Source organism: Notothenia rossii, assembly GCF_949606895.1.
Source record: "Notothenia rossii genome assembly, chromosome: 1".
Classification (NCBI taxonomy): domain Eukaryota; kingdom Metazoa; phylum Chordata; class Actinopteri; order Perciformes; family Nototheniidae; genus Notothenia; species Notothenia rossii.
The window spans coordinates 30207060-30279148 of record NC_136912.1 but is presented as its reverse complement, the minus strand read 5'-3'; the positions used below and the strand labels follow the sequence as shown (position 1 = coordinate 30279148).

At 41.2% G+C, this 72089-nt stretch overlaps 3 protein-coding genes across 3 annotated transcripts; 2 read left to right on the top strand and 1 right to left on the bottom strand.

Annotated features, from left to right (window-relative positions):
- Nucleotides 1-23503: 23503 nt before the first annotated feature.
- LOC307016808 (keratin, type I cytoskeletal 19-like) lies at nucleotides 23504-26877 on the bottom strand. The gene is made up of 8 exons (XM_079646138.1): nucleotides 26149-26877; nucleotides 25703-25785; nucleotides 25455-25611; nucleotides 25174-25335; nucleotides 24878-25003; nucleotides 24006-24226; nucleotides 23872-23885; nucleotides 23504-23778 (listed from the first exon to the last, which is right to left on the bottom strand). Exons 1-8 carry the CDS (start codon nucleotides 26860-26862, stop codon nucleotides 23729-23731), a joined length of 1527 nt encoding a protein of 508 aa, XP_079502264.1. The 5' UTR covers nucleotides 26863-26877; the 3' UTR covers nucleotides 23504-23728.
- LOC307016828 (keratin, type I cytoskeletal 50 kDa-like) lies at nucleotides 26649-47792 on the top strand. The gene is made up of 9 exons (XM_079646151.1): nucleotides 26649-26784; nucleotides 43796-44266; nucleotides 44908-44990; nucleotides 45089-45245; nucleotides 46190-46351; nucleotides 46482-46607; nucleotides 47156-47376; nucleotides 47515-47525; nucleotides 47648-47792. The coding sequence occupies exons 2-9, from the start codon at nucleotides 43922-43924 to the stop codon at nucleotides 47743-47745; spliced, it is 1203 nt and encodes a 400-aa protein (XP_079502277.1). The 5' UTR covers nucleotides 26649-26784; nucleotides 43796-43921; the 3' UTR covers nucleotides 47746-47792.
- A 13616-nt stretch (nucleotides 47793-61408) lies between these two features.
- LOC307018938 (keratin, type I cytoskeletal 50 kDa-like) lies at nucleotides 61409-65561 on the top strand (the record flags this gene model as incomplete). Its single annotated transcript, XM_079649456.1, has 8 exons — nucleotides 61409-62029; nucleotides 62671-62753; nucleotides 62852-63008; nucleotides 64005-64166; nucleotides 64297-64422; nucleotides 64971-65191; nucleotides 65330-65340; nucleotides 65464-65561. Exons 1-8 carry the CDS (start codon nucleotides 61685-61687, stop codon nucleotides 65559-65561), a joined length of 1203 nt encoding a protein of 400 aa, XP_079505582.1. The 5' UTR covers nucleotides 61409-61684.
- Nucleotides 65562-72089: the final 6528 nt, after the last annotated feature.

Below are 72089 nucleotides of genomic sequence, written 5' to 3'. Positions count from 1 at the left end.
TTTTTGAAACAATATTAACAATATTATGTTACTGTTCCAAACCCAGGTTATTTGTGTTGTTTTGCTTTACTTTAGTCGATATGACTATTTTTCGACTGTTGCCGGGCAGAATAGAGGTGAAAAAAAATGAACAGGTTCGGGCTAAATAAATAAATACTCTGCAGATACTTGTTTTTCTCGGTCTATTCAGAGTCACCGTGTAGATCCTTGTAGGTTTTTCTGTGTCTTTTTTTTTTGTAGTAACCAAGTCAGCAGCTGCATTTAGCAATTATCATTCAACCAACACAGCGCTTGCGACACTGGATTTGGTCATGGGCTGTCTTGTAACAATGTGCTTACATTTCTTTCCCAAGATCATGTCTCACTGAAGGTTACAGTGAAAAACACCATTTGTCAGAAGTGGGATTCGAACCCACGCCTCCAGAGGAGACTGCGACCTGAGCGCAGCGCCTTGGACCGCTCGGCCATCCTGACTGAGAAAGACAATTCTACAGTACATTTTGCCTGAAAAATAAAACTCAGAAATGCTCCTTAATGAACTGACCCATTAATGAGCAGCCCCTCGCACTTCCCGGGTTGTTTTACCTCCTTCCACAGGTAAAACAAACTGGAATCTCCCCCTACTTTGATTTCAAAAGAAGGAATATTCAAGTGGGTGCTGTGGCTTAGTTGGTTAAAGTGCCTGTCTAGTAAACAGTAGATCCTGGGTTCAAATCACAGCAGTACCTTATTGTAGCACAGATATGCCCTCTCGTTGGCCTACTTGAATAAGTCATACAGGTTCCAGATACCCAAAGGAGTTCATTGAAACCCAAAAGTTGTCAAGCCTGGGTATTGCAACAATGTTCGCAAAAACTTCTTGCGAAACACAATATAGTGTCCACTTTGGCACGAAAGAGTTAAGCAATTGAACCTTTTCCATAATGGATGCTTAGTCTTGTGAACGTGTTTCCTTCTGAATAATGATGGAAAGGACAAGGACCCTACTGACCCAAAGCTTTTACAATTAGCAGAGGATGGTTTCGATCCATCGGCCTCTGGGTTATGGGCCCAGCACGCTTCCGCTGCGCCACTCTGCTCACCTCTTTGAATCCAACGCTGTCAAAAATGTGGATGACGGATTGTTTGAATCTTTGGAACCTGGGAGAACCGACATTTCAGCAGCTTACATGTTGTATTTTGGAACCAGGATAGATAACAGGTGTGTTTTAACCATGTGCTGTACGTGTCATTAACTGAAAAAAAACAGTCATCATTGAAAAAGATGACTTTTTTTGAAACAATATTAACAATATTATGTTACTGTTCCAAACCCAGGTTATTTGTGTTGTTTTGCTTTACTTTAGTCGATATGACTATTTTTCGACTGTTGCCGGGCAGAATAGAGGTGAAAAAAAATGAACAGGTTCGGGCTAAATAAATAAATACTCTGCAGATACTTGTTTTTCTCGGTCTATTCAGAGTCACCGTGTAGATCCTTGTAGGTTTTTCTGTGTCTTTTTTTTTTGTAGTAACCAAGTCAGCAGCTGCATTTAGCAATTATCATTCAACCAACACAGCGCTTGCGACACTGGATTTGGTCATGGGCTGTCTTGTAACAATGTGCTTACATTTCTTTCCCAAGATCATGTCTCACTGAAGGTTACAGTGAAAAACACCATTTGTCAGAAGTGGGATTCGAACCCACGCCTCCAGAGGAGACTGCGACCTGAGCGCAGCGCCTTGGACCGCTCGGCCATCCTGACTGAGAAAGACAATTCTACAGTACATTTTGCCTGAAAAATAAAACTCAGAAATGCTCCTTAATGAACTGACCCATTAATGAGCAGCCCCTCGCACTTCCCGGGTTGTTTTACCTCCTTCCACAGGTAAAACAAACTGGAATCTCCCCCTACTTTGATTTCAAAAGAAGGAATATTCAAGTGGGTGCTGTGGCTTAGTTGGTTAAAGTGCCTGTCTAGTAAACAGTAGATCCTGGGTTCAAATCACAGCAGTACCTTATTGTAGCACAGATATGCCCTCTCGTTGGCCTACTTGAATAAGTCATACAGGTTCCAGATACCCAAAGGAGTTCATTGAAACCCAAAAGTTGTCAAGCCTGGGTATTGCAACAATGTTCGCAAAAACTTCTTGCGAAACACAATATAGTGTCCACTTTGGCACGAAAGAGTTAAGCAATTGAACCTTTTCCATAATGGATGCTTAGTCTTGTGAACGTGTTTCCTTCTGAATAATGATGGAAAGGACAAGGACCCTACTGACCCAAAGCTTTTACAATTAGCAGAGGATGGTTTCGATCCATCGGCCTCTGGGTTATGGGCCCAGCACGCTTCCGCTGCGCCACTCTGCTCACCTCTTTGAATCCAACGCTGTCAAAAATGTGGATGACGGATTGTTTGAATCTTTGGAACCTGGGAGAACCGACATTTCAGCAGCTTACATGTTGTATTTTGGAACCAGGATAGATAACAGGTGTGTTTTAACCATGTGCTGTACGTGTCATTAACTGAAAAAAAACAGTCATCATTGAAAAAGATGACTTTTTTTGAAACAATATTAACAATATTATGTTACTGTTCCAAACCCAGGTTATTTGTGTTGTTTTGCTTTACTTTAGTCGATATGACTATTTTTCGACTGTTGCCGGGCAGAATAGAGGTGAAAAAAAATGAACAGGTTCGGGCTAAATAAATAAATACTCTGCAGATACTTGTTTTTCTCGGTCTATTCAGAGTCACCGTGTAGATCCTTGTAGGTTTTTCTGTGTCTTTTTTTTTTGTAGTAACCAAGTCAGCAGCTGCATTTAGCAATTATCATTCAACCAACACAGCGCTTGCGACACTGGATTTGGTCATGGGCTGTCTTGTAACAATGTGCTTACATTTCTTTCCCAAGATCATGTCTCACTGAAGGTTACAGTGAAAAACACCATTTGTCAGAAGTGGGATTCGAACCCACGCCTCCAGAGGAGACTGCGACCTGAGCGCAGCGCCTTGGACCGCTCGGCCATCCTGACTGAGAAAGACAATTCTACAGTACATTTTGCCTGAAAAATAAAACTCAGAAATGCTCCTTAATGAACTGACCCATTAATGAGCAGCCCCTCGCACTTCCCGGGTTGTTTTACCTCCTTCCACAGGTAAAACAAACTGGAATCTCCCCCTACTTTGATTTCAAAAGAAGGAATATTCAAGTGGGTGCTGTGGCTTAGTTGGTTAAAGTGCCTGTCTAGTAAACAGTAGATCCTGGGTTCAAATCACAGCAGTACCTTATTGTAGCACAGATATGCCCTCTCGTTGGCCTACTTGAATAAGTCATACAGGTTCCAGATACCCAAAGGAGTTCATTGAAACCCAAAAGTTGTCAAGCCTGGGTATTGCAACAATGTTCGCAAAAACTTCTTGCGAAACACAATATAGTGTCCACTTTGGCACTAAAGAGTTAAGCAATTGAACCTTTTCCATAATGGATGCTTAGTCTTGTGAACGTGTTTCCTTCTGAATAATGATGGAAAGGACAAGGACCCTACTGACCCAAAGCTTTTACAATTAGCAGAGGATGGTTTCGATCCATCGGCCTCTGGGTTATGGGCCCAGCACGCTTCCGCTGCGCCACTCTGCTCACCTCTTTGAATCCAACGCTGTCAAAAATGTGGATGACGGATTGTTTGAATCTTTGGAACCTGGGAGAACCGACATTTCAGCAGCTTACATGTTGTATTTTGGAACCAGGATAGATAACAGGTTTGTTTTAACCATGTGCTGTACGTGTCATTAACTGAAAAAAAACAGTCATCATTGAAAAAGATGACTTTTTTTGAAACAATATTAACAATATTATGTTACTGTTCCAAACCCAGGTTATTTGTGTTGTTGTGCTTTACTTTAGTCGATATGACTATTTTTCGACTGTTGCCGGGCAGAATAGAGGTGAAAAAAAATGAACAGGTTCGGGCTAAATAAATAAATACTCTGCAGATACTTGTTTTTCTCGGTCTATTCAGAGTCACCGTGTAGATCCTTGTAGGTTTTTCTGTGTCTTTTTTTTTTGTAGTAACCAAGTCAGCAGCTGCATTTAGCAATTATCATTCAACCAACACAGCGCTTGCGACACTGGATTTGGTCATGGGCTGTCTTGTAACAATGTGCTTACATTTCTTTCCCAAGATCATGTCTCACTGAAGGTTACAGTGAAAAACACCATTTGTCAGAAGTGGGATTCGAACCCACGCCTCCAGAGGAGACTGCGACCTGAGCGCAGCGCCTTGGACCGCTCGGCCATCCTGACTGAGAAAGACAATTCTACAGTACATTTTGCCTGAAAAATAAAACTCAGAAATGCTCCTTAATGAACTGACCCATTAATGAACAGCCCCTCGCACTTCCCGGGTTGTTTTACCTCCTTCCACAGGTAAAACAAACTGGAATCTCCCCCTACTTTGATTTCAAAAGAAGGAATATTGAAGTGGGTGCTGTGGCTTAGTTGGTTAAAGTGCCTGTCTCGTAAACAGTAGATCCTGGGTTCAAATCACAGCAGTACCTTATTGTAGCACAGATATGCCCTCTCGTTGGCCTACTTGAATAAGTCATACAGGTTCCAGATACCCAAAGGAGTTCATTGAAACCCAAAAGTTGTCAAGCCTGGGTATTGCAACAATGTTCGCAAAAACTTCTTGCGAAACACAATATAGTGTCCACTTTGGCACTAAAGAGTTAAGCAATTGAACCTTTTCCATAATGGATGCTTAGTCTTGTGAACGTGTTTCCTTCTGAATAATGATGGAAAGGACAAGGACCCTACTGACCCAAAGCTTTTACAATTAGCAGAGGATGGTTTCGATCCATCGGCCTCTGGGTTATGGGCCCAGCACGCTTCCGCTGCGCCACTCTGCTCACCTCTTTGAATCCAACGCTGTCAAAAATGTGGATGACGGATTGTTTGAATCTTTGGAACCTGGGAGAACCGACATTTCAGCAGCTTACATGTTGTATTTTGGAACCAGGATAGATAACAGGTTTGTTTTAACCATGTGCTGTACGTGTCATTAACTGAAAAAAAACAGTCATCATTGAAAAAGATGACTTTTTTTGAAACAATATTAACAATATTATGTTACTGTTCCAAACCCAGGTTATTTGTGTTGTTGTGCTTTACTTTAGTCGATATGACTATTTTTCGACTGTTGCCGGGCAGAATAGAGGTGAAAAAAAATGAACAGGTTCGGGCTAAATAAATAAATACTCTGCAGATACTTGTTTTTCTCGGTCTATTCAGAGTCACCGTGTAGATCCTTGTAGGTTTTTCTGTGTCTTTTTTTTTTGTAGTAACCAAGTCAGCAGCTGCATTTAGCAATTATCATTCAACCAACACAGCGCTTGCGACACTGGATTTGGTCATGGGCTGTCTTGTAACAATGTGCTTACATTTCTTTCCCAAGATCATGTCTCACTGAAGGTTACAGTGAAAAACACCATTTGTCAGAAGTGGGATTCGAACCCACGCCTCCAGAGGAGACTGCGACCTGAGCGCAGCGCCTTGGACCGCTCGGCCATCCTGACTGAGAAAGACAATTCTACAGTACATTTTGCCTGAAAAATAAAACTCAGAAATGCTCCTTAATGAACTGACCCATTAATGAACAGCCCCTCGCACTTCCCGGGTTGTTTTACCTCCTTCCACAGGTAAAACAAACTGGAATCTCCCCCTACTTTGATTTCAAAAGAAGGAATATTGAAGTGGGTGCTGTGGCTTAGTTGGTTAAAGTGCCTGTCTCGTAAACAGTAGATCCTGGGTTCAAATCACAGCAGTACCTTATTGTAGCACAGATATGCCCTCTCGTTGGCCTACTTGAATAAGTCATACAGGTTCCAGATACCCAAAGGAGTTCATTGAAACCCAAAAGTTGTCAAGCCTGGGTATTGCAACAATGTTCGCAAAAACTTCTTGCGAAACACAATATAGTGTCCACTTTGGCACTAAAGAGTTAAGCAATTGAACCTTTTCCATAATGGATGCTTAGTCTTGTGAACGTGTTTCCTTCTGAATAATGATGGAAAGGACAAGGACCCTACTGACCCAAAGCTTTTACAATTAGCAGAGGATGGTTTCGATCCATCGGCCTCTGGGTTATGGGCCCAGCACGCTTCCGCTGCGCCACTCTGCTCACCTCTTTGAATCCAACGCTGTCAAAAATGTGGATGACGGATTGTTTGAATCTTTGGAACCTGGGAGAACCGACATTTCAGCAGCTTACATGTTGTATTTTGGAACCAGGATAGATAACAGGTTTGTTTTAACCATGTGCTGTACGTGTCATTAACTGAAAAAAAACAGTCATCATTGAAAAAGATGACTTTTTTTGAAACAATATTAACAATATTATGTTACTGTTCCAAACCCAGGTTATTTGTGTTGTTGTGCTTTACTTTAGTCGATATGACTATTTTTCGACTGTTGCCGGGCAGAATAGAGGTGAAAAAAAATGAACAGGTTCGGGCTAAATAAATAAATACTCTGCAGATACTTGTTTTTCTCGGTCTATTCAGAGTCACCGTGTAGATCCTTGTAGGTTTTTCTGTGTCTTTTTTTTTTGTAGTAACCAAGTCAGCAGCTGCATTTAGCAATTATCATTCAACCAACACAGCGCTTGCGACACTGGATTTGGTCATGGGCTGTCTTGTAACAATGTGCTTACATTTCTTTCCCAAGATCATGTCTCACTGAAGGTTACAGTGAAAAACACCATTTGTCAGAAGTGGGATTCGAACCCACGCCTCCAGAGGAGACTGCGACCTGAGCGCAGCGCCTTGGACCGCTCGGCCATCCTGACTGAGAAAGACAATTCTACAGTACATTTTGCCTGAAAAATAAAACTCAGAAATGCTCCTTAATGAACTGACCCATTAATGAACAGCCCCTCGCACTTCCCGGGTTGTTTTACCTCCTTCCACAGGTAAAACAAACTGGAATCTCCCCCTACTTTGATTTCAAAAGAAGGAATATTGAAGTGGGTGCTGTGGCTTAGTTGGTTAAAGTGCCTGTCTCGTAAACAGTAGATCCTGGGTTCAAATCACAGCAGTACCTTATTGTAGCACAGATATGCCCTCTCGTTGGCCTACTTGAATAAGTCATACAGGTTCCAGATACCCAAAGGAGTTCATTGAAACCCAAAAGTTGTCAAGCCTGGGTATTGCAACAATGTTCGCAAAAACTTCTTGCGAAACACAATATAGTGTCCACTTTGGCACTAAAGAGTTAAGCAATTGAACCTTTTCCATAATGGATGCTTAGTCTTGTGAACGTGTTTCCTTCTGAATAATGATGGAAAGGACAAGGACCCTACTGACCCAAAGCTTTTACAATTAGCAGAGGATGGTTTCGATCCATCGGCCTCTGGGTTATGGGCCCAGCACGCTTCCGCTGCGCCACTCTGCTCACCTCTTTGAATCCAACGCTGTCAAAAATGTGGATGACGGATTGTTTGAATCTTTGGAACCTGGGAGAACCGACATTTCAGCAGCTTACATGTTGTATTTTGGAACCAGGATAGATAACAGGTTTGTTTTAACCATGTGCTGTACGTGTCATTAACTGAAAAAAAACAGTCATCATTGAAAAAGATGACTTTTTTTGAAACAATATTAACAATATTATGTTACTGTTCCAAACCCAGGTTATTTGTGTTGTTGTGCTTTACTTTAGTCGATATGACTATTTTTCGACTGTTGCCGGGCAGAATAGAGGTGAAAAAAAATGAACAGGTTCGGGCTAAATAAATAAATACTCTGCAGATACTTGTTTTTCTCGGTCTATTCAGAGTCACCGTGTAGATCCTTGTAGGTTTTTCTGTGTCTTTTTTTTTTGTAGTAACCAAGTCAGCAGCTGCATTTAGCAATTATCATTCAACCAACACAGCGCTTGCGACACTGGATTTGGTCATGGGCTGTCTTGTAACAATGTGCTTACATTTCTTTCCCAAGATCATGTCTCACTGAAGGTTACAGTGAAAAACACCATTTGTCAGAAGTGGGATTCGAACCCACGCCTCCAGAGGAGACTGCGACCTGAGCGCAGCGCCTTGGACCGCTCGGCCATCCTGACTGAGAAAGACAATTCTACAGTACATTTTGCCTGAAAAATAAAACTCAGAAATGCTCCTTAATGAACTGACCCATTAATGAACAGCCCCTCGCACTTCCCGGGTTGTTTTACCTCCTTCCACAGGTAAAACAAACTGGAATCTCCCCCTACTTTGATTTCAAAAGAAGGAATATTGAAGTGGGTGCTGTGGCTTAGTTGGTTAAAGTGCCTGTCTCGTAAACAGTAGATCCTGGGTTCAAATCACAGCAGTACCTTATTGTAGCACAGATATGCCCTCTCGTTGGCCTACTTGAATAAGTCATACAGGTTCCAGATACCCAAAGGAGTTCATTGAAACCCAAAAGTTGTCAAGCCTGGGTATTGCAACAATGTTCGCAAAAACTTCTTGCGAAACACAATATAGTGTCCACTTTGGCACTAAAGAGTTAAGCAATTGAACCTTTTCCATAATGGATGCTTAGTCTTGTGAACGTGTTTCCTTCTGAATAATGATGGAAAGGACAAGGACCCTACTGACCCAAAGCTTTTACAATTAGCAGAGGATGGTTTCGATCCATCGGCCTCTGGGTTATGGGCCCAGCACGCTTCCGCTGCGCCACTCTGCTCACCTCTTTGAATCCAACGCTGTCAAAAATGTGGATGACGGATTGTTTGAATCTTTGGAACCTGGGAGAACCGACATTTCAGCAGCTTACATGTTGTATTTTGGAACCAGGATAGATAACAGGTTTGTTTTAACCATGTGCTGTACGTGTCATTAACTGAAAAAAAACAGTCATCATTGAAAAAGATGACTTTTTTTGAAACAATATTAACAATATTATGTTACTGTTCCAAACCCAGGTTATTTGTGTTGTTGTGCTTTACTTTAGTCGATATGACTATTTTTCGACTGTTGCCGGGCAGAATAGAGGTGAAAAAAAATGAACAGGTTCGGGCTAAATAAATAAATACTCTGCAGATACTTGTTTTTCTCGGTCTATTCAGAGTCACCGTGTAGATCCTTGTAGGTTTTTCTGTGTCTTTTTTTTTTGTAGTAACCAAGTCAGCAGCTGCATTTAGCAATTATCATTCAACCAACACAGCGCTTGCGACACTGGATTTGGTCATGGGCTGTCTTGTAACAATGTGCTTACATTTCTTTCCCAAGATCATGTCTCACTGAAGGTTACAGTGAAAAACACCATTTGTCAGAAGTGGGATTCGAACCCACGCCTCCAGAGGAGACTGCGACCTGAGCGCAGCGCCTTGGACCGCTCGGCCATCCTGACTGAGAAAGACAATTCTACAGTACATTTTGCCTGAAAAATAAAACTCAGAAATGCTCCTTAATGAACTGACCCATTAATGAACAGCCCCTCGCACTTCCCGGGTTGTTTTACCTCCTTCCACAGGTAAAACAAACTGGAATCTCCCCCTACTTTGATTTCAAAAGAAGGAATATTGAAGTGGGTGCTGTGGCTTAGTTGGTTAAAGTGCCTGTCTCGTAAACAGTAGATCCTGGGTTCAAATCACAGCAGTACCTTATTGTAGCACAGATATGCCCTCTCGTTGGCCTACTTGAATAAGTCATACAGGTTCCAGATACCCAAAGGAGTTCATTGAAACCCAAAAGTTGTCAAGCCTGGGTATTGCAACAATGTTCGCAAAAACTTCTTGCGAAACACAATATAGTGTCCACTTTGGCACTAAAGAGTTAAGCAATTGAACCTTTTCCATAATGGATGCTTAGTCTTGTGAACGTGTTTCCTTCTGAATAATGATGGAAAGGACAAGGACCCTACTGACCCAAAGCTTTTACAATTAGCAGAGGATGGTTTCGATCCATCGGCCTCTGGGTTATGGGCCCAGCACGCTTCCGCTGCGCCACTCTGCTCACCTCTTTGAATCCAACGCTGTCAAAAATGTGGATGACGGATTGTTTGAATCTTTGGAACCTGGGAGAACCGACATTTCAGCAGCTTACATGTTGTATTTTGGAACCAGGATAGATAACAGGTTTGTTTTAACCATGTGCTGTACGTGTCATTAACTGAAAAAAAACAGTCATCATTGAAAAAGATGACTTTTTTTGAAACAATATTAACAATATTATGTTACTGTTCCAAACCCAGGTTATTTGTGTTGTTGTGCTTTACTTTAGTCGATATGACTATTTTTCGACTGTTGCCGGGCAGAATAGAGGTGAAAAAAAATGAACAGGTTCGGGCTAAATAAATAAATACTCTGCAGATACTTGTTTTTCTCGGTCTATTCAGAGTCACCGTGTAGATCCTTGTAGGTTTTTCTGTGTCTTTTTTTTTTGTAGTAACCAAGTCAGCAGCTGCATTTAGCAATTATCATTCAACCAACACAGCGCTTGCGACACTGGATTTGGTCATGGGCTGTCTTGTAACAATGTGCTTACATTTCTTTCCCAAGATCATGTCTCACTGAAGGTTACAGTGAAAAACACCATTTGTCAGAAGTGGGATTCGAACCCACGCCTCCAGAGGAGACTGCGACCTGAGCGCAGCGCCTTGGACCGCTCGGCCATCCTGACTGAGAAAGACAATTCTACAGTACATTTTGCCTGAAAAATAAAACTCAGAAATGCTCCTTAATGAACTGACCCATTAATGAACAGCCCCTCGCACTTCCCGGGTTGTTTTACCTCCTTCCACAGGTAAAACAAACTGGAATCTCCCCCTACTTTGATTTCAAAAGAAGGAATATTGAAGTGGGTGCTGTGGCTTAGTTGGTTAAAGTGCCTGTCTCGTAAACAGTAGATCCTGGGTTCAAATCACAGCAGTACCTTATTGTAGCACAGATATGCCCTCTCGTTGGCCTACTTGAATAAGTCATACAGGTTCCAGATACCCAAAGGAGTTCATTGAAACCCAAAAGTTGTCAAGCCTGGGTATTGCAACAATGTTCGCAAAAACTTCTTGCGAAACACAATATAGTGTCCACTTTGGCACTAAAGAGTTAAGCAATTGAACCTTTTCCATAATGGATGCTTAGTCTTGTGAACGTGTTTCCTTCTGAATAATGATGGAAAGGACAAGGACCCTACTGACCCAAAGCTTTTACAATTAGCAGAGGATGGTTTCGATCCATCGGCCTCTGGGTTATGGGCCCAGCACGCTTCCGCTGCGCCACTCTGCTCACCTCTTTGAATCCAACGCTGTCAAAAATGTGGATGACGGATGGTTTGAATCTTTGGAACCTGGGAGAACCGACATTTCAGCAGCTTACATGTTGTATTTTGGAACCAGGATAGATAACAGGTTTGTTTTAACCATGTGCTGTATGTGTCATTAACTGAAAAAAAACAGTCATCATTGAAAAAGATGACTTTTTTTTAAACAATATTAACAATACTAAATAGATCACCTACACATCAGTTAAGTTGAGGGGTTTTTCCATGCAAAAAGTTACATTTAGATGTTAACAAGCAATATGATTTTGTCAGCTTTCTAATTTAATGTATTGAAGGCAAAGATATTTAACACATAGTGAGAACTGCTACTATTTATCCCTCAATATTGTCTGTAAAAACGTGGTAAAAGTTATGCTTTCAGTGAGACAACAGAGCAAGCTTCTACAGCTGTTTTGATAACAGTTATATATTATTTTGATAATAACATATATTTCAATGTTGATGAACTTCATACTGTTCATTCATAATCTGATTGTCTTTGTAGCTCACTGTTGAAATAAAAAAAAACATTACAATTACAAAATAATTATATCTACAGCCCCTAAACACACAAACACACCGCTTTCATAAATAACACACTTGTTCTGCAATAATATGTTTCATGTTTCCTGTATTTTTGTTAGGAAAGGACATGCCTGAAAGACACGACTCAACATTTTCTCCTTCTCTGAGGATCAAGAAGAACATCCAAGAGGAACATTAAAAGCTGATGTTATGAGATTTTTAGACCAGTACAGGACATTCACTAAGAAATTACTTTTATTGTGAAAACAAAGTCAGCTGATCGAATGCAGTCACACTCACACTCTACACTCCATCAGCTGATTATTTATATTTGCCTCGCTTTATGAGCTTCACATCACTTGTGCCTTGTACCGCAGAGTTTGCAACGTCGCAAATAAATGGGGCCAATATTCAGTCAGATGTGAATGTGTAATCTAACATTTTCAGTAAGAATAATGGACGAAAGGAGTGCAAATACAAATACAATTTCTTGAAATGTGAACCAAAAGTTAATCAAACATGTTTTAAATAAAAAGCACATATGGACAGAAGGTGTAAACCTATTAAATTTATAAGTAAACACATTTAGTCAAATAAAGTGACAGACTAGGCCTGTGCAGGTGGTATCAGCTATGCCCAGCATGGGCTCCTCAATCAGGCCTGGTCCTCCTCGCTGAGGAAAGACCCTCAATCCTCTTTGGCCAAACGAACAGACAGGACGTCCATCACACGGAGGTCTATGGTATTAATGCATTCAAATCGTGATTCAAATGGCCCGCCACAAACTTCAGGGAACTTTCTGAGTCTCTCTGAACCATGTAACGATCAAGCATTTTGGACCCCCGCTGTCGTAATTCTCTCTATACAGTATGGCGCTGGTTCACATCAAGCACGTCAATTTGTACTAGTGTACTTGTACTATTAATCAAGGAGACCGATAACCGATATTTGGAAACGATATACATTTGCAGTAAAATCAGAAAATCTTGATGTCAAAATGTAGAATAACACAAACTCCAACAAAACTTATTTGAAATGCATTGAAGCATATATTATGTTTAATGAACTTTTAAACATCTTACAACTGGTTTCCTCTCTGTGCACTTTTTTTAGTGCAGCCATCTGCAATGAGTTAGAGAGAGACAGAGAGTTAAAAGTGGGGCTGCAGGCTGACATGCTTAACTAACAATAATGCTTAATTTATTATATCAAAACAATGCCTGTCTATTTAGCATAAAATCCCAATAAGCTGCTAGCAACTGTGAAACACTAGTGCTAGCTAATGTTTTGCAAAATATTAAAAGTGAGGCTATTACAGTAGACCTAATGTTAGTCTCGTAGCCTCACTTCTAATATTTTGCTAAACATTTGCTGGATACATGTTGGCTAGCTAATGAGCTTCACATATCAACCTGAAAAACTGCGAGGCTCCACTCACAGTTAAATATTAATATATAAAAATATATCTCTTTTGAGTTCTGATCAATTGTGAGTTAAAGCTTTATCTAAAAAGTAAAGCTGATAAAGGATTACTGGTGGTGGAGTTAAAATAACAATAGCCTATTTATTTTTCTAAATGTGATGGAGTAAAATAATACTGTGATTATTCATGTTAAGTAGCCTACCCCACAAGTAGCTAAAACGTATAGTACTTGAAGGAAAGGTGTACAATGTTTCCATGAATACCAATATCACACACCACAACACAGACTATAACACCCCTTGTTGTTAAATACCAACCATGTGCAATATATTTTTAATTACATTTTCGTAGAGCTTTGATTTTTTCAGCTGAATAAACATTATAACTAGATGGTTTTGTTCAGCATTGCCAGCTTCACTGTTGAGCTTTATGTTGTGCCCAGCATTCTCCTGTCCTGTGCTCTGAAATCAAAATGTGGATAAACATAAAACAACACTAAAATAAACACTACAATAGAACTTGTTATTTGTTAATACAATTAATACAACTGTTAATTTGATTAGAGCTTTGAAACATATATCTTTATTTATATATGTATAAGTATGATGACTTCCCCGGGCGATATCATATGGTGTAGCGAATTAATCAAACTGGGTCAAAACGTGTTGTGCCCACCATGGTGCCCACATACAAAGGTTGTACCCTCTGGCTTATCCCTGTGTGGTATTATATACTCCTTTTATTGCAAGTGCAATAAGAAGCTACAGGGACGTTAATCTACGTCCTTAATATTAACTTTATTTAGTACAACATTTACAGTACAACATTTACATCATACAGCAGCCCATGTAGTATAATATTTTTACAAATGATGAATTACAGCAAACATGTGCAATATATCCATTATTACAGCTCCGTGGGCTGTCAGTAAGGCGATATGGGTCCGTTCTTATTGTGCATCCATGGGTAAAGGTAAAACTCATGTAGTACTGAACACGTCACATGAAGGTGCCGGGCGGCGCGGTCCCGTGGGTTGGATCCATGGATGCACTCTCAGATGCGCGTTCATAATGCCGAGGAAAATAACTCTCAGAATAACATTATTAGCACATTTTACAACTTGAGGACCGAATGTTTTTAATAAATGACCAGTCGCCACTGACGGTATGCAGAAGAACATATCTGAACACACAACACATGGAACCTTGAAGCACTCCTTTCAGCTAAGAACAGGAAACTGAGCCAAGATTTGCATGCGCTCACCAAAATTGGACAATATAATATTGCAACAAGTCCTCCAACTCATACGACCAAATAGGTAGATTTAAGGCTGTCCACGAAGGCAGCATTTCTGCTTGCCATAGCCTAAGGGAAGCGAGTTGGGGAGTTGCATGCCCTCTCGGTAAGTGATACATGCCCGAGGTGGGACTCCCAGGTGTTGCCCTTTGGGCAAATGTGGCATTCCTGCCGAAGGTGCTTCCACAAACCCACTTCAATCAGCCTGTCCAGCTGGCACGCTTTGACATTCAGTAGAACGGCACGTCGGAGTTGCTGTGCCCTGTGGGTGCCCTAAGGGCGTATATCGATGCTACTGTCTGTATACGGCAGTCGGAACAGCTCTTCGTTTGCCATGGCGGCACTAAAAGAGGTTGGGCCCTTTAAACAGCGGCTGCCCCACTGGGTAATCGATACCATCTCACATGTCTATGAGGCCAGTGGCCGCCCCCTGCCATCAGGGCTGAGATGCCTCTCTACAAGGAGCATCTCAACATCTTGGGCTGCCCTTAGAGGGGCGCCCCTGGAGACCATCTGCGCCGCGGCGTCGTGGGCGTCTTCCGGCACATTCTCCAGATTTTGTCGGGTTAATGTAACCACTCCCCATCCTTTGGGCGTGGTCCTTTTGCCGAGCTCTGCTGCTCCCAGTAGTGAGCAAGGGCTTGGATTCTTCATGACATGGTTGGTATAAGTCATCCAGTGCTCTGGCGGTCAGTAGGGACAAAATAGAACGATAGTTACGTCTGTAACTACGGTTCTATGAGTCCCGGATGAACGCCAGAGTATCCTGTCACTCAGAATTATTGTGTGCTCGCGAGAAGATTCTGGGAACAGATCCTCTGACGACACCGGCAGATATAGCCGGTGTCAGGTGGGTCACAGGTGACTTTGTTGTTATTTATACTCGAGCTGCGCATGCGCGCGATGGACATATCCAGTGCTAAAGCACCGCTTCTGGCGGTCATCCGGGACTCATAGAACCGTAGTTACAGACGTAATCTATGGATTCAGAATTCAATAGTTTACCATTAAATGACGGATATACCTTTCAGTCTGTGATGTTTTACAAATCAGAAATGAATGTGTAGAACTACAATATGTGAAATATTATAGCAATATCCTGTACAATTATGTGAAAACATTAATAAAACTACACATCTTCAGATGTTATACATACATAAGTGTCCTACACTAATAATACAAACTTATTATGGCATTGTATGCTGTGTGTTATTTTTAGCATCTTCAGAAACTACCTTTCCAACTCCTCATGCAGTTGACTGTTACAGGTCTATACAGGTTCAGGGTGCAATGCATAAGCTTGAAGAGACTGAAACTGTATTTTTCTTACAGTTTCTGACCGTTTTTTAACCCACACCGCCTAGTGGCTAAAGCACGTTATTGAATTTTTTTGTTGAATATGTTATATTTGATGAAAGCATTTAAATATGAAGAGTAGCCTACAAACAAAATAGGGGGAAAGTAGAAGGTTAATGATAGAAATATAGAATAGAAAATATCAAGAAGATACTGCAGTGATCTCTACAATAAAACAGTTTAGTGCAGGACGTCCAAAGATATTAATAGGAGGATGTGCAAAACCGACAAACTAATAAGGCTTTATTTAAACATTAAAGAATACTTTGAGTTAAGGTCTTCTTTTGAATAAGAAAAAAACTTTGGGGCTATCAACAGATAAATATTAAGTCTGACCAAGTACTTGACTTCTAATATATTGCATAGTTTATTTAGGCACTTGACAATCACCTTCCCTGAAATGTACTCAGGTGTAACTAAAGTCTGATTGAAGGGTTGTATATATTTCACATCATTAATCTGAATCTGCAAAGTAACAAAAATAAATGTAGTGGAGTAAAAATACATGGTTAACCTCTGAATTGTAGTGGAGTAAAAGTAGAACAAAGTAGTATGCTGCTGTAACAAAAACATTTCCCAACTTGGGATCAATAAAGTATATCTTATCTTATCTTAAGATGACCGATGGCTACTGCTATATTTGCAAAATGTGCCTTGCACAAGTGCATGTTTCAGGCTTATCAATGAACAACAGGAGGGGTCACAGACTTAAAGGGCCCATGTCATAGCCATTTCTACTGATCATAATTCCATTGTTGAGGTATACGGAAATAGATTTATATTGTGCAATTTTCTAAACTCACATTGGTTTCTCATACAGCATCTCTGTAAAGTATGTGTATTCACCGGTATTCACTCTCTAATACACTCTCCCTAAACGGCTTGTTTGAGCTCCTGCCCACCCCACCCCCCCCCCCCCCCCCCCCTCTGTGTTAGCCCAGTGTGCTCTGATTGGTCGGGACGTTGAGAGGCTCGTTGCTGCGATCTGCTGCAAGGAGCGGACAGGCTCCCGGGTCGGCGATACAGCGAGAACAAGCGAAACTCATCCTGAGCACACACAAACACTCACAGCCGAAGTAAAGACAATAAGTGTGGCTTGATATTGAATAAGAAAAAGGTTTATAAAGCTGCGAGCATGGGTCTGCGGAGAGCATTTCTCCCCGATCCCAACTTAGCAGCCCGAAAAACGTTTACCCATTTAAACAGTCGTGGTAGATAGCTTGTTTGTTTTAAACATCATAAATACACAAACACCAATGAATACTTACAGGTTGTCTACCCGAATCTCCCAAACAAAGTAGGAACAGCATCGTTCTTCATTGCCCTACGCTGTACATATCCGGCAAGAATCACTGAAAGTTTGTGAAGCTTTGTTTCGTGAAATGTTGGTAGAGGGTGTGGCCTCTGGGTATTCATCCAATTTAATACTGGCAACTTCTAATTATGGGATATACGAAAATGTCTTTTAAAACTACAATTCACAGTAGAGACGTGCCATAGAACATGTTGCGAACATGTTGCGAAACACAATAGCCAGCATGTGTAGTTCAACATCCAATCAAAGAGCTTGAGGACTAATCACAGGGTTTGTAAAGCAAAGCGGATGTTGTAGTCCCAAATGATAGCTGAGGATTATGGGTAGTGTAGTGTCTTCGGAAACTCTGTAGTGTCTAAACTCCGAAAAAACTATTTGTTTCTCCTAATCAAAGGTTAAAAACCCAAAAGCATTGTGCACAATTTAAACCAATCAATATTGTGTAATTAACAAAAATAAACTGATGTTTTTTAATTGAGTAATGCAGATATCACTGTGTAATAATTTGACAGTGAGGGGAATACTTCCGGTTTTATTATGAAAACTTCGAGACCGGAAATACTGTTTTCACCCTGTGAGGGTTGACGCCAACTTTACATGGACGCTGCATAAAGACGTAGTACACGTTCTCCCGGCGAGACCTCAAATCATCTTCGTAATATCTATCAAACTATAGATCCTACACATCCACTGGACGTGGATTCTAAAAGTACAATATACACTTCTCGCTAGAAATCTAATCAAAAAGCATTTTAATGGCCAAACTATTCCACAATTTAGGATTTTCCAGAGAGGGTTATTTGTGAATAAACGACCCTCCGGAGCGTTTGCAATCAACGGGAGCATGTTGTTTCTTACACGACCACTAGAGGTGCTACACTTTAAAACGTGACTATGGGTTAGTAATAAGCTGCTGAACAATCGACCCAATCGACCTATTTGGTCGTTTTTTGTAGGAGGAAAGGCTGTAATATTGGGATGTGGTGGATATAAAGGGTGGTTCCGAGAGATGTGTTATGGATATCATGTGCAGCCGACAAATCTGCAGCAACAGCGTGATGCTATCATGTCAATATGGACCAAAATCTCAGAGGAACGTTTCCAGCACCTTGTTGAGTCAATGCCACAAATAATTAAGGCAGTTCTGAAGGCAAAATGGAGTCCAACCCGGTACTAGCAAGGTGTACCTAATAAAATGGCCGGTGAGTGTATATAATGTAGCTTCTAAGAGGAGAGTACATTAATGCCCTCCAAGTGGCAGTATTGTCCCATGTGGAAAGTCTGGGGTAGAAAAGCTTCACAATTTGCAGAACTTTTAAAATGTTTAGAGAGATAACAATACCACACGCCATATCAGCACAGATAGTTACTGTACCCAGCTGAGGTGTTTTTCTTTTTTTTTGTAGAGAAGAGACTGGGAAAAAATTACATTTAGGGTAATCTTATGTCAGAGTTGCTTGATCTGTCTTTTGCACTCTAGTTGAGTTAAAAAGTTACCACCATTGTTGCCCCCAATGTCAAGGTCAAAATCATTAGCTCTATCTCACCTATGTTTGACATTTTTGCAAGACACAGTTCAATTTAAATTTTGACCGACTAGCAACATCTACATAGTGCTTATCATGTGAAAAATGTATTAATTCTGTCATTGCACTGATAATAACGCAGAACTCCTTTGTTGATTAATCTAATTAATGATTATCCCATACACATCATTTAGCTCTCCTTAAAGTGTCAACACACATACTTGCTGGGGGTTTCCATAACTTCCAGACAAACAAGTCTTCAATGAATTTCCACAATTTTTGGAAAGTGAGTGCTGATTTATGACCATTTCGGAGAGCACTTGTTTTGTTTTTTTGCTGACTTAATAAATGACAAATAGATGTCTGTTTTTTTACATTAAAGTGTAGCATATGTCTTTTGTTTTTCCATCAGTCTTGACTGTGCCACGCTCATTTTGTATGTGCAGGAACCCAGCACTTGGTGGCAGCAGTGCTTTAACTTTTACAAGAAAAGGGAGTTGCCCTGTGCAAAATGAACTAAACTCAAATAAGCTGCCTGCTTACTGTTGAGAGCACATATTGTATTTTTAATTTCTGCCTCATTTATTTCGATTAAAATTGTAGATGACTGGATTATATGTAATCACATCTCACTTGTTGGGCTTTTTTACCCTTCTTAACCTTGGTTATAAAATGCCACATGCAGAGCATTACGTTTATTATTACTTCTGCCTTCTTCTTTTTTACAGCTGCTGCAATGAATGCACTTCTGTTTAAGTTTATTGTGAGCCTTTCGGGCACACTTACACAGCGTTTGGAAAATCACAGTCAGGCTGCAGTAGGTGTTTACAGCTAGTAGCAGTTTAGAAGGGAAAATCTACATCACTCTTCCTCTGAGCGTTTTTTTCATCAGTCGTTCTTTTCACTGCCCGAGTCAACTTTTTTTGTGTGTATGATTTCAACAATGTGTTTCTTTAAACTCATATCCATTTGGGTTCCTCCACCCGATGCATCCTGCGATATCTCTAGTACACACCCACCCACCACATGGGGTGTTTTTAAGTGATTGGGATCACTGTATCTGTCACCACAGAACAATTCAACAGGAACAACCCTATTCTTTGTATTAACATGTTTTTTCATAATGTCATGCATTGTTCATAGAAATATACTAACCTGTTATAAGAACTTTATAACTGCCCAAGTAGGTCCGTTCTGTTCTTAATGATTATGCAATCGTATGTAGGGTGTGGTTCACCAAACCAGCGCTACCTGTTAAATTCACACCTTTCAGCCGTTCTGCACTTCAGTCAAAGCCTCATTTTCTTTTTGAAACAGGAGACGATACTGAATGTCAGAAACTGTGTTATATGGTAGGAATGGACTACAGGAAGAAATGCAAATGGATGAAAAATCACAGCTATCTCATGGTTGGCAGGGCCTCAAAGCCCCTAAAGTGTATTTGGTCTTGTTCCGCTCTCTGCCTCTCAACTGTTCCTTTGCTTGGGTGCAGCTCGGGCACGGTTTGAAAAACTTTCACAGTAAGGTCTGATGCCATACTGCATACCTTTAACAAATAGGTTAGGCATTCCTCTCAGCGTGTGTGTCAAACCTAACACTGCTCCAGAATAGAGTCCACCAGTCAAGTGAAGAATGTCCCCTCACCTCGCAGGCCCTAATGGGCTTTTTGACCCTGAGCCATCAACATTCTCCTGATAGCACATTATTGGTTTAACCACTGTAGACATGACGAATACTTAACTAAACCCTACACTGATATGAAAGCTTAATGTGATGTGGTAAAACTCCACATTGAAAGGCTGCAGGCCCACCTTCAAATTAATGTTTCTAAATCTACTTTTTACATTCTTTAATTCAATCATAAATGTAAAGAAAAACTGTAGTTCACTTTCTGGCAAGAATTTTGATTCGAAGATCGATCCCACTTTGATGTTGCTAAATATTGCTTCCTTTAAATGGGATTGTGTTTGCTGTGTTCACAATAAGAGTCTATATATCCCCCTTTAGGATAGAGCAGGAATTAAATACTTTTGTAGGCTGATCCGGAAGTCACCCTGGTCTGCTGACAAAAAGACAATGAGATTATTCCAATAATCGCCAGAAGTGAATAGCTAACTAGCTAGCTGACCCAACTATCCCATGGTTGTATGACTTCACATCACCTTTGCTAAGCTAAAGGTGGACTAGTCTTCTGCATATTGAACTTTAGTAGTCTCATTGAGCCACTAGTTAGCAACCGCTGTAGTTGTAAGGCATCTAACCAAAATCAATTCAAAAATAACTCTTGACTTTAAGTGAACCTGAAGGGCTTGTGACCAGCAGAGTAACTGATTGTTACAGTCTTAGTGCTAAGCTAAGTGAAAACCAGCTGCTAGTAGCTCCATATTTAGCACACAGATGAAAGTGGTGCTAATCTTTGCAATAAATTAATTCTAAAGCTTTTTGCACTAAATTAACTTACAGGCTTGGTATTGAGTCACAGGACAAGGCAATGTTTACAAACATTGTAGGAAAGCCCTTGTTGATTTAAAAGTTTTAATTAAAAATAATCCAACCTTTTAACAATTCATTGAACTGAACTGTACTATCAAGAATTTCATGACATCAAGTAGCGTTTTATTTGTCTCTCTGATCTCGCTCTCTGCTAGCCTCAGGCTAGCCTTGGATGGCAGGCAGCCATGACATAGAGAAAATACAGAAAGGACTATTGCCATCTTGGCACAACTTCCTATTATAATCCTTGCAGTCACCCACTTGCAGACAGTCTGGCTATTCATGTTGTCAATCACAACATAACTACACTCAGTGTCGGCTTCTTGCTTTTTCCTACTTGATCACCTTATCTATTAAACCCATAATTAAACCTAATTTATACACACTTCATTTCTTTACGGTGAATGCTCAATATTACGCCCGGAGGTTCTACAACAAATTGAAGCAAGTCCTTTAAGTGCTTCCGAATCCACTTCAAGTTATTATTTTGGTTTCTTAGTGGTTCAGCAATCATTCACAAAGTTGACAGAAAAAGGTATACTTTCCAGAATAGGACACATATGACAATGCAGCCCTGGTTATTTCTAAATGAACATACTTCATTAGCATTTAGGGCGAATAGATTGAAATTATTGAACTATAATTACAGTAACTACTTTGAAGCTTTGTAGGTTGTTGACAGTTTACAGGTGGTGCAGGACTATTTCCTGTGCACTAGTTGTAGTTTTTACACAAGACACTGTTGTGTTAATATATTTAGATTTATTTTCCCTGTATTTGGCCTTAATGGTGAGCTAGGCTAATCTTGTTATCGAACTCTCCTCAACAACGAAGATAAGTTCATATCTTTGTGATATTCGCATTTTCAGAAAACATTTAATATAATCTACATTTTTGAAATGGCTCAACATATGACAATGGATTTGGACTGTAATTGTGCACAATGTAATGCATATCATATTGCTTTTAATATTGTACCTCCTACAGAAGGATCTGAAACAAATACTATCATGTCACAATTTAATCATAGGAAAAGCCTTGAAAATATATTATATCCATACATCTTTAATGTCAGAAACGTACTCTATTAAAGAACTCATCAAGTTTGGCATTAGTTTGCTCATAAACAGATGTTCCGTTATAGCTTTGAACAGGCCTGCTGTGTTAAATACTGATATGAGGGAAATGGTCTGATGTTGGTGAAACATCTTTTTAATAACCCATGCTTTGGATTTAATGTCAAATTACAAGCATTACTGAAAGGGCTTCGCCATCATCTATCATTATAACAGTCTGGTGGAGATACTGATGTGCACCAAAATGGGTCCAAATAAGGGTGAAATGAGGCTCCTCAAATTTGCAATTTGATCCTCTCTATAATATCTCACTCATCCAAAACCAACATTACACCATCATCCGAGAATTATGAACTCTTCAGAGGATTTCACTTTAATTTCAGAGGCTGTAACTGCTGACCTGTACAGAGTGCAAAGGATCAAATGCTTCTCTCTCTCTCTCTCTCTCTCTCTCTCTCTCTCTCTCTCTCTCTCTCTCCATCTCTCTCTCTCTCTCTCTCTCTCTCTCTCTCTCTCTCTCTCTCTCTTCTAGCTCAAACACAAACATTTCCTGCCTTTCCTTCACACATACATAAAAACAACAGATATATATTAAGGGGGCATCACCTTATGGGATAACTTCATCTTAACAGCTCATTGGTTATTTGCAATCTATCATTGTTCATAATGAGGCCAAAGTGCAGCACTGATAGCACCTGTTTCCACAATGACTCTCTTTGTTCAGTTTGTCACTGTTTGCCTTCCCACTCAGTATTTCTATCCTCCGCCGTTTGTGTTCTTGTTACTAGGCGACAGGAGTGAGACAGACTTTGTGTAACACTATGTTGAAAGCCTCCAGGGCAAAGATTAGTCAAACAATTGGGTGTGTCATGTTGACAAATAACCTCTCAGGGCAAGACCAGGGTCATACGTTTTATCTGGTCAACTAACTTGCACTTTTCTTCAAGTTGTCGGGCTTTGTTTGAGTTCTGGTCGACTCGCCTCACTCCGAGCGTTTTTTTCTCTAAGCCCTAATGCTTTCCACACTGGAGCTGTTAACCATTGTTCACCCTTTCCTGACAACCCCGTTACGTAACACAGATTTCCGTAAATCCACATCCCACTTCCCAGAATGTGAATCCAGTTACCATGACCACTGCATAAACAGAGTGCTGTTATTGTAAAAGATGTACATTTTTCTAAAAGCCCAGTAAAGTCACCAAACAACACAACTTGTATTCACCAGCAAATTTATTTTTCAGACATGTCACACACAAACACACACAATTCTAAATGGCAAAAGTTGCAAACTTTAACAGTAGCTTCAATTTGTATCATATCTCAGTTTCTTTTCAGTACAGTTTCACTCATCTCATGTAACAGCTTTTATTAGCAGGAATGTGTGTGTATTGCTGTGTCTGTGTGTCTGGGAACAGCTTGTCCTGCCAGTTGGACCTCCTAGCTGGAACTGCGCACAGTGGTGGTTGTGACTGTGGATTTTGAGCCCCCTGTGAAAAAAAAGGAAAAAGGTCATGATGGCATTGCTTCACGCTGACTGTATAGTTGTTCTGTAATGTAGTCCTAACAGAGATGTCTCTTACCTGTAGCCATTGGTCTAGAATGAGAGGGAAGAAAAAAAAGAAAATGAGTAAAGTGGGCATTATTTTCTGCGTAAATCATTACATTTTGGCCTAAATGCTCTTACAAGTCCGTGCTCCTGTGTCATTTCATGTACCTGGAATCCTCTGTGTCCAGCAGGCTCCTGTAGGTTGCGATCTCCTGCTCCAGCCTGGTCTTGATGTCCAGCAGCATTCTGTAATCCTGGCCCTGCGTGTCGATGCTCTGGCGCACGTTGCCTAGTTCGTTTTCAAGCATGTTGATTGTGTTCTGGTAGCCGGAGAGCATGGCGCTGTAGCGACCGTCTGTCTCGGCCAACGTGTGCTCCAGAGCCCCTTTCTATTAGGAGAGGGGAAAAGGAGCTCAATACAAGTACATTAAATGTGACTCATAGATTGATTCATATTTGTAACAGTTTACTTTAGTGTATCTTTGGGATATTTAAAAGCTATAGTCTGTGAACACAAACCCCGCCCTGGATTACATATGTCAGACAGACACTAAAGCTTATCTGTATTTGTATTCCCTTTTCTGTGATGGAAGGCATATAGGGTTAGGTGCTTGTGGGTTTTGCATGCTTGTGTGTTTTAACTGCAGTAGTAGGCTGTCTTGCAGGGAGTGTTCATGATTTACTCCAGCTTGGCACAGATAATCCATGGGAGTGTTTCTTTTTTGGGTCATCCAGTTCTGCATTCCTTCAGACTTTTTAAAGCCCTTTTATGTCTCTCAGAATTTGAGCGGATGACTGTGAAATGTTTTCCTCAGCAGGCGCCCTTCACTCCCTTCTCCACAGCTCCTAACACTCTTATCTTTCTTTCCCTCCCTTCATTCTTCAGAAAAAGCCTCCCTCTTTTACCCTCCCTTTTGCTCTTTGAACCTCTGTAACTGTTTCTCTATTCCCTTTGACAAGACAACGATCCAGGAATTTTGCTCATATAAGGCAAGATCAGAACAGATGTTTTGAGTTCAGGGTTTTCTTTTTTTCCTCACCATGCTGAGCTGAGACTGCAGCTCGATCTCCAGGCCCTGCATTGTGCGCCGCAGGTCGTTGATCTCTGTCTTGGTCGTTTGGAGTGTCTCTGTGCTGACGGCCACTTCCTTGGACAACGTTGTAGACTAGAGAAAAGTACAAAACACAGTTGAGAAGAAGAAGAAGAAGAAGCCTTGGTGATGCTCGTCTTACTCTCCCAGGAGATTTTGTTTAATTACAGGTTAGAGTGTTGAGGGCGTAAACCCAGTCATTTGCAACGTGTGGGATATGATTGTTTATGGAAAAGTCTTCTCACCTTATCATTAAACCAGGCCTCCTGGTCACGACGGTGTTTGTCAGTGATGCCTTCGTACTGGCTGCGGATCTCATCCAGGACTCTGTTGAGGTCTTGCTGGGGTGCGGCATCCACCTCCACGTTGATTGTGCCGGTAAGCTGAGAGTGCATTGCTGCCAGCTCCTAAAGAACCAGGGGTGAAGTCAAGATGTTGAGGCAGTATTTTAAACAGCTCTACAGATGTGAGGAAGCATGCTTCTGTTATCAGAGCAAGTAACGATTTTTACTGAAGCAACAGTCACCTCTGCATGGTTCTTCTTAAGGAAAGCCAGCTCATCCTGCAGGCCTTCGATCTGCATCTCCAGGTCAGACTTGGTCAGGGTGGTCTGGTCCAGCAGGCGGCGCAGGTTGGCGATGTCAGCCTCAACTGATTGGCGCATCATCTGCTCATGATCGAATCTAAAAAAGAACACCGATATGAGATCAGCATCTTGTTTGACATTAACACAATGTAAACAGTTCCACCGATGTTTGAGAATGTCCTGCTTACTTAGTTTGGAAGTCATCAGCAGCCAGTTTGGAGTTGTCAATCTGGAGCAGGATGCTTGCATTGTCGATTGTGGCAGCTGCAATCTAAAGGGATGCAGAACAGGAAATAGTAGTTGGTCACATGGCAAAAGTACAATTTGAACACTTCATTGTGCAGGTTTGTTCTGAATTACACAATAATATATGAGGTAATGTCCCATGCAGCATCAACCTTCTAAGTCCCATGGTTACAACACAGTCATATTCCCATGCACATTATTCCACATTTTGAGCTTTTACAAATCATACACAATCATTAACTGTCCATCAAAAGACCAAGTATTCAGGAGCATAAGGAATCATGCAGACTAGCCTAACTAACCTTTTTACATTCCCACCTTGATAATCATTAACAGCAAAGCAAACATTTGACTTGTCTGGTGTTTAGGGCTCGAGGCTGGCACATACCTTGTCCTTCAGGTCATTGATGATGGCCCAGTAGTTGCTGTGGTCCCTCTCTGCTGCGGGTCCCTTCTTCTCGTAGTACTCTTTGATCTGCACCTCCAGCTTGGAGTTGGCCGCCTCCAGAGAGCGGACCTTGTCCAGGTAGCTGGCCAGACGGTCGTTCAGGTTCTGCATGGTGGCCTTCTCGTTCAGGTGCACAGAGCTCTGGTCCAGGGCGCTGTTCAGGTCGAACCCACCGCTGCCGTACCCACCGCTGCCGAAGCCCATGCCGCCCCCCATGCCACTCCCCATGCCGCCCCCCATGCCACCTCCATACCCGGAGGAAACGGTGCGCATGTTGGTAGAGGAGATGCGTGGCCCGCTTCTAAAGTTCATCCCCGACACACTGTGAGCCTTGCGGGGAGCGCTGCTTGATGTGTAGCTGCGGCTCTGCCTGATCATCTGAGGCCCGCCCATGGTGCTATGGCTGTGGAACATGATGGCTGATCTGCTGGTGAAGAGAGAACTCGAGGAGAGAGGACCGTTATACAGCTGTAGACGGAAGCAGGACTGTGGAGTGTGATGGAGGGAGGCAGGCCCTTGATATAGAGCTGGACCTGGGGCGGGCCCGGCTGGGAGGAAGAGAAGGAGGTGGAGAAGGTACTGTAGGAGGGAGGTGGAGAGGGTGGGAGGGAGTTTTCCTTCACTGTTCAGCCACGGTCTTGGCAGAATCTCCATTTGTTTTCCTCTGAAGACCAGGGTTAGGTTTCTTTCCCTCCCTGTGAGGAAACTGGTATGGAATGTGTGTTTTTCTTCTTCTGTGTGTGAGGGTCCGTGGGGGTCAGTCGGGATCTGTCTAATTGTTTCTGTCTCCATCTGTATGGATGATTTTAGTTTGCTTTCATAAATACTTCTACTCTCGATCTTACCAGTCATTTGTATCCTAAAATAAACAGTAAAGTTGTGCGGTTTGTTAAGCGTCCCGCCATGAGTCAACATTAAGTGTTGCCCTTGACGATAAGTTACAGTCGAGTTAGTCCAGATGAAACATTTTTATTTCACAGTCAATTTGTGAACCTTTCATTATAATCTACTTCCAAACTGATTTCATGAAGTACTTGTTTGCAAATGCATTATGCATTCAGCTTTATGCATTAGGCAGTTACTCTTTGAGTAGCATAAAAGATAGGAGGTCATTCCTTATTGAAACTTGGCAGCCTTGAACCACAAACCATGCAGAGTTGTTTTCCATGTTTTCAGTCAAACCCATCTAAGGGAATTTGAGAGAACCCATTGTTCACCAAATAACACACAACATCCCCCCCTCTGTCCTGTATCCTGTGTGTGTGTGTGTGTGTGTGTGTGTGTGTGTGTGTGTGTGTGTGTGTGTGTGTGTGTGTGTGTGTGTGTGTGTGTGTGTGTGTGTGTGTGTGTGTGTGTGTGTGTGTGTGTGTGTGTGTGTGTGTGTGTGTGTGTGTGTGTGTGTGTGTGTGTGTGGTTACTGCTTATCTCAGAGTTGGGCTCTGGCCAACATCCATGCTCTTGTAATGTAACATCTGGTGTCAGCTGGGGGGAGGTTAGGGAGGCGCATGGGGGTCACCTCTCAGTGAGGGGAAGAAGTGAATCATGCTGTGTATACTCAACTGCATTACATCATTTACCAAACAAATGGGGCTCTTGATCACAGATACTTGTGGAAAACTTTGAGGTTTTTGCCTGAACATTTACATGTAAACCGCAAGCGCATGTTCTCAACCTCCACTTACTCTACTTTAAAGCGTTAGTTTGTTTGTACTTGTACTGTAAGTACTTATCCATTGTCATTGTAACCATACAGTCAGGAGGGGTGTCTCATGGCAACGTAAAGTGGTGAAAATATTCTAAATAAAGAGTACACTTAAAGTGATATTTAATTGTTTGAGGTATATTTAGCTTCTGCTCTGTCCGAGGGAGCACATACTGTAGCGCAGCTTCCCTGCTGGTACTCCTGTTTCTCCAAACTAAAGGCTTGCCAAATGTTGTCTACTCTAAAAATAAACAGACTGTGGATGATTCATACAACCCCACCTCAAACAACACAAACTATCCCTTTGTTAAAATGATAATCAGTAACCTCTCTGAATATGTGAGTACATAATAGCTCGGATAACTATAGGTCTACTGCAGGCGACAGGTTCCTTTAGCTGTAGCCTACATTTTGAAAGAACAGTTGTAAAATTTGGCAAATACAACATTTCGATTTTATTTCAGTACCTTAAATATGAAGGGGAGACTCGCTATAAACGTAGCTTTAAACCTTTGCTGCGAGGGTTACATGAAAAACGGGAGTATCTAAATTAGCACGCTTACTTTCTTCTGCTCGCGATTGGCTGTGGGATCTGTTAAACAATGTTTTTTGACTTTTTTGCTGTAGATTGTAAGGGTTGGTCAAGAGTCTCCCAATATACTGTAAGGCTGGAGCCAAGGGATGGAGCGAAAAACTTTTACCTTTTGTACCTTTACCTTTTTCGATTTACCTTTTGAAAAACTTGGTTATTTTTTGGGCAAATATCGCCTTGGCCTGCAATCGTCCATGTGTGACTGTGCCCTTATTCTAAGCTAAGCTAACCAGTTACTTACTCTAGCTTCCTTGCGAGATAAATGTCAACTTTATAATTTAACGGTAATCAAATCGCTTATAGGTAAGTTTCCCAAAATGTCTAACTATACCTTTAGTGATCCACACAACTCAAAGTGTTTACTGCAACATCTTACTCTACTAATTATTTTCTCAAATATCCATGACTGTGGTTGGTCAGGTTTTCCCCTTTTCAGCCTGTGTGTGCCATCATGGCAAAAAATGCTCCTGGAGGCACCAATGGTATAGCAGGACCAACCACAACATTTTGCTTACTTACTGTATGTGTGTCCCTCACAGATTATGTCAACACAATTGGATCATAAGCAAGGTGCCCAGCTAGCAGGGAACGTTCTCAAATGCTTTGGCTAATGTTACCTATTGGTTCTAATAAGGTTTTAAAGAAACGTTTTAATCTGATGTTCAAAGAACCTTTTTAGGATGTTTATTTTTTCAAATAATGTTCCTATAAGGTTTAAGGTTAACTAAGACATAACGTTTTAACTGCAACATTCAGAGGATGTTTGAGGATGTTATTGAGGACTGAGATGACAGAAAGTTTTTTTATAAAACATTCCTTTAATGTGATATGTTAACAAAGGTGGAACGTTTTGCCTGCAACATTCTAAGGATGTGTTTTGGACGTTGTTGGGTAACACATTAAAGCTGTTCTTTATAAAAACGTTCCCTCAATGTTATATGATAAAAAATGAAGAATATTCTCCAAGCAACATTCTGAAAATGTTTTCAGGATGTTATTGAGTCCTGAGATGACAGAAAGGGTTTTATAAAATGTTCCTTTAATGTTACATGACAACAAATGAAGAACATTTTCCAAGCAACATTCTGAAAATGTTTTCAGGATGTTATTGAGGCCTGAGATGACAGAAAGGGTTGTATAAAATGTTCCCTCAATGTTACGTACATGATAACAAATGAAGAATATTCTCCAAGCTTCATTCTGCAAATGTTTTCAGGATGTTATTGGGGCCTGAGATGACAGAAAGTGTTTTATAAAACGTTCCTTTAATGTGATATGTTAACAAAGGTGGAACGTTTTGCCTCCAACATTCTAAGGATGTGTTTTGGACGTTGTTGGGGTAACACATTAAAGATGTTCTTTATAAAACGTTCCCTGAATGTTACATGATAACAAATGAAGAACATTCTCCAAGAAGCATTCTGAAAATGTTTTCAGGATCTTATTCTTTTTTATAAAACGTTCCTGTTATGGCAAATATGGCCACGGTCATGGTCAACGTCAGATTTATTTCTAGAGCACTTTAAAAAACAAACTTGTTGCATTTGTTTGAAAAGGATGTTTTAAAAAAATCTGATGTCACCATATTTTCCTTTTGAAAAAAACAAACATGCATGTAATTCATGATAAGCTGTAAACAGACATTGCATGTTTGCAGTGGCATGTGTGAGTTCCCAGCTAGAAATGTTTGTTACCATTCGTTGTTCTACGAATGTTTTCAGCAGGACGTTTTATTTTGGTTCCCTGAAAGGTAGGATAAAGTTCTTTAAAAACATTTTTGAAATGTTTGGTGATAACCTTCTTAAGATGTTTTTGATAGCCTTCTTAAGATGTTTTGATAACATTGTTAGAACATTATGCCCTACTGTTCTTAAAACGTTTTCAGCAAGACGTTTTAGTTTGGTTCCCAGAATGTTCTTCTGAAAGGTAGGATAACGTTCTCTAAAAACATTCTTAACATTTTTGGTGATAACTTTCTTAAGATGTATGAGCGAATTGAGACAATGAATAGGACGTATAAAAACGAATTTATGCATGCCAATATTCACTCACTCTCTCTGGCCCCGTCTCAGGTCGGTTAAATTAAATCCTTGCTTCCCTCACTTGCGTCGTTTCCCTGTGTTTAGTCCCTCCCTCCAGGGAAGCATGGAGGGACGCAAGGAAACCAAGAGAAGCAGGGAAATGAGTTTTAAGAGCAATGGGACGTCCTTTCCTCCGGAGCGTCACGTGAAGCGACGTCCGTTTGTGATGACGCCGCACAGCTGTTCGTCTGACAGCAGCTCTGTCCCCGTTATTTTCACAAACACCCCTGCCACACATTTACTGACACAAACATTTGTATCATCTGTTGTAGACCCCAATAAATAAAATCAAATAAGAACTCATTCTCAAAAAAGATAAACGCCATTCTTAAAATGTATAAATGAACAATAGTTTGATTAATATTGATTAGAGTGCACAATAGAAATAAAATAATTGAGAGAAGAAAAAGATATATATTATCTATCAAAACCCAGTTAGATTAACATTCATTGGATTGCACACTTTGTTTGTTTGTGTGGATATGTAGCATATTAACATTATAATAGCACTTAATGACTGACTGAGTGGAAATGACAGTAAATGAAAATATAAAACGAAAAAAGCGATCATGAAAATGTTTCCAATAAATGAATAAAATGATTTTTGACCACTTTGTTGTTCAGGTATATCACATATTTGTAACTAAATGATACATGAATTGAAACAAAACACAGTTTAAACTGAGGAGTGACTCTCGTGAGTTTCACTTATTTTCTTCACTCCGCTGGGGTACTGCTCTCATGTCAAGAACAAGAAGCATGAGATCAGTGCATGCACTGCATCGTCCAATCAGTGAGCGATACACAGTAAGGGGGCGGGGCGAGTATCTGAGGATTTCATCGGAGGATGGACCGGTGGTTCCTCGATTATCACTCCTCCATTCTCGCTACTCGCTCCTCAATCCTCGGTCCTCCGGCAGAAATAAGAGCCATGGGACGGTACTCAAGATGGCGCAGACAAATCAACTTCCGGTGAGACCGAGGACCGAGGAGCGAGGAAATGAAAATAGTCGACCTGAGACAGGGCCTCTGACTGCTGGTCTGCTCTACACGGCTGGGAGCAATCTCCAATCAACCACACCTGCAACCTGCTCATCAGCCACACTATGAAAGGCCTGCAGCCTTCACTCATTCCCTGCTGGATTGTTGCCATGAACGGTTTGTTGCGTGCCGCTCTAGCTTTTTACCAGCATATTCTTTGACAACTTTGCCTGCTTTTGCCTCTCACTCATTTTTATGTCTCTCCCAGGAAGAATCCAAGGCCTTCCACTTCCAAGACCAGCCAGGCCTCTCCACCCATCCTGGAACAACTGTTTCCCACTGCTGCCATAACCAACCTCCACTCCCAGCTCCCATTTTCTAATAAACAAATGTTACTTTCACCAGCTGATTCCGATTCATCCTTTTACATGTGTTAATAGTCAAATTCCAATAGTTAAGTAAATTATCAAAATCATCCTAATGACCACAGTGGTCAGTAATGTAAAAATAGTTTAGTAAATTGTTACCACAGAACATTTGCATAATGTTTTAAACATAAAGCATGTTATCCTTCTCTAAAATAATAACATTCTGGCAAAATAAACAAATCTAACTTGCAGCTGAAAACATTTTAAGAACAGTAGGGCATAATGTTCTAACAATGTTATCAAACACATCTTAAGAAGGTTATCACCAATCATTTTAAGAATGTTTTTAGAGAACGTTATCCTACCTTTCAGAAGAACATTCTGAGAACCGAACAAAAACTTCCCGCTGAAAACGTTTTAAGAATAGGAAGGCATAATGTTCTAACAATGTTATCACCAAATATTTTAAGAAAGTCTTTAGAGAATGTTATCCTACCTTTCAGAAGAACGTTCTGGGAACCAAAAGAAAACTTCCCGCTGAAAACATTAATAGAACAATGAATGTAACATTCTCAGAATGTTTTTAGAACCAACAATTTCTAGCTGGGTGGTCTCTAGTTCTAAACATCTTGAAGAATTCTGAACTTGGGAAATAACTTTTATAACATGAATTTAAAGAGCATCTTGCAGGATTTTTTTTTCTACATTTATGCTTAAACTTGCTTGAAAATTACAATTAAAAAAGTGAATGTAGGAGTTGATATGTTTTACGAAACATAAGGGCAGGAATTCAGAGGGAAAGGAGCCATTTTGAGCTCTTCTCTTAAAAACGGCTTTTTTTTAAGGTCATACGTCAAACGCGTCATATTACATCACACAGGGGAGACATCTCCGCTCTCTGACCGCGGGTATAGTTAGTAGTTGCATTGAGTTGAGCGGTTGTGTTTTAGTGAGCTGGTATTTTTCGGTAGTTTTACATTGTATTTCACCATTTGTAATCATGGTTTAGTATTGTGTTTGTGCAGGTTGCACAAATACCAGCCTGTCAGGACATCAAGTCCACAGTTTCCCTCACGGGAAAAGGACCGGAGCTAGCGTTCGTTCCTCGGTGCGTTGTGCATCCACCTCCCTGCAGCACATACTCTCCACAGCTTTATCGGGAAACCGTATTACATCTCTCTCCCCCCCCCCCCTCCCCTTCGCTGCTCTCTCTCTCTCTCTCCCCTCCGGTACACGGCACCGTAAGAAGTAGTGTGGAGTTGCATTAGGTAACGCTGTGGTGGCTGTACTTCTCCAGCCGTTTCCTTTGTGTTTGTTTGTTTCCCTCTGCCTGTGTTGTTTGTGTGTGCGTGGTGGCTGTCACTCATGACTCCCGGCTCAACCTCCACTCACCTGCTGCAATCAGCTGTGCACCCTCCCCGACTACACACCTGCTTTCCATCAAGCCATTTACAACGGCATATCAACGGAGGCTCCACAACCTTTCTCCGCCAGATCGTCAAGTATCAGCCGTATCTCGCGTCTCCCCTCCGGTACACAGCACCGTAGTGTGGAGTTGCATTAGGTAACGCGAGATACGGCTGATACTTGCGCATTAGTTTCTGTTATGGATCAGTATCAACAGTCCTGCCAGTAACGTTACTATATTATCAATGCTACTTTAGTTATAGCCTGATATATGATAGCTAACTTCACAATGTTGTGATGTGACGTTAGCTAACATTCTGTAGCTAACGCGGGTCACTCACCAAGATAGCTGCCCAGTTCTCCACTGGTTCTCCTCACACCACAGCTCAATTTCTCTCCGATGGCCGTTATTTCTTCTAATCCTTGGCTACTCCTGGTCTCTTGGACGCCTAGCAGGCTCATAATTATAAGGTTGTGGTCCGTCATATGCATTCGAATATTCATGTTCAACTTCTTCTGTGTCTTCTGTGTCGAAACTATTATTGGGATCCATGTTTATTAATACGTTACACCGGCCGCTCTCCCCCTTGTTTCCCCCATGTTACGTCACACGCGGGAGGTCACGTGCCGAGGCTTTTTTATGCGGAAGTGAACATTTCTTACAAAAACGACGCCAGATTTCACTGTAGTGTATATTTCTGTATGTTTTTTTGAAAATCTATTGTATTCATAATTTTCCTACACATTTATTCACAGGTGTCTTTAACCTGGAAGTTGCTCTTTAATCATTTAACAGAAGGATTTTTATGGAATGGGGGAGTTGAAACAGACTAAAAATATAGCATGGGTCGAGGCCCAAAATGTTCAATATGTGTGTCCCTGGGTGATCTTGCCTTCATTGGAATCAAAAACAAGTCAAGGCAAGTATATTTGTGCAGACCTTAATGGCTGTTATGCATAATCTCAGTGGGCCTGTCAGCACCCACGTAATGAAAACATCAGAGAAAATCGACTCCAAACTAAGACCCATGTTGAGAACTAGATAAGGGGAAAAATACATTAAAACCTGGGTGGGGCTGCTAGCTGTCTCATGGGTGGGGGAAGGGGCAAAGTCTCTGGAGGCTTGTGCAATGTTTACAGGTGAAACCCACTTGTAACTGTCGTCCACTGTTACAAGTGTCCATGCCATGTACATTAATTCATCACAGTTAATCATTGGCTAAGTTGTGAGAAACGGGAAGGGACGGGCTTTTGCTGGTTTGGTTGTCTCTGTGTACAGTTTAGGAGGAAGATAAATGATGAGTTCTATGGGCTTGATGGGTGTTTTCACTAAAAGCAACCGCTTGATTCATGCAAATGGTTGACTCAACTTCACTCTACAATCTTACATGAAACAGTGCCACTTTGTGTTTTTTATGTATTTTCATTCAAGCACCATTTTCAGTTATTCTGTAATTACAATGTTGAATGATTGTGTGACGTGTAAAGTCTGTATTTTTACAGCACCTAATTTGAGCTCTCAGCCCGGATTAAGTATTTTTTGGTATCAAGCTCAGCAGGATTGAGTACGAAGTCTGTGATGAATATTTACACAAAACAGAGGGTGCTTACAAGCCTGCAGGAAAATTAAAGCTCAAAATAAACAGACATAATCTTATATTTAATCACTGATTATTGAGTTGAATCCTAGGCTTTCCTTCTAATTTATTAATCTAAGTCGTAAAATGTCTCCACATGTGTCCTTTTTGGGAGTTATTCATGCATAGCAAGTAATAAACTGTGACTCATACAATACTATTCCAACTACTCCCCCTTTGAATGCTACTGCTAACTGATGCATGAGTGTAAAACTGAAGATAAGATGTCCACGATAAAAAATCTGACATTACATTTAAATTCCGATGTATAGTGCAGATTGTTAATTATTTGGTGATGTGTATGATGATTATATAATATGTGGGGACTCTACTGTTTTTAAGGATAGAACATTTTCAAAAATAATGAGTTATTTGACTTATAATATAATATATAAATATCCTGGTCAAAATCGCCTTTTATTGTAGTAAGTAGAGTCACAATGAACTAAAACAGGGAGGTTACCTCTGGCAAAAACAGTTTGATACTTAATTTATGCTGTGGTTGAGTTTCCTTCTGTCAACTGTAAGAACACAGTGACTATACAATAAAAAAAGGGGAGTCTAGACTCAAGAAGACATAAAGGGAAGTCCCCTGCTCTGCATTTTACCTTGACATACTGTATAACCTAAAAACAGCATTACCGAAATCCACTATTTGTTTGCAGCATACATGTAGCAACTGTGAGGCTGTCAGTGTGTATGTGTTACAACTGGTGTATTGTCTTGAGGCCCGGATGGTTTGGATTCCTGCACCTGAGCGCAGACGAATACAGCGCCCGCGCCTTCCTGCAGTGGGCGTGGGAGTTGGCATGCCTTCCCATGTTATTCACAAAATTGTCTCTTCCTTTAAAAAAAAAAAAAACTTGGCACATCATATCATGTCATGGCACATCCAACAACCTTTGTTCTCTTGTTTTACTACGTTTAGGGTTGTCACTGTGGTTTGTATAAGAGCCTTTGCATGACCAATTTACTAGTTGACATTTTACTTCAAAGCAACACTTTGTATTTTACCAAAAGCAACTCGATAGCATGTAGGTAAGTACAATTTATCGATGAACAAGGACATTTTACAATTAACATGAGCTGAAAACAAACTTAAAAGAATCCAAATTGTAAGACACGCCCAAACTGGTCAATGTGGTGGTAACTGTATAAAGGTAGCACACCATAAAGGATACACTGCTTTATTATATAATATCATTTACAAAATTAACATTATTCTGTAGAAGACTCATACTGAAATTGCAATAGAAACCATAAAGGAAATTAAGAACATGTTTATTAAGGTAACAATCAAATAGGAGGTAATTTTCTCATAGACTTCTATACAATCAGACCTCTTCTTCCAGTGGAATCGCCCCCTGTTGGCCATTAGCAGAGCAGGGTTTTTCATCGTAGCCCTCCACTCCTCTGAACATCAAGAATAAGGCCATCTCTAATTTTACAATACTTAAAAATGTTGTTAAAAATGGTGGTTGTAGTATGTCTTTTGCACAAATTGCTATTTGTTGTTGTTTTTTGTTGTTTTACTATTTATTTTCTTAGAAATCATTGCACTAATTTCTATTTTGCACAAACATTTCCTTTACATGTTCTCCTATAACTTGCTAAGGTTTCCTAACTTTACATTTAGCATGAGTTACATTCCATGGTAATTTTTTGTAATGACTGAATTTGTTAACCACAGAAAAGCATGCATTGCACCACATTCTGTTAAATGTCCCTTAGCAGTGTCACCTTGTGTATTTTACTGGCCGAATACACCTTTTCTGTGAATCAGTTACAAAGTTATATGGCTCTTAGTTGGAAGTGATTTGTTTCAACTCTATATTAAGCAAAGCTAATCAGTTCTTTCTTGCTTAATAACTCAGAGAGAGTCTTATCTGATTATTTTTTAAAGGTGCTGACCTGCATACAAAGACACTTTTCACAGTGCACAAACAGCAGCCGCAGCTCGGTGCAGATTGAGAAAGTATGAATCACAGATGTGAGCCTGTAATGGAGCAACACACCCCTTAGAGCCTGGTCTCCATGTACCACACCCCTCTCTTTCTCAGGCATTATCAAATCCTGCTCAGCGGTTCAGAACGCACTGCGCAATCACATCCCAGCATGCAACATTTCTTACTAAGGTCCTGGACCGAATCATTGACATCCACGCTGCAATGTTCTGAGAGGTGTGTTTCTCCTCTCAATACAATACGGGACCTGTTTCTGCACACTAAGTTAAACATTCACTTACACATTGAATTATTATCTGTGCATATAGACTCTTTTTTTCTTCCACTGTGGCCCCGCTAAAAAAAAGCCTGTTGGGTCAATAGACCCACCTTGGATCATTCCAATAGTCAATTAATAAAGATTTATTATAAGGAAGCTTAGTCTGTTTACTTTAAGTGCAAATGGTTGCTTTCGCTAAAGTGTCACATTAAGAAAATATGTTATATCATAAGTAATTTAAGGTGGCCCTGAAGTGCAAGTCAAAACAGCATTTCAGGAAACACCACAGCATTTGACAAAGCACCACAGTAGTGTTTTCTGAAATGCTGTCTCGTTTTGTGAAATGCTGTGGTGTTTCCTGAAATGCCGAAGCGTTTTGTAAAATGCTGTTTTGACTTGCACTTCAGGGCCGCCGTAGTAATTAGATAAAAAATGATAACACATCTTATGAGACACAATTTCAAGGTTATTCAAAAGACTGCATGTGACCCCAGCTATTCGATGCAAATATGATCCTATGTGCTTTTCATTATGCCGAAAATGTAACATTATATGTGGCACTATGCGGTCTTGCCCTAAAATATTATGTATTTGGGCATCAGTGCAATGTGAGACCAAAAAAGTGTTTGAGATACACATAGCTTTTAATCCAAATAACTTTGTTTTGGGGTTGGATTCCAGTTATGAGCGTAGACATAGACTCATAATAGGAGTTGCTTTGTTTGCTATATCACAATACTCCAGAAATGTTCAGATGAAGATCTGCCTAATATTATGGTTTGAAAACAAAATGTTGCCATTTGAGAGGTTGTCACCTGATGCGAGGAGCTCTGGATGAGTTTGTTAGGAACTGTTCTCTGCACCTTACTTGAAAGAGGAATGGTCCAGTGTTATTACTCTGGGCGTACAAATAACAGAATTACACATGAGTACTGCACTAGGTTGTTACTGCTGCTTTTTGGTTATTTTGGTTGTTTGTTCTTGGGTATTGTCTCCACCTTGTAACTTCTGAGAATACAAATATTGAGAAGGAGATCAAAAATGATGCTCACATAAAGTTCTTAAGTCAGACTCAGATAAATCTAACGTAAAATGTAATGAGGTCTTCAGGGGTTCACATATCTCTCAGTTGACTGGAACAGATTGTCACACAGCCACACCCTTCCTATGCAGACTTCTAATCTGCGTAGGTAAGAATCACAGCTAAAGGGCACCATCTAGTGCAGGGATGGGCAACTTTGATGGTGGTGGGGGCCACATAATTGATGTACTGGCCACCAGGGGCCGCAGATTCACTTGTAACACACACAAATTCCATGTATTGTATGTAATTATTAACAAATATACTAAGTCTGACATCTTCATTAACATTTTACAATCTTTCAGGGAACATCCTCTAATAAGCTCACTAAACAAATATCAGTTCACAGAAATGTTATTTAATTTTTACAAATGGCATTTTTGTATTGAACAGGTTATTTAACAGTGGAATAAAACAATTTTAAACGATTGGAAAGCACGGAAAATGTGTGTGCATTGAGATTAACCATTAAGATGACATAAACATGAAGTCATGAACACTAACCCAGACATTAGTTGTCTAACTTGAACCTGTCACTTTAGCCTGTCTCTACATTCCCCTTATTCTACAATAAGGGGAATGTCAAAACACAGACACCTGTCAACCGCGCTCTGCTGTTCCTCAGCGCCGGTATTTGAAATCATGTACGCAGCTCGCGACGTAACTAGGAGTCTAGTGGACGGTATCAGTACTAAAAGTAAAAAAATTAAAAATGAATTACGTTGTTTATAAATTAATCGGAGGCAAGGCAAGGCAATTGTATTTATATAGCACTTTTCAGCACGTGGCGATTCAAAGTGCTTTACAGATTAAAAGCAAAAGACATTTAAGAACAAATACAGCATAAATAGGCCTACATTATTAAAAAGGCATTTAATGCTGAGGGCCGCAAAAAGAGGAGGTGGGGGCCGCATGCCATGCTGCCATTGCCCATCCCTGATCTAGTGGTATAGTGGCTGAAAAAAGAAATCAGAATGCACAGAGCAGGAGTCAGCATGCCACACCCAATGGAGTTGTGAGACTCTTAAAACTGCTGGTTGTGTAATTTAACATTGGGGGTGACGCATTGTCAGCGGAGGGTTCCTTCATCCCAGCAAAAAAATATATATATTCACAAAATTCAGATGCAGGGGGAAGTTTGATTTTTGATTTGATTTGATTTGAATGTGTAAAACAATAATAAAAAAATGTAACATGAGAATTATTATACAATACAAAATTAAGCAGTGTCAAATTGATATACAAACATATTCCTGATTCTAAATAATGTATAAACAAATAATCTACTTAATTACACATCCGAAAAGGGGTGGTAAGAAGTTTACACTTATTTAATCCCACCCCTTCTCCCAAAAACTAAATTATGAACTAATAAAAAAATATATGGAATATAATGCAGTGAAACTCTCATTAATTTGAATTCAATTATGTATTCTTCTTTAGATCAACTTTTCTAATTGAATTGTCTCCATCAGGAGTCAACACATTCTGTCCTGTTTTGGCACCTATTGGTACAGTTATTAATTATAAAGTATTGATGAAACTCTGAAATTAAATAGCCCTTTTGTGTTTCAGCAATTCAAAACATATTTCACATATAAATGTTCTCTGAGAAATTCAAAAAATAATTGCAAGAAGAAAGTCCTTATATAACAAGATCTGTTAGTTGTACCAAATGCATCGCCTATGACTGACAACAGTGGTTTGTACTTTTCTAGATATATTTTTAAACTGAAATATTGCTAGAGACATGTACCTACTAACTTGCTGCTGTACCGGAAATTTGGGGTAAGGAGAAATATGAGATTCAAACCACAACACTGTTATGGCTAAGCAATTATTTAAGATTCAGTAATGCCACTGTAATTACAATATTTAATTGTCCGTAGAAAAGGCTGGCGCACACTTTCACACAGACACAAAGTATGTTGCTCTTCAATGCACACATAGTCACACATGTATGCAAACACATGACAGCAAACAGTAGCAGAGTGTGTGTGTGTGTGTGTGTGTGTGTGTGTGTGTGTGTGTGTGTGTGTGTGTGTGTGTGTGTGTGTGTGTGTGTGTGTGTGTGTGTGTGTGTGTGTGTGTGTGTGTGTGTGTGTGTGTGTGTGTGTGTGTGTGTGTGTGTGTGTGTGTGTGTGTGTGTGTGTGTGTGTGTGTGTGTGTGTGTGTGTGTGTGTGTGTGTGTGAATCTGGATTGGTGGGTTGAGAAGAAAAGGGTTGGGGCAAAGCGGTCGTTCAGGTTCTTGTTCGTGGTGACTGTGATCCCAAGGCCCTATGGAAGTGAAAGGAAGTGGGCGTGAGGCGCTGAGGGGGGGGGGGGAGAGACCAGTTTCTCCAGTATAGGTCTGAGTGTTTTAACTTTTGTTGGACTTTATGTCTTTATATATTGTTCTTTAACTGCCTCTCTTAACACAGGATGGCCAGTATTTCCACTTTTGAGGTTAAGGTTTTTTGATAAATTGACAGCAAAGACATAGCTTGTGATGTGATTGACAGTGTGACATTACAGTGCAATAGAAAACAGAACATACAATACATTAAAACTACAACAGCATCAACACAAACAGTAAGCCTGGTCACATCATACAAAACACATAATAAACCCGCCCTTCAGGTCAGAATAAAAAAAAAAGATAAGTAATTGCTTGCATTATTTCCAATATGTGACATCAGGGTCAATTTCTTTTGAAACTGCCATTTCAGTATTTTCCAGTTTATCAATGTAAAAACTCATAATTGTTTCAACTGTGGTTCAACATAAAAGAAAAAAACAGAAAATCACATTATGATGACTTATGGTGCATTTTATGTCAGACACGCCCTCGTATTTTTATACTGCTACTGTTTCACTTAGTGTCCTAAATATGTATAGTGTTTGTCGATGTCACTTTTATGTTAAGTCAATGTTGGCACATTTAAACCCTGTTTGCACAAGCATGAGCACATAAAGGAGTGTTTTTATACTTGAATGCCTCTCATCGATTGAACGTACTATGAACTTTTGATTATCTTAAAGAAAGATTTGTATTAACAACAAAAGGTATTGATGTGTGTGTGACAGAGATGCAGGCGGAGCGACAAACTTGTCTCCGTTGTTTGGAGACCAAAAGATCTTTCCAAATTGCAGAGGATGAAAATATTAAAATGGAGAAAGGGGAACGTTATGATCGTGGGAAAAAGAAACTCAAAGTAATTACGAGTCAAAAGAATAATCATGAAAAACAAATTGCTCATATAAAATCAGATTTAGCTTGAGGTGCTCAAGGAACTTTTGTCAACCCAAGTGATGGATTGTTTTGCAGTTTGACATGTCATGGCAGCAAAATCTAAAGCTTCCTCGTAAAATGATTCCTCAGTATGCATTGGAACGGAGCCAGCGTTGATTCATTACACATCTGGAGTTTCTCCAAACAATCTTCATTGTGGAAAGAGCAGAATTATAGGAAGCTACAAAAGAACATCAAAATATACTTTTATTCTTCTACTAAATGCAACAGTATGTTACTTACAGGGGCCCTATTATGCTTATTTTCAGGTTTCATCATTGTATTTTGTGTCTCTAACGTGACATGTCTCCATGCTTTAATGTTCAAAAAGCTCTTTATTTTTAGGATAAAACTTTGTTGATCCACCCTGGCAGTATATAAAAAAATGAATGAACTCCACCTTTAACATCCAATAATATAATATATATTATTCTGAAGTGGGCCATTGTCCATAGTGATTACTTGTACTTTTTTACTTTGAGTATATTTTGATGCTTATACATTATTACTTTTGGTTATGTAACATTTTAAAGGCAGGACAATAATGTGTGTCACCTCTGATTGAAAGTTATTGCAGATAAATGTGCGTCTTATTTTATACTTACATATTTATTGGAGTCAAACTACAATATTTGCCTCTGAAATGTGGTGGATTAGAAGTTTAAAACAACATAAAAATGGAAATAATCAAGTAACTTGTACTTGAGTACTTCTACCAGGCACCATTCCACATAAATAATTTCACAAACAGCTATCTGTCAATGGATTAAAACGTTTCTTGTAAAACCAATGTTTCATGTCGTCGGTAGATTAAAGGAGCAGGCTGACGTACATTACAGGAGGACCGTCAGTCATCAGTGTTCAGGCCTCGCCCTGCTTATCAGTGTGTCTGCTGAAAGGTGACTGAGAGATAACTTTAAAAAAACAACAGCAAGGTGAGAATTTTCTACTGGCATGAGAATGTGTTTCTGCCAAGTGTAAGCTGAGATAACAGTTTTAACCCAACGAAACCAGCAGGGACTTTTTCCCAGGAAGTTGGATGTTGTAATTACAGATTGTTTCCAGCAGCTTAATTATCCAATAGATTTAAACAGGTTTATTCATCAGTTACCGGTCAGGCGTGATATGCAGAGGGTGAACTCTCTGAAGTAAACTATTACATGTTGTAGTTCATCTCAGTGGTCTACCCTTTATGATGCAATGCTAGAATCAGATAGTTGGATTAGTTGAAGAAGCACATTCTAAATATTCAAGCAAGTAGTCATTAAAAGTGATACTAAAGTCAAAGTACAACAGCAGTTGCATCAAAATGTCTTAAAATAAAAAGAATACTCCTTATGCAGAATAGTCCCCTTCAGGATATGAAATTGCATTAATATATATAAATCATTTTAATGTTGTAGCTGGTAAATGTGCAGCTTACAAATGTACTAAAGGGAAAAAAAGCATTTTCTTCTGATATGTAGTAGATTTGAGGTATAAAATACCATCAAATGATACATCAAAATAGTTCTTAAATAGTTTCTTGATTTAATGTAATATGTTACTTTTAACCTTTGCTGGATAATTAGCCTTTCTGTGTTGAAAAGTATGAATATCAAAATATATATAAAATACCAAAAGTGAAATACAAATTGTGCAAAATGGCCCATTTCAATATATAATGTATATTATATTTTACATTTTTAAAGTTGTACTCAATTGCCACACTTAGGTATTTTTCAAGCCTGGATAAATATTTGTGATACAGGTTTAACACAAAAAGAAAAAATCCTAGCTTAATTAACACCATTTTGGACATTTGGCCTAAGTACTGCCGTTCCCTCAACCTGTGGCCCCAAGTTTCACTAAGGGGAAATTGTTGCTGGTATATGCCACTTCTGTCACTGCTGAGTGAATATTTTACAAGATAGCTAAACATAGCAGTTGGAACACAATTTATAACGTTCAAGGTGTGTATGTCTATAAACCTGCATTCAAGTAAAGAGACAACGAAGGCTGCAATTAAAAACTGCATGAAGTTTCAAGACAGAAAAAAAAGTATTAAAGGAATGCCGCTTCATTCATTTTAGAAAGAAATGTGGAATCACGGGTTTGACTTGAAAAAGGCGGAAGAACCCCGACCCACCAGTCGCCACACCCTTGTTGATGAATAGATTGCACAGAAGAGTAGGGGATAGCCTGTCAGCCACATTCTTCCCTTTCAACTCGCCTTACTGGCCCTTCCCACTTTCCTGCGGGAGGCCCCTATATAACCAAGGAGACCAAGGTGATGCTTTCAACTGCAGACGATCTCTAGTGATCCTTCCAGATCCAGACCCAGATCCAGACCCAGATCCAGACCCAGAGCCAGATCCAGACCTCCCACCATGTCTTACAGCAACAGATCCTACATCCAATCTTCAAGGACCTTGAGTGTCTACGGTGGAGCAGGAGGCCGCGGCACCCGCGTCTCCTCTGCCAGCCAGAGCTATGCCCCTACCTCCGGGGGCTTCAACCTGACTGATGGCCTGGACCTCCACGTCGGCGCCAACGAGAAGGCCACCATGCAGAACCTGAACGACCGTCTGTCCAGCTACCTGGAAAAGGTGCGCAAACTGGAGAAGGAGAACGAGCAACTGGACAAGCAGATCAGAGAGTTCTGCCAGAACAAAGTTCACATCTCCCACGACTACACCAGCTACTTCGCCATCATCGAAGACCTGAAGGACAAGGTGAGAGGAAGTAAACATGTGTGGGTGTTTTCTGTTATCTTCTCATGTTTCAGTGTGAGAGATCGGTTGGTACTACATGTGGGGTTAGGATAGTAGAGTTACGGAACCAGGAAACCCATCAATGACATTCCAAGTATGCTATTTTATCAGGAAGTTACACATTACAAAATCAGAAAGCAGCACGTTGGTTATTATCATACCTAGTTCATTCCTACACATTCGTCACATCCTGCAGACAGGTTTCAGTGTTACAGTGACAATTACTAAGAGATGCAGTGTGAAAGATGAGCAAAAAGTTGACATTATGGGCCAATATAAGTGTGTACAGGCTGCACACATACTTTCAACATAGTTGTTTATCGGATTTACTTCATGTACAAGTTAATATTTAGGTTGTTTGTCACATTTACTGTTATATTCCATCTCTTACATTTTTTAAGGAAACCTTTCCCAAAAAACTGAAGTTTAGTATCAACCAATGGATAAATTAGTCAACCAGGTATTATGGGTACCCATGTTGGAATGAGTAAATCCTTTATTGGTGAATGTATGGATCCCATGCCGCACTGTTGTAAAACTGTTTAAAACATGTGATTGATTGTACTTCTTCTGACGGGATTCCCTGTTTTTCTCCTCCTCAGATTCGTTTTGCTTCCAGGCTGAACTCCAAGACAGTCTTGGACATTGACAACGCAAAACTGGCTGCTGATGATTTCAAAATGAAGTGAGTGCCCCCTCCTTGGATAAGTGAAAGTTTAAATGCACTCATGCATCTAGACCACCTATTGAAACCTGTCTGTCCTGCCCCCCTCCCCCCCAAAGGTATGAGAACGAGCTGTCCATGAGGCTGGCTGTGGAGGCGGACATCGTTGGGCTGAGGAGGGTTCTGGATGAGATGAACCTGGCCAGAATGGACCTGGAGAGTCAGTACGAGGCGCTGAAGGACGAGCTCATCATGCTCAAGAGGAATCACGAAGAGGTGAGAGTGTATAGGAACTAGCTTTACATTTCCTCCAATCCAAGGTTTGTTAATGGCAGCTTCTCATACATTCCTGCACACAGGCCAACATCCTTTTTGTGTGTGCACAAAACCTGAAGCTGAAAATCATCATCATTCATCTTTTCACAGCCATTCTCTATAAAACAAACTTGTCACCATTTGTTATGGCCATCTATTGTAGCCTAATTTCCTCAGAGTTTGCACACATGAGCTCTACCTTGGATTCCATGTTAGGTTCATGTTTTTATAAACAGGTGTGTCGCCTCCTTTTTCCCAGCGCTGCCCCTCTCCCCCTCTGAACACTTCCTTGTATTACTCCTTCCATTAGCTCACGGGTGTCAAACTCAAGGCCCGCAGGCCAAATCAGGCCTGCGACCTCATTTTATGCAGCCTGCAAGAGCTGGCAAAGAATATAATATTAAACGGTTACATGCCGCTTTACAGAAGCACGTGCCCATAAACTACATATCCCACAATGTATCTCATTTTATGACATTCGCACTGAAGAGACTTGCAAATATTTGCCCTACACTTCTGCTTTCAGACGTAGTTAAACATGAAGTTATTACCCTATCCGATAATAATACAATGCAGAGGCAATCATGTAATATAACACATTATTTTATATATATGATATATTTATAGTCTTAAAGTTACACCGGCCCTTTGAGTGCAACCAGGCTAGTGTGGCCCGCGATGAAATTTAGTTTGACACCCCTGTATTAGCTATTGTTCGGGTCACACACACACACACACACACACACACACACACACACACACACACACACACACACACACACACACACACACACACACACACACATACATAACCAATAGCGTGTAAATGCTATAAATGCTCTTTGAATACATTCATTCAAGTTTTTACACCAGCTCATTCAGGCTTTGTTTTTTGTCGCCTACAGGAGCTGATGCTGCTGAGGAGTCAGATGGGCGGCCAGGTCAATGTGGCCGTGGACGCCTCTCCTTCTCAAGACTTGAACCTGGTCATGTCAGAAATCAGGGAACACTACGAGACCATGATTGGCAAGAACCGCAAGGAACTTGAGACATGGTACCAGAGCAAGGTGAGAACTGTTCAGAATTTAGTCACTTTGAAGGCAGCCTTTGAAGAGTTAGCTTATTTAGCTCGAAAGTATGTCAATGATCTACTTTAATTGATGGGTAAAACAATAAATGTTTCTTTGATATGCCTAGATCGCAGTGGTGGAGCAGGACGTGATCACACACACAGAGATTCTGACGACAACCCGCACAGAGATTAAGGACCTGAAGAGCTGCCTGCAGAGGCTTCAGATTGAACTGCAGTCCCATTTGAGCATGGTATGTTAACATATATTAACATTTGAGATTGTGATCCACTGGATACAACATGATGCATGTTAACACTAAACATGTTTTCTAGAGTTATAGGATGAGACTGATAGCACTCTCATACTGTCTGTACAGCCAGTATTCAATGTTTTATAACAGCCTGACCCAAAGATGGTGCTTATTCACACCTATTAGAATGAATAGATAAAACATGCATAATAGAAAGAGTCTTAATTGACTTTCAAGGCCAAGGTGTGCTTTCAATAGCTTTATAGATGTCTCTTTTACAATGATGGTTCATGGGGGAAATATGTTTTAGGAAAGGGGGGATTTTTTGCTGTAATACAGGATGTGGCCACTGGCAAAATTGGAAGCAAGGCAAAGTGACACTGTATTTAAGCCTAATTGTACATCCATGCAGCCAAAAGCAGGTTAGTTTGATAGCTAAGTAGTTAGCATAAAGACAGTAACTACCATCAGTCCACAAATGTTACACTTACATGATAAGCATGATTCCGGATTACTAACCTCAAAACGTCTTCCTCCGACCAAAACAGAAAACCTCTCTGGAAGGCACCCTAGCAGAGACCCAGGAACGCTACTCCGCACAGCTTTCAGGCCTCCAGAACAGGGTCACAGGTCTGGAGGCTCAGCTGTCCCAACTCTACGCCAGCATCGCCAACAACAAGCAGGAGTACGACATGCTGCTGGACCTCAAGACCCGGCTAGAGCTGGAAATCGCAGAGTACAGGAGGCTGCTAGATGGGGAGGATGAAAGGTGAGGCCCGATAAAGAGGGAGAAACACTGACTGGACAGGGGAAATGGCGAGAAAAAATATCAAACATTTCATGACAATAGACAGTGGATATGTTCTAGACTCATTTTTTTCTTTTCTCTTTTTCTCTCCATAACCAGTTCAAGACAAGGTAAGCAATTTTTCACATGCATATAATTCATATTCATCATTACAGTGCCATTCAAGTTGGAACTGTATTTATGAAATGTGATGTGATTTGCTCATAATTTTTGTATCTTCTTTTTTCCTCAGTGGTCACAAAGGTCATCACAGTGGTGCAGACAGTTGTGGATGGAAAGGTGATCGAAAGCACCAAGACCATTGATGTGGACGTGGATGAGATTGAGTGATAAATCAGAAGCATTGGCATAAATAAAGATCATGCAGTTTAATTAAATACTCTTTCGTGTTTTTACATTTTAAAATGAACAGAAAAATTCCCATGGCTATTATACTGAATGTTTTTGTACAGCAGGGACAGATACAGTTACTAATAGTTTGGAATTACTTCCTTCATGTGCTCTCAAACCTGCATGAATCAATGCTTTTAATTAACAATGGATAAAATATATGTTGTCAGAAATGGATCGCTCATTACAAACCCACAGAGAGTTATTGCAAAATTCTGCGTCTTTAAAGGGATACAAATGTTTGCCTTATTTAGCTCGTTGTTTAGCTTAAGCTTGTTTTGGGCCACATACCTTCACCACCTTAAACAAGCTGTTTTCTTTTTCAAAAAAGCTTTTTTTAAACCTAAAAATTTAGCCACTAGCTTATTTGAGAACAGCAAACCCAAAACACTTGTTCACGGTTGCAAGGGACCGAACCAGAGCTAAAAGGCCAATAGTAATTATCTTTCAATAATGATGTACCTTTGTGGCTTCTATAGGGTTATATTGTTAGTGTATCTTTTTTTGTTTGGTTGCTAATTTTCAAGTATTATTAAATGTATCAAAACTGCAATATTTTCACCAAATAGCTTCAAAATCACAAACTGCCTCAGTAACATTCTTAAAGAAAAATCAATTTAGACAAATTATTTCATATTCTTATTCAGTTTTAAAGTTATGCATACATAAAAGTGTACTACACCTACAGTACCTTGGTAAGAGAAAAAAAACAATTCAATGCATTTTACTGTAAAGCACATTCTCTGCTTTACATTCAGTTTAAAACCTTCAGGCACAACTGACTGGTCTTTACATTGCTGCCCTATTTTGTGTTTTTCATTATACTAGCAGTGCATAGTTGATGTTATCAGTTCCTTTTCAAGTTTTGATTTTTGTGTACAGTAAAGATGCAAAAATACACTACCTCTTAAGCCCCACGGACCCAACAACGCTAACATGGCTTACCTTGGTCTTTGTCTGGTCAAAACTGGTCTTCAATGGCATTAAAACGATAAAACGATGGTGTAGTTAATCCATAGGTTAATCCAATGTGTCTGTGTCCCCTTTGAAATGTTCTGATAATCCATAAGCAATACAACTGCTTTTCTGTTTCAAGATATCAGAGCAGGGATATTCCTACGCTCTGCAGAAAGCTTGCATGCGCAAAGACGCCAGATTTTTGTAACATGAGAGTCTATGGGACGATTTCCATTCGATTATATTGGCTCTAACGGTCAGGAAAAGATGTCACATGTCAAAATCGAGCAAGGGGGGCCAGAGATATGAAAAATCCACCCAAATGGCCCCAGAAGAGGTTTTTTTTGCTAAATCTGTCTAAAAAGGTAAAAATATCACTTTTTTTGCATAAATCTTGATACAGGGTACTTATTATCTGTTGTACTTTGGATTCCTAAAGCTTTTAGTCTACCATCCCATCATCCAAGGTTAGTTTTCACTATAAGTACAAATATGTTTTGGACGGACACTATCATTTACAGTTTTTTACCATGTTCAATCTGACTTTCTGACTTTTCTACATCCACCTCAAAGGTTTATCATTACTTTGAGAAAAAAGATTATTAATTGAACCCTTTTAGAAGGGAAGATATGGTCATTTGTTCTGGGAATGTCATTTTCGAGCCTGAAACCTGAAAAACAAGCTTGGGGCCTAAAAGGTTAAAGATGTTTTCTTCTACCTATTTTTGTCAGTGGCCGACTGTGGTAGTGCAACCAAAATAATCCCTTGACACGAATAGCATTTTCTCCAAGTACCACCATTTAAAAAAAACCTCTGTGGAGTTATTGATGCGACCAAAGTGCAAAAAAAATACGAGTTATTATTCTTTAACGAAAAATGTAATTAATCAGCCTGTCCTCCTACAAAAAACGACCAAATATGTCGATTGTTCAGCAGCTTATTACGACCCATAGTCACGTTTTAAAGTTTAGCACCTCTAGTGGTCGTGTAAGAAACAACATGCTCCCGTTGATTGCAAACGCTCCGGAGGGTCGTTTATTCACAAATAACCCTATCTGGAAAATCCTAAATTGTGGAATAGTTTGGCCATTAAAATCCTTTTTGATTAGATTTCTAGCGAGAAGTGTATATTGTACTTTTAGAATCTACGTCCAGTGGATGTGTAGGATCTATAGTTTTATAGATATTACGAAGATGATTTGAGGTCTCGCCAGGAGAACGTGTACTACGTCTTTACGCAGCGTCCATGAACAGTTGGCGTCAACCCTCAGGGGGTGAAAACAGTATTTCCGGTCTCAAAGTTTTCATAATAAAACCGGAAGTATTCCCCTCACTGTCAAATTATTATACAGTGATATCTGCATTACTCATCAACTAAAAAACGTAGTTATTAGCAATTAAATAATTCTGAGGGGCCTATCCTATTTTTGTAATTAAATGATACTGTGCTAATCCATTACTTTGAGTTGTCTTCACTCAGGAAAACATCCCTATCAGGTGTTTCGCCGATAACTAGGACAGCTCTCAAGGCCAAGGGTCAGAGAGAGAGGGTCACACTCTCCGGCTGCAGAGAGCACCCCCAGCCACGGGCAAGGAAGCACGAGGTCGTTCGAGATGAGAGGATTCTAATCTTCAACTTTCTGATGAGATGGGATGCTTCACTTCATATTTCTGCTGAGAGGGGGTTCTTCTCTTCACCATTCTGCTGAGAGGGGGTTCTTCTCTTCACCATTCTACTGAGAGGGGGTTCTTCTCTTCATCTTTTTGCTCTGTGGGCTCAAGCAGACAACCCTGCAGGGCGAGCGAGGGCTTCAATAATACAAGGTTCCTTGTTTCTTGGAGTAGTTTGATGTCTTCCTAACCTCTCCCATCACGGGGGGACACCTGGATGCATCACTAGGAATACGCAGTTGCACTGCTCTCAAGCAGATAGCAGAAGGAATGCAGGCAGATGAGCCTCCATTTCACTGGGGGATCAACTACAGTGCTCACTGAATGAGCCACACAAAAGCAGAGCAATTGGGGGCGGGGCTGAAATATGGCGCTCTGATGAAGAAGAGTTTGAGCCAATCAGCACCTCAGTGCTAATCTACAGTATCAGGATGCCTTTACACACCAGACATTCTGCAGGGCTCGACAGTAACAGTTGCCAGGTTGCCATTGGCAACCATTCAGAAAAAAATATCAACCACTTCTTGGCCTTTGGTTGCCATCAGTGGCAACCAGTTTTTAACATGAAGAAATAAGGACAGCAAACAGCTAAATGTGCACCCCAAAATAGATAAATGTTAATTATTTGTTGTATTAGGAGTGATATTTAATTATTGATGTGACCAGTCGGAACCTGATACTTGCACGTGCATTGGTGTGATTACGGAGCCAGAAATCGATGCACGTTTACTCGCTTGCGCGGTGTGTTTGATTTACAACAAATGGCGAAGCAAATTAAGTTGTTTGACTGTGGGGTAAAAGGGTTCGGCCAACCCGTCAATATCTCAAACGAATGTTCAAAGTGATTCAACTGCTAAAGCGCGAGGTGAACCCGGACTAAAGCAAAGAGGAAATGTGTAAAGTTTTGGGAGGCAAAATATATATGTATATTCTGCTAGGTTGTGCATTCACTTCCGGTAAAAGTTCCTTCAAAATAACAGTCCCGATCTTATTACTACCAAAATAAAAGTGCAAAACGAAACTTTACCATCGGAACATATTGGCATAAATTCATAATCACTTCTATAAAAAGGTAAAACGTTTTAAATATAGTTAGACATATTAAAGGTAATTCACAGCATTAATAATTCATATCTAATTCTTAACTGTGAATGGTTTTCATTTATTTAACATTAGAAATGTATTAGTCTGGCCAATCCAAGACTTCAATGCTGAAGGGCCAGTGGATCTATGGTGCAGGTCAGCACAAAGTTCAAGAGAACCAACATTTGAAAGGTAGACAACGGATGACCAAGAAACTAGTGATCTGTGAAGAACATGACAACAGCTGCACTATGGTGTTTTGTATACCAGCAATTGAGGGTGGACAAGTTTCCTACCACTTAAGTTTCAAATAATTGTGTTAATTACTTATTGTAAAGCATTTGAACATTCTTTTGTGTCACATGTTCATTATTAAGTTGATGTATAACTGTATAGTATTGTAACGTTCACAGATGGAGTCGGAAACAGACTTCCAGTTATTAGGCTTTAATAACTCTTATTTTCTAGACGATCACAGGTACAGGTATAGCTTGTGGGTTCAACCTCACACACTCTCTCTCTCCACTCACACACACACTCCTATTTATAACCCAGACTACGTCACAACTTCCCGCCCTCCCCCGTCTGCTCCCCCAACCACAGGCCCGCACCTAGAACAGCATCACTGTGCAGCTCTGTGATTGGCAGAGAGACGGGGGATGCCTGAGTGACACCCTCAGCATCCTATCAGGGTCGCTACACTACCCCCCCACTACAAAGTTCCTCGCCCACGAGGAACAAACAAAACCCAGCACAAGACTACAACTACACACTGAACTTTAACTAGGAAGGTCTGGGTGGACTACCATCCCTTCCAGTGAGACCAGGGCGCATTCTTGCCCTCTACCGAAAACAAGTGGTCTCACTAAAATAACTTTACCAACACACAAAGTCTCTGAAACGACCCGGGGGTCGTGACTGCCTTCTCGGCAGGGGGACTGGGGTGGCCGGTTCCGGCCCAGGCGGGGAAAGGGGAAAGAAAATGGGGGGACACTCAGTCCCTGAGGAGGCACTGCTGCTCCGCTCGCTGGGGGAACTGAGTGAGGATGTTGCAGGGCCGGCTGTGGGACCCGGTGTTCCTGAGGCCTGTGGGGAAGCGACTCCTCGGTACGGAGCCAACCTGTCTCTGTGGAGAACCACTTTTCTCCCCCTTGATGGCAGCTGCACCCTGTAAACCACCTCCCCCACCCTCTCCAGTACTCTGCACGGACCAACCCACTGGCTGTCCAGTTTTGGGCACCGGCCTTTCTTGCGTTGGGGGCTGTAGACCCAAACCAGCTCCCCTGCACGGAAATGCTGCCCTCTTGTCCGGGTGTCGTAGTTCTGCTTTTGTCTCACCCCAGCACTTTTCTGCTGATCACGGGCAAAGGCGTGAGCAGAATCAAGGCGGTCCTGAAGTCTCCTGGCGTACTCAGGCCCTGAAGGCGTTTCCAGGGAATCTGGTGGCTGACCAAACGCCAAAACAGCCGGGGTTCGCAGCTCTCTCCCCAACATGAGGATGGCAGGAGAACAGGCTGAGGACTCCTGGACTGCAGAGCGACATGCCATGAGCACAAGGGGCAGATGCTCGTCCCAGTCGCGCTGATGCTGAGATGTGAGGATGGCCAGCTGTTGTCCCATGGTGTGATGGAATCTCTCGACTAGTCCGTCGCTCTGAGGTCGCAAGGGGGAGGTGCGTGTTTTGTGCATGCCCAGTTGTGTGCACATGGAGGCAAACACCCGGGACTCGAAATGTCTCCCCTGGTAACTGTGCAGGGTCTCCGGTACTCCAAACCGGCTGAACATGCCGGCCAACAAGGCATCTGTCACGGTCTCTGCTTCTTGATCAGGGAGGGCATACGCCTCTGGCCATTTTGTGAAATAGTCTATGGCCGTGAGCACGTAGCGGTTACCCCTGTTCGACAAAGGACCCACCACATCAACCGCTACTCTCTCCATCAGGGCCCCCACAGGAAACTGTTGCAGTGGAGCATGGGAACGACCAGGCGGACCCTTCCGAACCATACACGGGTCACAGCGGCGACAGAAGTCTTCGACATCCCTCCGGCACTGCCCCCAGTAGCAGCCCTGACGAAGGCGCCGGAGCGTCTTAGTGACGCCAAAGTGCCCAGAACCTGCCGTTTCATGCATGGCCTTGAGTACGGCCTCTTGCAGACCCCTCGGGACCACCACTTGCCACCTCTTCTCCCCCATTGCTGGCTCCTTCTACGCCCGCTGTAGCACACCCTGACACAGGCGTAGAGCCTCAAACTGCGACCACAGCCCCTTGGTCGCTTTAGAGAGCCCGGCCACTTCCTCCCACGGTGGCCGCTGCTGCGACTCGACCCACTGCAGTACAGGCTGTAGAACAGCGTCCAGCTCCTGCTGTTGCTTCCACTCGGCCCCGTCCACTGACCGGAGCTCCCGGCAGACAACCTCTTCCACTTGCCTCGCTGCCGCACAGACGACGTCCTCCTCCAGCAACTCCTTTTCACAAATCTCTCTCCTCTCGCAGTAGTGGCATCCGCCAGCAGCACACGGGCGGCGGGAGAGAGCATCCACATTTGTGTGGCGCACCCCCGCCCGGTGCTCCACCCTGAAGTCGAAGGCTTGGAGCTCTTCTATCCACCTGGCGACCTGCCCTTCGGGCTCTTTGAACGTCATGAGCCACTGTAATGCAGAGTGATCCGTCCTCACCGTTAACGCCTGACCACACAGGTAGTATTTAAAGTGCCTGATGGACAGCACCACTGCCAAAAGTTCCCTGTGAGCGACACAGTATCTTCGCTCTGCTTTGTTGAATGCCCGGCTGAAGTATGCCACCACCCGCTCCCCCTCTGATTTAGTCTGGGAGAGCACTCCAACTACAGCCACACCGCTAGCGTCTGTGTCCAGGTTGAAAGGCAGACTGGGGATGGCTGGGGCGAGAACCGGGGACTCACTCAAGGCACGCCGAAGGCTGTCAAACGCTGCTTGACATTGCTCCGACCACAGGAAATCCCTGTCCTTCTGCAGCAGCTGGAATAGGGGTGCAGCCGTGCAAGCAAAACCCCGTACAAACTTCCTGTAGTACGAAGCCAGGCCCAGGAAGCTCTTCAGCTGTTTCTGGTTGCGAGGATTTGGCAAGCCCGCGACCGCCTGCACTTTCTCTTGCAGGGTGCCGATGCCCTCACCCCCCACTTTGTGGCCAAGGAAAGTGACCTCTCTCTGCATGAAATGACACTTATCTGGATGTAGCTTCAAACCAGCGTCTCTGATCCTTTCCAGTACCACTCGAACGAGCTGCCATGCACCAGGATGTCTTCCAGGTAAACCAAGCACTGCTGGCTGGGAATCGCCGACATCACCCTGTCCATCAACCGCTCAAAAGTGGCCGGGGCATTACAAAGCCCAAAACTGAGGACCTTGAACTGCCATAGTCCCCGGCCGGTACAGAAAGCCGTTTTTGGTCTAGCCTCTGGGGCCAGAGGAACTTGGTAATACCCACTGCGGAGGTCCAAGGAAGAGAACCATGACGACCCTGCGACCAGGTCCAGGGACTCATTTTTGCGGGGAATGGGGTATGAATCCTTCTTATTGACCCCGTTCACCGGTCTGTAGTCTGGGCACAGCCGCCAGCCACCTGTCTTCTTCGGGACCATGACTACCGGAACGGCCCACGGGCTGTCGGAGGGCTCGATGATGTCTGCCCGCAGCATGCTTTGCACTGCCTCGTCGCAAGCCTGCTGACGAGCTAGGGGAAGACGGCGCGGGCGACACTTGATGGGACGCGCGTCCCCCGTAACTGAGTGGGGGGTGCGATCGGGTGGCACTGTCCGGGGATGACCGGTGCGGGAAAGGAGGTAGGATTTTCCTCCGTTCCTAGAGTACTCACAGTGTGTGTAGGGGGTCTTCCTGCAGGTTCAGCAGGGACGTGGATACGGGTCATAGTGATCACCAGCCCCCCATGGAAACTCACGGTGCCTGCTAGAAAATCCAGACGGCAGCCAGCCGCCCTCAAAAAGTCCAGACCCAGAATACACGTGTCCTGTACCTCCGCTATCCACACGGGGTGCTGTACTTCAACTCCCCCCACCGACACAGTCAGCATGCCTCTTCCTTTCATAGGTGCCAGCTCTCCTGTGACTGTGCGGAGACGCACCGCTGTCGGCTCCAACATAGTCCCACTGGGCCACACCTCTGGTCTCACTATGGTTACTGTAGAGCCTGTGTCCACCAGTGCAGTGCAGGACACCCCTTCCACAGCGACAGGGACATAACAGGAATCCCCACCACCAGCACGGCCCACCGCGACGACAGGCTCCAAGCCCGTGCCGAGTTTTTGGGCTTGGCTCCGCATCTTCCCCTTTATGCTGACCCCCCGTCGTTTCCCTGGGTCCGGTGTGCCTTGGGGCAGTCTCTGGCCAAATGTCCCGGCTGACCACATCCCCAGCAGACCCTGGTACTTGTTCCGCGTGTTGGCTGCAAAAAAACAGCCCTTATCATTTCCGTCATCTCGGTAACCCATGCAGGCTTCTCCTCCCTGCAGCTCTTCACAGCCGGTGGTACCGGCCCTCCGTTGCTCCTCGCAGCTACACTCCACACATCCTCTCTCTCAGCAGCCATCTCCAAGGCCGCCTGCAAGGACTGCGGATGCTGCAGCTGTACCTCCACCCTCAATTCCACAGGGAGGAGAGCCCTGATGAACTGATCACGGGCCAGCTCACTCTGCACTCCGGGCGGCATGGGCGCGTACGCCCGCCGCTTCAGGCTCTCCACATCATTAGCCAGCGCACGCAACGTCTCCCCAGACTTCCTACAGCTGTTACTCAATTTGTTCCGGAGCAGCTCTGGTGGGAGACACTGTCCAAACCGCCTCTTCAAATCCCCCGCTAACGCTTCATAGTTGTGCCGGTCCTCAGGGCTAAGCAGCAGCAGACATGACAGAGCCTCATCTGTGAGGCACAAAGCTAGCTGTAGTGCTTTAGTCTCTACTGACCACTCCCCGGCATGTGCAAGCAGTTCAAATTGGGCATGGAAAGCCTCCCAGTCAGCCTTACCCGAGTACTTGGGTGTCTTCACGGACACGGCGGCTGCTACCGGTTGATGGGCGCCGCCATTGTTGTTTACATCCAGCTCAGCTTTGGCGCGAAACGCAGCTGAAGATGGCGACATTCCTGCGTCTCTAGCCATCCTCACCACCGACTCCCTCAGGCGCTCTCTCGCCTCTCGTGCCTTCACAAACTCCCCACTCATGTCCTTCGACCACCCGCATGCTCCTTCTTCCTCTCCATCCCTACTTTCCTCCTTCACTCCCATCTTGTTGAACTTTTCCATCTCCGCTAGCTTACCTGCTAGCTCCGTGACGCAGTTACGAACACCCGTCCGGAATAGATGTCCTCCATTCGAGAAGTCACTTCTGACACCAGTGTAACGTTCACAGATGGAGTCGGAAACAGGCTTCCAGTTATTAGGCTTTAATAACTCTTATTTTCTAGATGATCACAGGTACAGGTATAGCTTGTGGGTTCAACCTCACACACTCTCTCTCTCCACTCACACACACACTCCTATTTATAACCCAGACTACGTCACAACTTCCCGCCCTCCCCCGTCTGCTCCCCCAACCACAGGCCCGCACCTAGACCAGAATCACTGTGCAGCTCTGTGATTGGCAGAGAGACGGGGGATGCCTGAGTCACACCCTCAGCATCATATCAGGGTCGCTACAGAATCTTGATTATTTAAAATATAAGGTGACTAAAAATGGCAACCGTTTTTTTTGTTTGTTTTGGCAACCAAAAGCTGATGCCTGGTTGCCAGCCTGGCAACCACTTTTAAAAGTTAGCGTTGAGCCCTGTTCTGTGTCATAAAGAGAGGAGGAGAACGCGTCAGGAAGACTAACAGACATGTTCTTCCAGCTTTCGTACAAAGATGAACTTTGAATTGAATGACGAGATATTTACAGATGTACAATTAATGATTGTTTTTTATTTTTCCAATTAACAGACATGTGTTAAATAGTGGTAATAAATATATTTTGTCAGATCAGATTACACTTTCACACTAAACAAAATAAATTAATCGATATTTTCAGATTATAAGGTATTGAATAATAAGATATTTATAATATTATAACAGATAATGTTGATATCCTTAATTGTCAAGCAATCAGACTTAACAACACTACTCTTCAATGTATTACCCTTGCACAGACAGACCTAAAATGATGTTTCAATATTTAAAAATGTTTAATCCTTCCTTTCCAAGTTTTTACAAAAGTCTTTGAATATTTGCCTAACTTCTCCTTTTCAGATTGTTAAACATTTTGAGAATTGTTTATTTTTCCCTTCAGATTTTGAAATGACACAATAATTGATAGTTGAAGTAATGTAATTATGTTATCATGCCATAGTCTTTTGCTTTAATATGTAATGAAGTAAACGTAAAGTAATCCTAATATTGAAGACACTGCAATTTTGCAGATTACAGATTGATCAAATCACAACTGTGACTTTTATACCTTAGCTGGATCTCTATGATCCTGGGTTTTAAATGTTTTTGACTAGTGATTGCCTTAAAGTAAATCTTTAAACTGCAAGCTGGTTTTGATTTTATAGTTTGATAAAGGAGATTAACTAATGGTTAATTGTTAAAACATATTATTTTAAAATAAATGTTTTTGCTATTATGCATCTGTGCTCATGTGTTCATTATTGTGCTTTTGACAAAAGATGATCCAAACATTGATACAGCCAATCATAATAGAAAAATCATCTCTCATCAATCATTGTGATTGAATGTTTCAATCTTATTATACTTTGTGATTGTTATTGATGTAATTGATGTTGTGTAAGACCACACTCAAATCTGAAGACGCCTATTGATTTAAGTATTGACCAAATTATTATTGACTAATGTTTTAAGGTTATCATAAATGATAAAAAGAGAGGACTGTTAGGGAATAATTCTGTCTTTACTCCTAAGATATTTAACCTTTTCGCCTGTTGACATTTATAACCAACCCTGACTCGTTATCTCCTTTAAAGAATGTGCTGCTGCCTTCATTCTCAGTTTTATGAGCGGTCAACTCTTGGTCACAGAGCCTAAGAATCAGGCAAGTGATTCAGTATGTCCAGATGTTGGAGATATCTCCAGTGTTCCCAGCTGTTGATTAACTCTCTGTAAACTAGTTAAAAGGTCTATCGAGAGAGACTGGTCAGAATTTATGTGGCAACCCACTGTGCAGTCAGAACCTCTGGCTGCTGTGACTTGTGATGTGAAATTCTCCGGCCGATACTTGTAATAAACTACCAGTGATTGACATCAAAGCTCCAACTCTCCTCGTGTCTCTCTGAGTCCTGACTCTCCATTGCTACAGAAGTTTCCCTTCCAGACGGCAGCTTCCATGTAAAGTTGGCATCAACTCTCACGGGGTGAAAACAGTATTTTCGGTCTCGAAGTTTTCATAATAAAACCGGAAGTATTCCCCGCACTGTCAAATGATGCCACAGTGATATCTGCATTACTCATCCACTAAAAAACATCCGTTTATCTTTGCTAATTACACAATATTGATTGGTTTAAATTGTGTACAATGCTTTTGTGTTTTTAACCTAATGTTGATAAAACCAAGGTATTGCTCTTTTCAAAAGCTAAAAAGACACCAGAGCCTGTTGTAGATATTGTAACTACGCAAGGAATAAAACTTGAAGTGGTTACCTGTTACAAATACCTTGGTATCTGGCTTGATGATTGTCTCACTTTTAAACGTCATGTCAATAACCTGCTTAAAAAGCTGAGGGTTAGGCAAGGTTTCTACAGGAACAAGTCCTGTTTCTCGCTTAAGGCCAGGAAAAGGCTAGTCACTGTGACCTTTTTACCTGTGCTGGACTATGGTGATTTGATTTATATGAATGCACCTGCCAATTGCCTGGTCAAGTAAGATGTTGTGTATCCAACCCAGTCTCACAAAAAAACGTGTAATAACTACGTTGGTCCACAACGTAGGACGTAGTATTCATACATGCCAACCTTTCCAAATCCAAAAGAGGTAGGTTTGCGCGCGGCAAATGTGCATGCCCAAATTAGGTAATCAGAAGAAATGGAACCCCAGTAATTACATGTATAAACCATGTATTTATATATTGCATCATTTTATGCATTTTTCAGAAAAAGTGGTAGTTTGGTAAATAGTGACATCAACGACATGTCTGGTCTGTAAAATGCCCGAAAAGTAAAAGAATGGGAGATAAATATCCCAAAGTCTCCACATTTTATTATATTTTTAATGTGTTTCTGGTCCTCTTTCAGTTGAGACAGTGTAGATCAAGAATGTGTCAGGATGTAGAACTCTTGTGTGAACATTGGATAAAGCCAGGTTTATATTCTTGTTTCATGCTGTTGACATATTAGAGTCAAAGGTTTGCACAGAGCAAAATATCTTTGTGTTGCGCCATAAATCAGAAAATACTGCATTAAAAAAGAAATTTCCTGCATTTTTCTACTGATAAAGTGTGATATAAATAATGTACAGGCTTTCAGATTGCTGTAGTTCACTAAACAGAGACATTAACGACATGTTTGGTGTTGAAAATGTCAGAAAAAGTGAACGAATGGGAGATAAATATCCCCAAATCTCAAAATTGTATTATATTGTGTGTGTGTTTGTGGTCCTCTTTCAGTTGAGACACTGTAAGATGCTTCAGGAAAAGACCAAACACTGGATGTCTTTCAGTCGCCAACATGTGTTTTCGAGACACTGATATTAACGGGGAAATCCTGCAGGACTCAAATGCCTCGTCGGGGGTAATGCTGCCTTACCCCCGGTCTGCACGTTGTTTCTCTTTCAGAAACACGGAGGACTGTTTGTATGATGCGCTGCAAACGGTGTCCGCCAAAAGTCGAGTCCAGTGTCTATGGAGTGTCATTTTTATTTGTTATAGTTTGGGAAGATTGAAAATTGGTAGGGAAAGCCAGCTAAGTCGTTAGGCGGTAGAAACATGTCAAAAGCGGTAGACTACCACCCAAATCAGAATCAGATAGTTGGATTAGTTGAAGAAGCACATTCTAAATATTCAAGCAAGTAGTCATTAAAAGTGATACTAAAGTCAAAGTACAACAGCAGTTGCATCAAAATGTCTTAAAATAAAAAGAATACTCCTTATGCAGAATAGTCCCCTTCAGGATATGAAATTGCATTAATATATATAAATCATTTTAATGTTGTAGCTGGTAAATGTGCAGCTTACAAATGTACTAAAGGAAAAAAAAGCATTTTCTTCTGATATGTAGTAGATTTGAGGTATAAAATACCATCAAATGATACATCAAAATAGTTCTTAAATAGTTTCTTGATTTAATGTAATATGTTACTTTTAACCTTTGCTGGATAATTAGCCATTCTGTGTTGAAAAGTATGAATATCAAAATATATATAAAATACCAAAAGTGAAATACAAATTGTGCAAAATGGCCCATTTCAATATATAGTGTATATTATATTTTACATTATTAAAATTGTACTCAATTGCCACACTTAGGTACTTTTCAAGCCTGGATAAATATTTGTGATACAGGTTTAACACAAAAAGAAAAAATCCTAGCTTAATTAACACCATTTTGGACATTTGGCCTAAGTACTGCCGTTCCCTCAACCTGTGGCCCCAAGTTTCACTAAGGGGAAATTGTCGCTGGTATATGCCACTTCTGTCACTGCTGAGTGAATATTTTACAAGATAGCTAAACATAGCAGTTGGAACACATTTTATAACGTTCAAGGTGTGTATGTCTATAAACCTGCATTCAAGTAAAGAGACAACGAAGGCTGCAATTAAAAACTGCATGAAGTTTCAAGACGGAAAAAAAAGTATTAAAGGAATGCCGCTTCATTGATTTTAGAAAGATATGTCGAATCACGGGTTTGACTTGAAAAAGGCGGAAGAACCCCGACCCACCAGTCGCCACACCCTTGTTGATGAATAGATTGCACAGAAGAGTAGGGGATAGCCTGTCAGCCACATTCTTCCCTTTCAACTCGCCTTACTGGCCCTTCCCACTTTCCTGCGTTAGGCCCCTATATAACCAAGGAGACCAAGGTGATGCTTTCAACTGCAGACGATCTCTAGTGATCCTTCCAGATCCAGACCCAGATCCAGACCCAGATCCAGACCCAGAGCCAGATCCAGAGCCAGATCCAGACCTCCCACCATGTTTTACAGCAACAGATCCTACATCCAATCTTCAAGGACCTTGAGTGTCTACGGTGGAGCAGGAGGCCGCGGCACCCGCGTCTCCTCTGCCAGCCAGAGCTATGCCCCTACCTCCGGGGGCTTCAACCTGACTGATGGCCTGGACCTCCACGTCGGCGCCAACGAGAAGGCCACCATGCAGAACCTGAACGACCGTCTGTCCAGCTACCTGGAAAAGGTGCGCAAACTGGAGAAGGAGAACGAGCAACTGGACAAGCAGATCAGAGAGTTCTGCCAGAACAAAGTTCACATCTCCCACGACTACACCAGCTACTTCGCCATCATCGAAGACCTGAAGGACAAGGTGAGAGGAAGTAAACATGTGTGGGTGTTTTCTGTTATCTTCTCATGTTTTAGTGTGAGAGATCGGTTGGTACTATATGTGGGGTTAGGATAGTAGAGTTACGGAACCAGGAAACCCATCAATGACATTCCAAGTATGCTATTTTATCAGGAAGTTACACATTACACAATCAGAAAGCAGCACGTTGGTTATTATCATACCTAGTTCATTCCTACACATTCGTCACATCCTGCAGACAGGTTTCAGTGTTACAGTGACAATTACTAAGAGAAGCAGTGTGAAAGATGAGCAAAAAGTTGACATTATGGGCCAATATAAGTGTGTACAGGCTGCACACATACTTTCAACATAGTTGTTTATCGGATTTACTTTATGTACAAGTTAATATTTAGGTTGTTTGTCACATTTACTGTTATATTCCATCTCTTACATTTTTTAAGGAAACCTTTCCCAAAAAACTGAAGTTTAGTATCAACCAATGGATAAATTAGTCAACCAGGTATTATGGGTACCCATGTTGGAATGAGTAAATCCTTTATTGGTGAATGTATGGATCCCATGCCGCACTGTTGTAAAACTGTTTAAAACATGTGATTGATTGTACTTCTTCTGACGGGATTCCCTGTTTTTCTCCTCCTCAGATTCGTTTTGCTTCCAGGCTGAACTCCAAGACAGTCTTGGACATTGACAACGCAAAACTGGCTGCTGATGATTTCAAAATGAAGTGAGTGCCCCCTCCTTGGATAAGTGAAAGTTTAAATGCACTCATGCATCTAGACCACCTATTGAAACCTGTCTGTCCTGCCCCCCTCCCCCCCAAAGGTATGAGAACGAGCTGTCCATGAGGCTGGCTGTGGAGGCGGACATCGTTGGGCTGAGGAGGGTTCTGGATGAGATGAACCTGGCCAGAATGGACCTGGAGAGTCAGTACGAGGCCCTGAAGGACGAGCTCATCATGCTCAAGAGGAATCACGAAGAGGTGAGAGTATATAGGAACTAGCTTTACATTTCCTCCAATCCAAGGTTTGTTAATGGCAGCTTCTCATACATTCCTGAACACAGGCCAACATCCTTTTTGTGTGTGCACAAAACCTGAAGCTGAAAATCATCATCATTCATCTTTTCACAGCCATTCTCTATAAAACAAACTTGTCACCATTTGTTATGGCCATCTATTGTAGCCTAATTTCCTCAGTTTGCACACATGAGCTCTACCTTAGATTCCATGTTAGGTTCATGTTTTTATAAACAGGTGTGTCGCCTCCTTTTTCCCAGCGCTGCCCCTCTCCCCCTCTGAACACTTCCTTGTATTACTCCTTCCATTAGCTCACGGGTGTCAAACTCAAGGCCCGCAGGCCAAATCAGGCCTGCGACCTCATTTTATGCAGCCTGCAAGAGCTGGCAAAGAATATAATATTAAACGGTTACATGCCGCTTTACAGAAGCACGTGCCCATAAACTACATATCCCACAATGTATCTCATTTTATGACATTCGCACTGAAGAGACTTGCAAATATTTGCCCTACACTTCTGCTTTCAGACGTAGTTAAACATGAAGTTATTACCCTATCCGATAATAATACAATGCAGAGGCAATCATGTAATATAACACATTATTTTATATATATGATATATTTATAGTCTTAAAGTTACACCGGCCCTTTGAGTGCAACCAGGCTAGTGTGGCCCGCGATGAAATTTAGTTTGACACCCCTGTATTAGCTATTGTTCGGGTCACACACACACACACACACACACACACACACACACACACACACACACACACACACACACAGACACACACACAGACACACACACAGACACACACACACACACACACACACACACACACACACACACACACACACACACATACATAACCAATAGCGTGTAAATGCTATAAATGCTCTTTGAATACATTCATTCAAGTTTTTACACCAGCTCATTCAGGCTTTGTTTTTTGTCGCCTACAGGAGCTGATGCTGCTGAGGAGTCAGATGGGCGGCCAGGTCAATGTGGCCGTGGACGCCTCTCCTTCTCAAGACTTGAACCTGGTCATGTCAGAAATCAGGGAACACTACGAGACCATGATTGGCAAGAACCGCAAGGAACTTGAGACATGGTACCAGAGCAAGGTGAGAACTGTTCAGAATTTAGTCACTTTTTAGGCAGCCTTTGAAGAGTTAGCTTATTTAGCTCGAAAGTATGTCAATGATCTACTTTAATTGATGGGTAAAACAATAAATGTTTCTTTGATATGCCTAGATCGCAGTGGTGGAGCAGGACGTGATCACACACACAGAGATTCTGACGACAAGCCGCACAGAGATTAAGGACCTGAAGAGCTGCCTGCAGAGGCTTCAGATTGAACTGCAGTCCCATTTGAGCATGGTATGTTAACATATATTAACATGTGAGATTGTGATCCACTGGATACAACATGATGCATGTTAACACTAAACATGTTTTCTAGAGTTATAGGATGAGACTGATAGCACTCTCATACTGTCTGTACAGCCAGTATTCAATGTTTTATAACAGCCTGACCCAAAGATGGTGCTTATTCACACCTATTAGAATGAATAGATAAAACATGCATAATAGAAAGAGTCTTAATTGACTTTCAAGGCCAAGGTGTGCTTTCAATAGCTTTATAGATGTCTCTTTTACAATGATGGTTCACGGGGGAAATATGTTTTAGGAAAGGGGGGATTTTTTGCTGTAATACAGGATGTGGCAACTGGCAAAATTGGAAGCAAGGCAAAGTGACACTGTATTTAAGCCTAATTGTACATCCATGCAGCCAAAAGCAGGTTAGCTTGATAGCTAAGTAGTTAGCATAAAGACAGTAACTACCATCAGTCCACAAATGTTACACTTACATGATAAGCATGATTCCGGATTACTAACCTCAAAACGTCTTCCTCCGACCAAAACAGAAAACCTCTCTGGAAGGCACCCTAGCAGAGACCCAGGAACGCTACTCCGCACAACTTTCAGGCCTCCAGAACAGGGTCACAGGTCTGGAGGCTCAGCTGTCCCAACTCTACGCCAGCATCGCCAACAACAAGCAGGAGTACGACATGCTGCTGGACCTCAAGACTCGGCTAGAGCTGGAAATCGCAGAGTACAGGAGGCTGCTAGATGGGGAGGATGAAAGGTGAGGCCCGATAAAGAGGGAGAAACACTGACTGGACAGGGGAAATGGCGAGAAAAAATATCAAACATTTCATGACAATAGACAGTGGATATGTTCTAGACTCATTTTTTTATTTTCTCTTTTTCTCTCCATAACCAGTTCAAGACAAGGTAAGCAATTTTTCACATGCATATAATTCATATTTGTTCATTACAGTGCCATTCAAGTTGGAACTGTATTTATGAAATGTGATGTGATTTGCTCATAATTTTTGTATTTTCTTTTTTCCTCAGTGGTCACAAAGGTCATCACAATGGTGCAGACAGTTGTGGATGGAAAGGTGATCGAAAGCACCAAGACCATTGATGTGGACGTGGATGAGATTGAGTGATAAATCAGAAGCATTGGCATAAATAAAGATCATGCAGTTTAATTAAATACTCTTTCGTGTTTTTACATTTTAAAATGAACAGAAAAATTCCCATGGCTATTATACTGAATGTTTTTGTACAGCAGGGACAGATACAGTTACTAATAGTTTGGAAATACTTCCTTCATGTGCTCTCAAACCTGCATTAATCAATGCTTTTAATTAACAATGGATAAAATATATGTTGTCAGAAATGGATCGCTCATTACAAACCCACAGAGAGTTATTGCAAAATTCTGCGTCTTTAAAGGGATACAAATGTTTGCCTTATTTAGCTCGTTGTTTAGCTTAAGCTTGTTTTGGGCCACATACCTTCACCACCTTAAACAAGCTGGGGTTTTTTTTCAAAAAAGCTTTTTTTAAACCTAAAAATTTAGCCACTAGCTTATTTGAGAACAGCAAACCCAAAACACTTGTTCACGGTTGCAAGGGACCGAACCAGAGCTAAAAGGCCAATAGTAATTATCTTTCAATAATGATGTACCTTTGTGGCTTCTATAGGGTTATATTGTTAGTGTATCTTTTTCTGTTTGGTTGCTAATTTCCAAGTATTAATAAATGTATCAAAACTGCAATATTTTTCACCAAATAGCTTCAAAATCACAAACTGCCTCAGTAACATTCTTAAAGAAAAATCAATTTAGACAAATTATTTCATATTCTTATTCAGTTTTAAAGTTATGCATACATAAAAGTGTACTACACCTACAGTACCTTGGTAAGAGAAAAAAAACAATTCAATGCATTTTAATGTAAAGCACATTCTCTGCTTTACATTCAGTTTAAAACCTTCAGGCACAACTGACTGGTCTTTACATTGCTGCCCTATTTTGTGTTTTTCATTCTACTAGCAGTGCATAGTTGATGTTATCAGTTCCTTTTCAAGTTATGATTTTTGTGTACAGTAAAGATGCAAAAATACACTACCTCTTAAGCCCCACGGACCCAACAACGCTAACATGGCTTACCTTGGTCTTTGTCTGGTCAAAACTGGTCTTCAATGGCATTAAAACGATAAAACGATGGTGTAGTTAATCCATAGGTTAATCCAATGTGTCTGTGTCCCCTTTGAAATGTTCTGATAATCCATAAGCAATACAACTGCTTTTCTGTTTCAAGATATCAGAGCAGGGATATTCCTACGCTCTGCAGAAAGCTTGCATGCGCAAAGACGCCAGCTTTTTTTAACATGAGAGTCTATAGGACGATTTCCATTCGATTCTATTGGCTCTAACGGTCAGGAAGAGATGTCACATGTCAAAATCGAGCAAGGGGGGCCAGAGATATGGAAAATCCACCCAAATGGCCCCAGAAGAGGTTTTTTTTGCTAAATCTGTCTAAAAAGGTAAAAATATCACTTGTTTTGCATAAATCTTGATATAGGGTACTTATTATCTGTTGTACTTTGGATTCCTAAAGCTTTTAGTCTACCATCCCATCATCCAAGGTTAGTTTTCACTATAAGTACAAATATGTTTTGGACGGACACTATCATTTACAGTTTTTTACCATGTTCAATCTGACTTTCTGACTTTTCTACATCCACCTCACAGGTTTATCATTACTTTGAGAAAAAAGATTATTAATTGAACCCTTTTAGAAGGGAAGATATGGTCATTTGTTCTGGGAATGTCATTTTCGAGCCTGAAACCTGAAAAACAAGCTTGGGGCCTAACATGTTAAAGATGTTTTCTTCTACCTATTTTTGTCAGTGGCCGACTGTGGTAGTGCAACCAAAATAATCCCTTGACACGAATAGCATTTTCTCCAAGTACCACCATTTAAAAAAAAACCTCTGTGGAGTTATTGATGCGAACCAAAGTGCAAATAAAATACGAGTTATTATTCTTTAACGAAAAATTTAATTAATCAGCCTGTCCTCCTCCAAAAAACGACCAAATATGTCGATTGTTCAGCAGCTTATTACGACCCATAGTCACGTTTTAAAGTTTAGCACCTCTAGTGGTCGTGTAAGAAACAACATGCTCCCGTTGATTGCAAACGCTCCGGAGGGTCGTTTATTCACAAATAACCCTATCTGGAAAATCCTAAATTGTGGAATAGTTTGGCCATTAAAATCCTTTTTGATTAGATTTCTAGCGAGAAGTGTATATTGTACTTTTAGAATCTACGTCCAGTGGATGTGTAGGATCTATAGTTTTATAGATATTACGAAGATGATTTGAGGTCTCGCCAGGAGAACGTGTACTACGTCTTTACGCAGCGTCCATGAACAGTTGGCGTCAACCCTCACGGGGTGAAAAAAGTATTTCCGGTCTCAAAGTTTTCATAATAAAACCGGAAGTATTCCCCTCACTGTCAAATTATTATACAGTGATATCTGCATTACTCATCAACTAAAAAACGTAGTTATTAGCAATTAAATAATTCTGAGGGGCCTATCCTATTTTTGTAATTAAATGATACTGTGCTAATCCATTACTTTGAGTTGTCTTCACTCAGGAAAACATCCCTATCAGGTGTTTCGCCGATAACTAGGACAGCTCTCAAGGCCAAGGGTCAGAGAGAGAGGGTCACACTCTCCGGCTGCAGAGAGCACCCCCAGCCACGGGCAAGGAAGCACGAGGTCGTTCGAGATGAGAGGATTCTAATCTTCAACTTTCTGATGAGATGGGATGCTTCACTTCATATTTCTGCTGAGAGGGGGTTCTTCTCTTCACCATTCTGCTGAGAGGGGGTTCTTCTCTTCACCATTCTACTGAGAGGGGGTTCTTCTCTTCATCTTTTTGCTCTGTGGGCTCAAGCAGACAACCCTGCAGGACGAGCGAGGGCTTCAATAATACAAGGTTCCTTGTTTCTTGGAGTAGTTTGATGTCTTCCTAACCTCTCCCATCACGGGGGGACACCTGGATGCATCACTAGGAATACGCAGTTGCACTGCTCTCAAGCAGATAGCAGAAGGAATGCAGGCAGATGAGCCTCCATTTCACTGGGGGATCAACTACAGTGCTCACTGAATGAGCCACACAAAAGCAGACCAATTGGGGGCGGGGTTGAAATATGGCGCTCTGATGAAGAAGAGTTTGAGCCAATCAGCACCTCAGTGCTAATCTACAGTATCAGGATGCCTTTACACACCAGACATTCTGCAGGGCTCGACAGTAACAGTTGCCAGGTTGCCATTGGCAACCATTCAGAAAAAAATATCAACCACTTCTTGGCCTTTGGTTGCCATCAGTGGCAACCAGTTTTTAACATGAAGAAATAAGGACAGCAAACAGCTAAATGTGCACCCCAAAATAGATAAATGTTAATTATTTGTTGTATTAGGAGTGATATTTAATTATTGATGTTACCAGTCGGAACCTGATACTTGCACGTGCATTGGTGTGATTACGGAGCCAGAAATCGATGCACGTTTACTCGCTTGCGCGGTGTGTTTGATTTACAACAAATGGCGAAGCAAATTAAGTTGTTTGACTGTGGGGTAAAAAGTTCGGCCAACCCGTCAATATCTCAAACGAATGTTCAAAGTGATTCAACTGCTAAAGCGCGAGGTGAACCCGGACTAAAGCAAAGAGGAAATGTGTAAAGTTTTGGGAGGCAAAATATATATGTATATTCTGCTACGTTGTGCATTCACTTCCGGTAAAAGTTCCTTCAAAATAACAGTCCCGATCTTATTACTACCAAAATAAAAGTGCAAAACGAAACTTTACCATCGGAACATATTGGCATAAATTCATAATCACTTCTATAAAAAGGTAAAACATTTTAAATATAGTTAGACATATTAAAGGTAATTCACAGCATTAATAATTCATATCTAATTCTTAACTGTGAATGGTTTTCATTTATTTAACATTAGAAATGTATTAGTCTGGCCAATCCAAGACTTCAATGCTGAAAGGGCCAGTGGATCTATGGTGCAGGTCAGCACAAAGGTCAAGAGAACCAACATTTGAAAGGTAGACAACGGATGACCAAGAAACTAGTGATCTGTGAAGAACATGAGCAGCTGCACTATGGTGTTTTGTATACCAGCAATTGAGGGTGGACAAGTTACCTACCACTTAAGTTTCAAATAATTGTGTTAATTACTTATTGTAAAGCATTTGAACATTCTTTTGTGTCACATGTTCATTATTAAGTTGATGTATAACTGTATAGTATTGTAACGTTCACAGATGGAGTCGGAAACAGGCTTCCAGTTATTAGGCTTTAATAACTCTTATTTTCTAGATGATCACAGGTACAGGTATAGCTTGTGGGTTCAACCTCACACACTCTCTCTCTCCACTCACACACACACTCCTATTTATAACCCAGACTACGTCACAACTTCCCGCCCTCCCCCGTCTGCTCCCCCAACCACAGGCCCGCACCTAGACCAGAATCACTGTGCAGCTCTGTGATTGGCAGAGAGACGGGGGATGCCTGAGTCACACCCTCAGCATCATATCAGGGTCGCTACAGTATCTTAATTATTTAAAATATAAGGTGACTAAAAATGGCAACCGTTTTTTTGTTTTGTTTTGGCAACCAAAAGCTGATGCCTGGTTGCCAGCCTGGCAACCACTTTTAAAAGTTAGCGTTGAGCCCTGTTCTGTGTCATAAAGAGAGGAGGAGAACGCGTCAGGAAGACTAACAGACATGTTCTTCCAGCTTTCATACAAAGATGAACTTTGAATTGAATGACCAGATATTTACAGATGTTTAATTAATGATTGTTTTTTATTTTTCCAATTAACAGACATGTGTTAAATAGTGGTAATAAATATATTTTGTCAGATCAGATTACACTTTCACACTAAACAAAATAAATTAATCGATATTTTCAGATTATAAGGTATTGAATAATAAGATATTTATAATATTATAACAGATAATGTTGATATCCTTAATTGTCCAGCAATCAGACTTAACAACACTACTCTTCAATGTATTAACCATGCACAGACAGACCTAAAATGATGTTTCAATATTTAAAAATGTTTAATCCTTCCTTTCCAAGTTTTTACAAAAGTCTTTGAATATTTGCCTAACTTCTCCTTTTCAGATTGTTAAACATTTTGAGAATTGTTTATTTTTCCCTTCAGATTTTGAAATGACACAATAATTGATAGTTGAAGTAATGTAATTATGTTATCATGCCATAGTGTTTTGCTTTAATATGTAATGAAGTAAACGTAAAGTAATCCTAATATTGAAGACACTGCAATTTTGCAGATTACAGATTGATCAAATCACAACTGTGACTTTTATACCTTAGCTGGATCTCTATGATCCTGGGTTTTAAATGTTTTTGACTAGTGATTGCCTTAAAGTAAATCTTTAAACTGCAAGCTGGTTTTGATTTTATAGTTTGATAAAGGAGATTAACTAATGGTTAATTGTTAAAACATATTATTTTAAAATAAATGTTTTTGCTATTATGCATCTGTGCTCATGTGTTCATTATTGTGCTTTTGACAAAAGATGATCCAAACATTGATACAGCCAATCATAATAGAAAAATCATCTCTCATCAATCATTGTGATTGAATGTTTCAATCTTATTATACTTTGTGATTGTTATTGATGTAATTGATGTTGTGTAAGACCACACTCAAATCTGAAGACGCCTATTGATTTAAGTATTGACCAAATTATTATTGACTAATGTTTTAAGGTTATCATAAATGATAAAAAGAGAGGACTGTTAGGGAATAATTCTGTCTTTACTCCTAAGATATTTAACCTTTTCGCCTGTTGACATTTATAACCAACCCTGACTCGTTATCTCCTTTAAAGAATGTGCTGCTGCCTTCATTCTCAGTTTTATGAGCGGTCAACTCTTGGTCACAGAGCCTAAGAATCAGGCAAGTGATTCAGTATGTCCAGATGTTGGAGATATCTCCAGTGTTCCCAGCTGTTGATTAACTCTCTGTAAACTAGTTAAAAGGTCTATCGAGAGAGACTGGTCAGAATTTATGTGGCAACCCATCGTGCAGTCAGAACCTCTGGCTGCTGTGACTTGTGATGTGAAATTCTCCGGCCGATACTTGTAATAAACTACCAGTGATTGACATCAAAGCTCCAACTCTCCTCGTGTCTCTCTGAGTCCTGACTCTCCATTGCTACAGAAGTTTCCCTTCCAGACGGCAGCTTCCATGTAAAGTTGGCATCAACTCTCACGGGGTGAAAACAGTATTTTCGGTCTCGAAGTTTTCATAATAAAACCGGAAGTATTCCCCGCACTGTCAAATGATGCCACAGTGATATCTGCATTACTCATCCACTAAAAAACATCCGTTTATCTTTGCTAATTACACAATATTGATTGGTTTAAATTGTGTACAATGCTTTTGTGTTTTTAACCTAATGTTGATAAAACCAAGGTATTGCTCTTTTCAAAAGCTAAAAAGACACCAGAGCCTGTTGTAGATATTGTAACTACGCAAGGAATAAAACTTGAAGTGGTTACCTGTTACAAATACCTTGGTATCTGGCTTGATGATTGTCTCACTTTTAAACGTCATGTCAATA

What these genes read in the sequence shown, in the direction of transcription:
- LOC307016828 (XM_079646151.1), top strand. Translation starts at nt 43,922, where the DNA reads ATGTCTTACAGCAACAGATCCTACATCCAATCTTCAAGGACCTTGAGT. An exon ending in TCGAAGACCTGAAGGACAAG is followed by an intron (nt 44,267 to 44,907) that starts GTGAGAGGAAGT and finishes TCTCCTCCTCAG; the next exon opens with ATTCGTTTTGCTTCCAGGCT. An exon ending in TCAAGAGGAATCACGAAGAG is followed by an intron (nt 45,246 to 46,189) that starts GTGAGAGTGTAT and finishes TGTCGCCTACAG; the next exon opens with GAGCTGATGCTGCTGAGGAG.
- LOC307016808 (XM_079646138.1), bottom strand. Translation starts at nt 26,862, where the DNA reads ATGGAGATTCTGCCAAGACCGTGGCTGAACAGTGAAGGAAAACTCCCT. An exon ending in GCTGATGACTTCCAAACTAA is followed by an intron (nt 25,612 to 25,702) that starts GTAAGCAGGACA and finishes GTTCTTTTTTAG; the next exon opens with ATTCGATCATGAGCAGATGA. An exon ending in TGCAGTCTCAGCTCAGCATG is followed by an intron (nt 24,227 to 24,877) that starts GTGAGGAAAAAA and finishes CTCTCCTAATAG; the next exon opens with AAAGGGGCTCTGGAGCACAC.